This window comes from Chaetodon trifascialis, chromosome 9 (assembly GCF_039877785.1).
Source record: "Chaetodon trifascialis isolate fChaTrf1 chromosome 9, fChaTrf1.hap1, whole genome shotgun sequence".
Taxonomy (NCBI): domain Eukaryota; kingdom Metazoa; phylum Chordata; class Actinopteri; order Chaetodontiformes; family Chaetodontidae; genus Chaetodon; species Chaetodon trifascialis.
Genome location: NC_092064.1, coordinates 5,211,571 through 5,272,518, shown reverse-complemented (window position 1 = coordinate 5,272,518; position 60,948 = coordinate 5,211,571). Strand labels below are relative to the sequence as shown.

Genomic DNA, 60,948 nt, shown 5'->3' with positions numbered 1-60,948 from the left:
GGAGCTCATTAAATCTGCCTCCCCATCTCTGGCTGATGAATTCTTTATTAAAACAATATGTTCACCCTGAGCTCCTACAAAGATATGTAAAAGTTCAATTAACTGGGGCTTGATGATCTCAATGAGATGATCTTTTACAGCTAAAAGCTCCCTGAACACGGTCCACTGGAGCCTTTCCAGAGCCATAGTACACACAGAAAACAGTGAGGGAACATCCACCAGCGAATAACAAAGGGAAGTCAGACACTGCATGGGGATTTAGATGTTCAAAGGAGCAGCTTACGCCTCTGGGCCATGCAGGGCCCTCTTGAGTCGGAGAATGAAATCTGTTGTTTAACAAGCCTTTATTGGAATCCACACTTCTACCAAAATGTTGAAGATCAGGGACAAACAGAAAGCCGCAGCGGCGGTACATGAGCCAGCGATGAGCGCAATCCTACAGAAGTTTTTTAAGGAAGGCCATATCAGACTGTATGATGCCCGTATTGGTATAACAAAATCCACGGGTTGTGTGTTTGTCTGTGTGTGCGTGTGTGTGTGTGTGTGTGTGTGTGTGTGTGTGTAGGTGTGTGTGTGTGTGTGTGTGTGTGTGTGTAGGTGTGTGTGTGTGTGTGTGTGTGTGTGTGTGTGTGTGTGTGTGTGTGTGTGTGTGTGTGTGTACAGAGCCTGAGCAGGGATATGTTGAGCTTCAGGTGGTGGATATAGTAGAGAGCTGCCTTTGATTTCCTCACTTCTTGTAGCTGCGTAGTTTCTAGAGATTAATGAAACGCCGCCTTGGTGAGTTTCAAGTGTCCCATGGGTACTTCAGAGACCCGGACACTGCCTTTTCGCTTGAACATGCTTTGTGTGAGTTAAGATTTAAAGGAAAACTCCCCCTCAGATACTCTTACGCTGTTATCTCCATTTTGTCACATTCAAAACACTTGGTTGGTTTTTTGATGACTTCTTTGTTTTAATTTTAAATTGTGCCTTCTTTTCTGAAACCTGACCACTATGACCACTCATCACTTTCATCTTACTGCATCATGGAAGATTTTTTTTCTCATCATCTTTTCTCTAGGGATGACACTGTCTATCTGCTGGTGGGTCCATCACTCCAGACTGAAATGTCTTCACAGCGACTGGAGGGATCACCATGAAATTTACACCGGACGGTCATGATGCTCAGAGGATGAATCCTCTGACTGAGGCTGACATTTGTGAAACATCTTTACGACCACTGGATGGATCTCCATAGCATTTGGTTCAGACATTCATGTCCCCAGCAGGATGAATGTCTTTGGAGATCCCTTAACTTTTCATAGCGTCATCATCAGTGTGTGTTTGTGCAGCTGTGAGAGTGTGAACCAGCCACTCTGCAGTATGAACGCTGTCATTACGACTGGTTTGGACGTTCCCTCGGTGCTCGGCTCCCTGTCGCAGAGATGAGGAGAAAATGACTCTCCTTCACATGTTCTCCTCAGGGAACATTTATCAAACACTTATCCAAAACTGTTGTTTATGACCAAATACCTGAAGAACAAAAATGTCATTCCCATGAGCCTCAGCTGGACGTTGCATTAAGGCTAATTATCAAATGCTGGCATGTTAACAAGCTAAACTAAATATCATTTGCGCTTAGCATCAGTATGTTGGCATGCTTGTGTTTGCATTGAGCTCAAAGCAGCACTGTACAGCCTCACAGAGCTGCGAGCAAATCTGCAACCTCTTTCAAATCATCTTCCTACAAATGCGTGTCTGTGGGTTGAAATAAGGAAGAATAAGACAGGTCAGTGCACTAAAGTTCATTCCCATGAAAAACCAGTTGAATATTCTTACAGAAAAGGCTGATTTTGTCATGTGCTTTAAGAAAATAATGCTTATACATTACATTTCCCAGAAGGCCTTTTGACAGCGCCAAAGAAAAGTGTGTAAAGTCAGAGGTGGATGTACTGTATGTATTACTACACCAAATGTCACAATATTGTCGTTCAGCACAGAAATATAACAATGTCTCTCAGAAAAACAGTGTAACAATTCATGTTGCAATTCTTGTTTATTGTTGCAGCTGCTTGTTCCTGATTGGTTGGTTTCTCTGGGATGATGACAGAAGGATCTGTGGTGAAAGCCCAGTGGAGCAATGACGTATAGAAACGCACAGCGCTGTCAGTGCACCGTGGATCCGATTTTCAACCAATTCATGTAATGAAGTTATTTAAACTAAGGATCAGGAATAGAGAGCAGGCCTCGCTTTAATCCATTCCCAGTGGATCGCATGACTGCGTCTCTGTGAAGGTATAGCTTGTAGAGACGAATACACTGCAGTTCTCTTCAGAGCATTTTAGCATCTTTCAGGTCATTGTTTTCATTTTCCAGCTTGCATCTTTCCTGTTTTGGTTCAGTGTCACCTGCTCGTTTGTGGCTGTGACAGGCAGCTCTTTTAACACAGCTCTCATGGTCAAGATATAGAAAAAAATCTGAAATGACTCCTAAAACCACAACTTGTTGCTGCTATGTGGATTTTTCTTTTTTTCTGTCTTTTAACTCTACATTTTTCTGAGAACACAAAATGATGCAAAACAATGTTCAATCTTCTCCTGGTTAACCTCAGGTTGACTTAAACACCATCAGGGAACCCTCATCTGTGCTGCTGTCTCACCTGCATCCAGCTGAAAAGCAAACCAACCCCCAGCCTCTGTTCCCCTCTCTCATGTTGTCAGGCTGTGGCTCCTCAGCTACCACGGGGCTCCTGGTGGAGGTGCTGAGGGAGCAGGGAGAACATTGTTTGAACTACGGTAAAACACAGCTCCCTTCAGCTCCCAGATCAAAGGCAGAGGATTACCAACAGCCTGCTGTAATGAGACCACAATGACTTGAAATCGCTGGGACGGCTTGGTACACTCTCCCCCAACCACAACATCGTTACGAGAGGCTGTGGTGGAACACCCTGAGAAAGACAACAGTAATCTAGTAATGTGGGTTTCTCTGGATGTAAACTCATGTGCTCTGCTCGATTCTCTGTGTGTGATCAGCAGTTAAAAAGCTTAATAAATACTCGATTTGATAGAGTCAGTATTCTGCAATGAAAGAAGAATAGAAAAAATGTTTTTTAACCATCACACCTTTTTTCCCTCAGTCCACTGACACTGATGGCCCGTCTCAGTCAATAAACCTCCTCACCTGTCCACATACATTTGCCTCATTTAATATACAGTATAAGACACTGTGTGTGTGTTAATGCTCATATCATCATTATAAGTGTTAGTAGTTTTGAAGGTCAGTGCTGATTTTATTGAAGTGTTTTTGCTTTTTAAGGTAAGGCTGTTGACACTCTGCCTTTATTGTGGTAGTGACAGCATAGACACACACAGGAAACACAGGGAGAGAGGGGGAAGGATGCTATGCCAGCACACACCCCACAGCTCTGAAAATGAGATTTTTTAAAAACAAGTCCCCAATTCAGCTTCCCCTTCACTCCCAGTGAAGTGCTCATTTTTGTTGAATTTAATTCAAATGTTGCATTAAAATGTGTTTGGGGTTATAGTCGTCTCACCATCGTCTCTAAAATAAATATGTGATGAAACAAAGCCGATGTGAAAACACTGCATTGCATCTGATTTTAGTAAAGAGCCACAATCTATCAGTGGACCAACATTTTTTTAGCTGCTCTGTTGTTCTGGAAGAAAGACCCCTCTCCTTTTGTCTTCCTTTTCTCCCCCAGTCAGGGCTCTGTTTTCCTTGTCTGAATCAAGGGCCGTATGCTGTACGCATTACAAAATCTTTTGAGGAAAAATTGTGATTTTGGGCTATCCTATATGAATAAAACAGGTTTGACTTGACTTGCTTGTGACCCCCAAATACGAAGCAGCATCTCCTTGCAACCTCTCGTCACAGATTGCATGTCTTCAAGTTCCAAGGAGCTGAATGAAAAAGTGATTTTTTCTTCCCTTATTAGACTGTTTCATTTGACTGCTTTTTTGAAGCCCGGACAGATAAAAGATCATGAGAAAGAAGTCTGAAAAATAAACACAATCTTATGTAGCAGCATTTATTTTTCTTGTTTCCTCTCCCAGCATTCATCTAATGAACCTTTGTGGGGGTCCGGACCCTTAGGTTGGGGGACCACTGCAACAGACTAACAATGAATTAACAGTACAATAGTCAAACCTGTAAGCTCAGTAATATTGTTACTGTGGTCAGGGCCCATTTTTTCCACTCATTTTGTGTGAGTGTTATTTTTATTATATACTTTTCAGGGGTCAATCAAAATGATGTTTTTTCCCTGCAGTTAGAAAAAATGGAGAAGATGTGTAAGATGATTGTGCTTTTTGGAGAAATGTCACATTTTGAGCAAATATTTAAATAAGCAGAAAATGACCTTTGTTACGGTGTGTGGCTGTTTCCTGTGGTTTCTCTACTCTCATGCACATGCATGTTTTTTGTTTTGTTCAATTTGTTTGCAATCTTTAAATCGACAAATCTGTGAAATAAGCCGAGCTGTCATAATGAAACAGATTTCATAATGAAACCCGCAGCGATCATCGTTTCATCATCTAAAGGATGTTCATGGCCAAAGCAATGGGTTAATTCATTCATGTTTATTCATGTTGCTGTTGTAATTTGCATTTGTAAGCAGAAACAATGTAACAGCAATTAAATTTTCAGACTCACTGTAAACAAATATAGATATTTTCAGTGTATTTGACATTGTGCTTTGTCTCCTAACGAGCGCTTAGAGTAACTGATACAATCTCATTGAGCAGTGATGAAAGCAGCCGTGTGTATCATGGGGATTGGATCAAATTGTCTACATTTGATATTCTTCCTTGCTCCCTGTGCACCGCTATTATCATCACTATCTCAGGGTCTAACATGTTCATTTAGGTTCATGTTTGAAGCAAATTAATTCATTTGCATTTGTGCAGTGTGAGTATGTGTGTGTTTGTGCCGCTGTGTGAGTGTGAACCGGCGGCTCTGCAGCACTGTTGTATGAACGCTGTAATTACGGCTGGTTTTGACGTTCCCTTGGTGCCCAGCTCCCTATCGCAGAGATGAGAGGAGAAAGTGACACCCTCCCTCACATGTTCTCCTCAGGGAACACTTATCAAAACAATACGCCAGCCGTCATTCAAACACAGCCCTGCATACTTTACCACTTTGAAGTCTCCCCATCCTGTTGTTTTTTTAATCCCCCTCGCCTTTTCTCTCAATGTAATCCCACTGTAACTGCAGGGATTCTTCTCAATTCAGACCATTTGTTCAGACAAATACAACACTTCATCAACAAATAACAATATGTTGAGACTAACTACTGAATAGGAGGCTAAATCTAAATGGGTTCAAGTGCTGGCACTGCCATGCATCTCTGCCTCTGTGTTGCCAATCCCTGTAAAAAGTTAATGTAAGCAGGATTCACAGGGAGCTGCTGGTGATGAAATTATGGTGTAACTGATACCAATGTGCCATAGTAAAGGAGTGCATGGCCGTCTGTGTCTTTGAAGGAGGCTCTTCCCATCCCACGATGCACTGCTGGAGAGGGCTCCTGTATGGTTGTACAGTATAAACGGACAGATGGAGGGCAATACTGCACAAAAAGCAGGCAATCGTTTCGCCGCAATACAGAAAAAGCCTGCAAGTTAAGGAATTCATTGTGGATCCACTATTGCACACAACACTGAAATCGGTGGACTCTACTGTAAATGTATGTATACAGTATGCAGTATGGGAGGTTATGTTTGTGGCAAGGTCACTGAGATTTTTAATTTTTTCATATACACATATTTATATTTTAGTTCTTTAAATCAGAGGCTCATAATTTTATTTTGAGCAAGTCAAAAAATAAAATAGTGAAATTTATACTTTGCTTTATAATTCCAAATATAATTGAGTTAATAATTCTAAATGAGTGTTTTCTTTTCCCCTGTGGATGGTTACTCTTAAACTTAGGAAAACACTCAAATGCTGTTGATACATTCATAACTGATCTTAATAAGGGATTGGTTCGAGGTTATAAAACAGGTTTCATATAAAATTCTTGCAGGGGCATTGCACATATCACCACTAGTTCTCCTGATCTCTGCGACCTACGATGATTACAAATTCATGCGCGACTAAAGAGGTGCATCATGCATAATAAAAAACTGCACTGTCTGCAAAAATAGCAAGACGAACACCGTAAACAATGGGGGTGGAAGAACTCTGAGGGGGAGGCCATAAAACCCACGGCTACAGGGATGCCAAAAACATGTTTTTGAGAGGGGTGAGCCAGTGTTGCCTATTACTATAGCAACAGGAAGACCTGGCTGCTTCAATCAGCTTTTGGTTTGTCGGGGAGGCAGAGGATAGGCAGAGGAGCTCCAGCCAGGGAGCCGCACAGAGCCGTCCTGGTTTTACTAATGAGGGCAGCGGGACAAGCGGGGTGTCAACCAGCCTGTCCGACCTCCACACATCCTACCTGTCACACCGCCTGCCAAGCCACACAAGCAGTCTGGAGGTCAGGTGCAGGAAACACACAGAGAGTGACAGCCCGGGGGCCGACACATCAAATACACTTGATAAGAGAAAAGCTGTGATGATTGGCTGGTGTGGTAAAACACTTGTTATCACTTTACAGATTTGAAACCTGAGGCAGAAGTTACAGACGGATTATCAGACACAATTCAGCAGAAAAAAAGTGGTTAACACACACATTTCATTTTCTTTAAATTGCTGTCACCTGAGAGCAGCAGTTTTATTGCCACTGTGCGTCAGCTTCACTCCATCATGTGTCTGTTTTACTCTATGTCAGCTGGAATTGACTGTTGTTAAGATTATTAAAAACATCCACATCTGTTCTGTGGTTAACTTTCATGTCTTTAATGTTTTACTCCTGCAGTGATTGCTGTTGTACTAGATTTCTTGTTTTTCTACGGTTCATTAAAGCTCATCATTAAATGACGCTTCTGTTAAATAGAAATGGCGTTGCTGGAACAGAGATGATGATTTGTAACGGCGTCAGAGTGGAGAGTGGCTGGTGAAACTGTACGGAGAAGCACATTTTGTGTGTGTGTGAATTGGTCTGGATAGAATTATGTGTAGCTATAACACACACACACACACACACACACACACACACACACACACACACACACACACACACACACACACACACACAAAGATTGGTTTTGACACTTTGATTTAGACATTTTAATTCTATTATAGGCAACATTTTAACCCAATTTAACTCAATATATGATATTGATTTTTTTAAAAACTTTTTTGTTGTTGTTTTTTGGTTTTTGTTCTTTACAATATTTGTTCCATAATATCAGTCATTATTCAGTTAAACACCAGCCTCCACTTCCGGCTGCCCGCAGGTGGAGTTTCAGTTGTTGACGTGCGCACAATGTAACTATGACTACAATACAATGTGTTATAAACCATTTATTAAACATTTATAAACTGCTTATTAATGCTAAATGGTTATGTTGGTAAAGTGTATTATTAAGATGATTATTATTATTATTATTATTGTTCTCTTATTTACTGACTTTATAGATCATTTTACAAAACTGTGCTAAAATAGATGATGGTGAGGTGGATATATTACAATATCTCTCCAGAAAATCACATCTATTTAGTTCAATTCATCGTGCATCACGACATGACATTTGATTTAAAAAAATAGACTGCCACAGCTTCAAGAAATGACGGTACTGATATATTGATACAAAGTCAATTTTAAATAGCTGTGTGTGTGTGTGTGTGTGTGTGTGTGTGTGTGTGTGTGTAAACTCCTCACTCTGCTGGCCACTCAGTGACCCTGATCAACGCGTAGAATCAGCTGCATGTATCATGACTGTGAGTGTCTGTGAGCTGAGATTGGCTTTTATGCTGCTCATGTCCGTGTTGATTTAATTGCCACTGCTGTCAGAGACATGATACAAGAGATGTAACCATGTCCAAACACTCCAGTACAATGTAAGGAAGGTTTAATGTCCCTCATGAGCTGTTGTATAACAGCTTTTGTAATTAAAAGTTTGAATCCTGGACATACTTTGTGTTTTTGACCTTTACATGAATGAAAGCTTTTTCTGATAATCCCATCAAGAACCAGTCCCTGAATGCAAATATCAGAAAACTAGAATACAATAACCGGTCATTCTGATATTATATCACACTGATATTTTGCAGTAGTTGGTTATGATGAGCAGGCTTCCCAAAGAGCTACAAATATTTGGTTTGCTGTAACAGGTGGCACACTTGTTTTCTCTTTAACCTTTGATTAAATCTTTTACCTTGAGCATCAGAGAACCTCTCTAAACGTTTGATTCCTGCCTACGTGTCATGTCATTTGCAGATTTAAATAAAGCATTTAAAATGTGAATCTGTGGACAGGCCTGTACGTCCGACTGCTTCCTGTCTGTGTTTGCCTGAGCTTCATATCAATGTTACAGATGGAAAAATGAATGTTAGGTAAAAATATGCTCCTAAATAGTTCTAATGAGTCAGTGCAGAGGGGAGATGTACCCATGGCGACTAATTAAGTATGTCTTAAATCTAAATCTATATCTTTACGCACTCTGTATTATATTGTAGGACTAAACTCACTGTGTTACACCTAAAAAAGTCCATGAACCAAGCAGCCACTAGCTCCACTTTTCTCCTCACCTCAACTGTCCGTGCAGGCAGATCAGAACATCACTCGTAATTTCACAAAAATGTTTTCAAAAACAAAAACTTAAAAGAATCACTTCCACGATGCGCCATGCTGTCACTTACAGTAACTGTGTGTGAAAACCTCACACGGTGGTAAAGGGCACACACGGTGAACTTCATCATCTGCATCACAAGTTTGATGACGGGACTTCAGATTGGTGTAGCTTCCAAAGAATGTATGTCAGTAAATCAGAGAATATTTCACAAATATTTCACAGAGGACACACTGAGTGAGGTGAAACTAGGGGAGCAGACAGGACACAAACGACCTGTGGCTGGTTTTAACAGGCGGTTTGTGTTCTCATCTCAGCTGGAGGTCATGCTCTCTCTTCCCCACACACCGCTGGCTGTGCTGTACAGTAAACCAGCCTCAGCCTGGTGCTAATGTGTAATGATTAGCAATCAGTGGAAGAGTGATGGCAGGCCAATAGAAATGAAAAAGTTCCCCCAGATAAACCAATGGTGTGGCCACATTGTTACAGCGCTCAGCGAATCCCCTGCGGATCTGATGCAACAGGGCTGCAACTAAAGTTACACCTTCGAACTGCAACAGCATGTCCTTCCGCTACGGCACTACAGAAACTAGTCCCGGCTACGCCGTCTGGTGAATTACACCTCAATCCTATCCTCTGTCTCTGTTTAGAATTAGCTTTAGGGTTTTAATAATGTTTTTAATGTGATGTTTTATTATGTCGATCATTACAACAGTTAGAAAAGACGTATGTTTTCCTGACTGACTTTTCCCACCAAGCTCCGACGGATGGATATTTTAGTTATAATAATTAATCTTAATTCTTTCTGCAGCATCCAAAGAAAGCACACTTGCTATACAAACGACAAAAGTAACTATGAGTAATTTGTATAGATATATATAATTTATTATTTGTTCTATTATTGCCATAAATGATTGAAATGAATTAAAAGTAACCATGTCAGTAAAAATCGGAATATTGTAAGGCAGTGAAAAGAGGAGCGCTCAGATGTGTGTGTGTGTGTGTGTGTGTGTGTGTGTGTGGTCTCTGGGTAATGGGAAAGTCCCCAGCCTCATGACGTAACGGCCGGGTGAACTCTGTAAACTGCGGAGTGATCTCGTCTGCTGTGATCAGGTCCGGGCATTAGGAGTTGGAGAAGTAGCGGATTTAAAAACTTTCTGTCCGCAAGTCTGTTCACCGAAATAGCACTTGATGAAGAGTCCCTGACCTCTAAAAGGGAAAATATGGCTTTTTAAATTGTGACTGTCGTCCTCCTCACCGTTAAGCTTCGCGTGCTTTGCTTCTGCAACGCACTTTTCAAGACTATTCAGAAACTATGGGGTAAGTACAAGCGCTTTGTAGCTTTGAGGAAGCAGCAAAGTTCGGAGAGTGATGTCTGCTCTCAGCTAACAAATGACTTTATACACTGTTTACAGTAACAGTGCAGTCAATTCAGCTCCTTTAAGACGATTTTAGCCATTATTACTGTTTTAAAGTAACAAAGGTACTTTTTAATATTGAAAAAAAAAGTGAATTTATTTGCTTTCTGTTTCTAGATACAGTGTTTTTAAGTGCGTAATAAATATTTCTGCTACTAGATTCTGTGAATAACTTTCAATATGGCGTCAACTGAAGTCTGTCATTTTGTCATTAGTGTTGTAAAAGTCTCTGTTTTATGTCTGCCCCCCCCCCCCCCTTTTTTTTATTTTTCCATGGTTTATTGTTCCTTAAAGTATGTCAGGTTCCTGTTCTGCTGGTTGTGGCTTGTTAATTATATTGTGGTGACATAAATTAATTATTGTGTCACAGCATGAGGTGACAGGTGGTAGAACAATGAAGAGTTGAGTTAATGAGTCAATTGGAACTCAATAAACCTTTAAAGTGAATTTATTTTTCCTGTTTTATGTTTAGATATTAATTATATATATATATTAACATTTAGGGGGATTTTTAAGTGCTTTAGATGATGAAATGGGGTATTTAAAGGTCAAAGTGAAAATTGTCACTTTTTAAATTTTCTTAATTTTCCCGCAGGTCTTCAGGTGTTTCCACATCTCTTTCATCCACCCAGTGTACGCTTTGTGCTTTTGAACAATTTAATCGAAGCAGACGACACAATGGCGGCATCGATCCTTCGCAGGAAAATTCCTCCCATTTCCACAGGCGAGCTCTGCGCTCCCCCTCTCCGACAGGCTAGCCACAGCCAATCACGGCCCAGGACGGGGGCGGAGCCAGCAGAGAGGCAGCACTTAATTGGTGAGTTTTGCCAAGACGCTTTTTTATTTTTCCACATCCTGAGGTCGGAGCCGCAGTGCAGCACGGGGCTAATGTCGTACAGTGAGTACAGCTAAGTGGATATTTATCGAATGCAGACGATGCTGTTCAATCATTTTCAGATGATCGGTTAGTTGTTCACTTGGATTTGTCGGATGCATTGCTTGATTTTGAACTTAATTTTTTTTTTTACATTTATCCTTTCTACCTTGCGTGATTTAAGATTTTTCCTGAATTTATCGTTTTTTAATTTCAACTATTCTGCACAAACAGCTGAATGAAAAAAATGGATTGCTTTACTGATTATATGATTATTATTTTTTATTTTTATAGGTGATGGTCACTCAGATTGGATGACGGAAAAAGTTGATTTGTCTTCATTTGTATCGACGACCGAGTCTTCTCCAAGCTCATCCCTTCCACCCTCGCCGTTAGAACAAGATGTCAAGGTGCCCTCGGATCTGGAGGTCATGACCTCTCTACTGCAGGAGGAGCTGGCTCAGCTGGAGGACTACTTCCGCTCCGAGTCCACATCCACAACAAACAAGTTGGAGAAATCCTCAAAATGTGACAAGGGTGCTCAAGCCATGGGTTCCCAGTCTTATTATCAGTTACCCTATGGCTCATATGGGACCAGCCAATCAGAAACCAGCCCTGTGGTTGTTACCTTGGCAACAGGGGAACTGGACTTGGCCAGCTTCTGTGGCGGTCCCATCGGCAGAACCAAAATTGCGCGACCCGCTCCGTACAACTACCATCACCGCTACCACCACAATAATGGGCGAAGAATCATCAGCGAGGCTGTGAAAGTCGGGGAGGAAGTTGGACTTGATACGTGGGGCTCCAGGGGAAGTTACTCAGGAAGCACAGAGTTGTCTGTGAACCACTACTCCACACTGAAGACAGTGAGCAAGAACAGTCTCGGTAGCGTGAAGAAGGTGAGAGAATGTGCTTTATCATTGAAGGAAGAGGAGAGTTATTGTTTTTCTGAAGGAATGTTTTGCAGCGAAGAGATTGCGCGAGGTTTTTGTCTGGGTGGCTCATACGACAGCCACCACAAGCGAGAGGGACAGTTGATGCACAATGTGAAGGTCAATGTAAGTTATGACAGCACGGGGCTCGAGGTCTTGCACTGCAGCAAAGATGGAGGACTTTCTGGAAGTATTCCCCAAGAGACAATGGTGGCCGGTGACGGCTACTTCCACCAGTCCATGGCCAGCACAGAGTCTTATCATAGCTTTATAGGTGACCTAGACCAGCCGTCACAAGCACAGGCTGTAGAGCCCCAACATGGCCACTACCTCTATCCAGAATGCCTTGCAGACCAAAGCTATGAATGTCTGTCGAGAGGGGATGGCGAGGGGACGCTGCTGGGCGCCCCCATCCACCGTCCCACCCAGAGGCTAAAGGATGAGCCCTGCTCCGTCAAACCAGCGCTGGTGATGGGTGCCGCCACTCTGGAAACCGGCAGTGGAGAGAGGAAGCAGAAGAAGAGAGACCAGAACAAAACTGCTGCTCACAGGTAGCTCATTACATTTTGGTTTCTAGCTCCGTCCTCTCTCTGTGTTTTCAAAACCATGCATGAAACTTAAGAAACATGTAAAAATCATTGCTGTCGTCAGAAAGCAGAGAATATTCACAGCTAAGTCAGTTGATTTCTGAGTTCATCCAATGTTGCAGTGAATCATTACCGATCATATACTTCTTTTATCTTATCAGTCAAGTGATGATCTCTGAATACTTAATGTTTTACAGCTCTAACATGGCAGGAGAGTTGTATAAACCAACCACTCCAGTGCTTTAAATGTCCTGTAGAGTGGAGGAGGAATATGGAAAGTCCCTCACTGCCTGCCAAATTCAGCCCCACCTATCCATTTCTATAAGTCTGGTTTGTCTGTGTGGGAGACTCATTTCTTCACATCTGTGTAAAGCATGATAGAAGTGAATTTATAATATAAGTAAGGGAAAAGTTGGAAAAAGGAGGAATTTCTAAGAGGTGAGCTGTGCAGGAGGTGGAATAAACAGCTCATCATGTTGTCTCAGGGGAGCGATGTCTGATCCACCCAACGTAGCTCAGAGGTCACGCTCACTTGACTCATTAATAAATATGCAAGGCAGCAGAAACCTGTCAGACCAACCGAAGGCATTCTCTGCTCTGCAGGTACAGGCTGCGTAAGAGGGCGGAGCTGGACTCTCTGGAGGAGGAGCTGCATGGCCTCGAGGGGCAGAATCGGGAGCTCCGTGACAAGGCGGAGTCGGTGGAGCGAGAAATCCAGTACGTCAAAGATTTACTGATCGAGGTCTACAAGGCTCGCAGTCAGCGGCTCAAACAAGATGGCAGTGCCTAAAACGCCCATGCTGACCTCACCTCCAAACCTCCCAACCAGCACCAAGAGAAAAATCAAGCAAAGAGCACCGACTGGTTTTTGTCTCACAAAATTGAAATGGTAGTTGCATGATTTTGGTAGTTCTTTTCTAAAAAAAAATATAATTGTTCCAAGAGGATGGCTGAACAAAAACACACCTTTCCTAAAAAAAAGAAAGAAAGAAAAGAAGACGTTTCCAAATGTGTGACTAAACTATAACAAGCCTTAGCGAGGCGGCTTCTAGAGGAGATGCTGAACTTGTCCGTGACCACTGTGATCCGAACTGCACTCACAGCCTTGTGATGACTGAGTTTGTGCTTGCAATGATTGATCGTTTACAAAATGCTCTTTGAATTAGTAGTAGTGATTGAATTTGCTTGTGGTTTTTGTGACACACATCGGCAGCATCGAGGCAGATCCATATTAAATATATATTTTATTTTATATTTTATTTTTACTTAATAATGTTCATTTATCATTTGCTTAAAACAATCAACTGAATAAAGGGATTGCTGGAAAAAGTGTGTAACATGCTCTACAAATATTCATTATCAGACACATTTAGAAAATTTGTATTGCTAAAATGTTGAGTATTTACACTTCTTTACCCCACTGAAATACCCAATGCATGTTTGATTTTGGAAAAGCATGTGCGAGTGTTATTTGAAGGCAATATTCTGTTAACTGCATGGCTTCAAGATCTCCACAGTTTCACTGAGTTGACTTTATTCTCATCAGCTGAGTTTTTCCCCCGCCAGTGTGATTCATGCTCAGGTTTTGGTTTTCTGCTCTGAGGAACACAGAAACTTTCACTGGCTTCTTTCCTTTCTCTTCTCTCTCTCTCGGCTGTATTTTGCGAACAAACAATCACCTGTTGACGCAACAATAAATCGTTGTTGGGTAACGGTACGACTTCATGGGAATTTTGTTTTCAATTGATCAATTTGATGTATTTGAAATTCAGGTCCTTTTAATAATCGATGTCAATGTCAGGAAATTATACATCAGGTAAATTACAGCCAAATAAACCAGTTATGTAGTATCACTGATCTCTGCCTTTGGACTGTTTTTCACTGCATGCTGTTCATTCATTCTGCAGCCATTTAAACGCCTTGCAACAACTATCCAAATTTCATGAACTGCACCCAGAACAGTACAGGAAGAGGGTGGGATTAAGAGATAGAGGGGGATGCTAAATAAACCCTCTCTGCCCCTCCCATCTGTTCGGTGCCCTGCCCATTAACTGCTGGTTCCAGCCCTGTTTTTTGGCTGCAATGCAGTCAGAGTCCGAGCTATTTCCCAGGATTCACCACTGGACGGCAGCACATCAAGGCAGGCTTTGATTGACACCTGGCCGGTCTGCAACAAAACAACCCTTTCCCCTTCAGATTTTAGGAGCTAGGAGTGAGTCGACTTTTCCAAACATGCAATAAGGAAATGTGTTTAGAGAAATACTAATGGGCACTTCTCATGTTATTTTTTTCCAATATTTCACTGCTTTGTTCCTGCACTATGGTCGAGCCTCAGGGCTGACTGGAGCGATATCAAGCTCCGGCAGTCAACAGACAACATAAGTTGCCTATCTCATCTCCCAGCTCGTGGAGGGTGCGTGTGTCTGTGTTTTAAGTGTGTATATGTGTGTGTGTGCGCGCGTGTGAAATCTCTTGATATCTCTCCTAGCAGTCGTAGGCCTTTCAAGTGCATGAGGCAATATCACACAATACTTGCAGGAGGAGGAGAGAGATGCAAGTGAACTATCAGAATAAGAAAGTACTGGGTTGACAGAGAATGCTGTTAGCTGTATTGATTCGGTTTTCTCTCTGTTTGTTGTTTGTTTGATTCGAATGCAGTGTAAAAATAGATTGTGATGCTGATATAAAATTTGTGATCTGATTTTGCAGTGTGTTCAATAAAGGTCTTTCGCTATAACATGTTATTAAACATTCCAGATTAGGGTTATATTATATATATATATATATATATATATATATATATATATATATATATATATATATATATATATATATATATATATATATATATATAATGCTGCTCCATCTTTTGTTGCAAATCTGGGTCTGTAAACAATATAATAATATGAATATGGAATAGGAAAACTTTTGGCCAAAAAAAAAAAATGGCACAAAAAAATCCAAGTCCAGGCACTCAAGTGGGTTTGAAAAATGTAAAAGGCCTTTAATTTAATGGGCTACGTTCATTAAAATTACACCAACGTGTATCGGCTTGCGCCTTCTTCAGGGTGCAGTGACACAAAGATGTCTTTGTGTCACTGCACCTTGGATTTTTTTGTGCCATTTTTTTTTTTTTGGCCAAAAGTTTTCCTCTTATTTTGATAATATGAAATATGTTCTCGAATGGGACAAATCGTGACTCAAAAACTACGAATAACCTCTAAGCAAATTTGAGGTATTTCACTAACTATACTCACTAACTTTAGTGCTGAGCCAACTAGTTGAAAAAATGGGAAATATATATAATGTGTTGATATAAACACATGAAGTAAGAAGTATTTAAAATTAATTACTATAGTATTTTAAATCATGGGTATTTATACATACACAATTAAAATCATCAGTATATACAATTAAAATAATGAGCTGCATGTGAAAATGTGAGCACATGGCACATGAATACAGGGAACCTTTAAACACAGCGACAGAGAAGTTATTCCACTTCTTGTGAGGGCATGTAGAACATTCCATTCAGACTGACTTTGTCGAGGTCCCTCTCACCACCAGGTGTCCCCGCAGGCTTAGAATAAAGGCTGCACTGGAGCCATGCGTGGTTGTTTTGAAAATTGTGATTTCTACAGTAAACCCTGCAACGTAACACAAACTGTGAACACACAATACTCCAATCCACATGTTTTGCACACAGTTTGGTTTCTAATGGGAATCAAATGACCTTTAAGATGAATGTTATCAATGCAGGAACATAAAGAGGCACAGCAGCAAAAACAAATACAAGAACAGATGCTGATTTGATGGAGTTCCAGATTTTTAGGAGTGAATAGATACATCTTCCTATGCTCATTTCTCAACTCTCACTTTTCAAAGCGGACATGGTTCTTTGTCAACATTTCATCAGTTCATCTGTGCATTAAAAATTGCTGAACATTTCACATATTTCTCACAATCTCATACCATACCATACATCTCTCACTCTTCATACCATTCCACTTTGACAGTTATTATGAAACTATTTCCTCCCTCGTTGCACCAACTGGAAAAACACTGACAACACACTCTGCATTACAAGATGTTAATTATGAAAGCAATTTCTTAGGAAAACAACAATAAAACCTTTTTATTTTATATGGTGTATTACACTCCCAAATGCATACACTGCATACAGTATATATAAAGTTTTAGAAAATAAAAGATTACCCACAATTTAGCCCACATTGATTACTGCTGTGGAAGATGAAGTTTCATTTGAAATGTACTTTTTTAACAGTCAGACTGTCTGTCGATTGCTCACCTAGCAAACATTCCTCTGTGTCAGTTTAGCTTTGAACTGTACCTCCGTCGTGTTGTTATAGTGCAGATGTGAACACAGTACAAATATGTGTGTGTTTTGTGTGTGTGTGTGTGTGTGTGTGTGTGTCATCAAAAGAACGTAACCCAACACCATGCTTGTGTGTGTTTGTCTGCACGCCTTAAAGACTTCCAAGGAACTGTTTAGAAGTTGTGGGCGTTGGGAAACCTTCCAGGCATGAAATGATTCAGCCTGGTAAGGTGTGTTGTGCCAACCTGTTCTCACGCTCAACTCATCACATACAGACACTTCATCAGGACCCCTTGGCGCCACTTTCTAAGGCATGGGGTACCACTTTAGGGTCATGTTTCAACGTGCAGCGTCGCCTGATAGTTCTGTAGTTCCACAGCCATCCCATAATCACTCTAAAAGGGTCAAATGAGGTTGTATAAAGAGTGAGAAAAGTCCATATTCAAGCATATGTGATGAGTTGGGAGGGAGAATGTGCACATGGCCATACCCACCACTGAGGTTTCTGAGGTCTGAACCTCAGAGGGTTTTCTAAGGTGGTCTTATTAAAACTAGTTTAATGATTGCCTGAAAAAAACTTTGTTTTGTGTGGCAAAGATATTGTACAACGCTCTTCTGATCGCTGTCATCGCTTGTGTGTGTTTGGGTGGTGAAGTGGGTGATCTTCTCCACTCAACATGGCAGTTCTTTGTCAACAACATGAGGAAACTGGATAGACAGCTGAATGCATGTGAAGTAAGCGTGACACCACTAGAGAGTTTACAGAAGGACTGCTTGTGGTTCAGTGCCATTCATCCCCAGACTTGCATGTATTAGCTTGCTAACATTAATTTAATCCATCCAATGGTACATTGATAAATAAAAAAACAAAAATAATGAAATACTTTTTTGTTTCCTTTTGTGTAAAGGATTGGAATTTATGCTAAAGTGAGGTATGGCTGTTTATTCCATCACACCCTCACACCTAAATGACGGAATAGGTTAATCTTCAGTGACACCCAGCAACAGGCATTGCAGAGCTCCGTCACATCGGACCTTCGTCCTCACATGGTTAATGTTGTGAAATGTTTACATGCTGCCTAGGTTTAGGCACCAAAGCTACTTGCTTAGGTTTAGGAAAAGATTAGGGGGTAATGTAAGTATGTTACTGTTATGTATGTGGTGTAACATAAGCTCTTGAAATAAGTCAGTGTTGAGCAGCGGTTTCATGCTGGACATGGGTGAAGAGTCCCTTGTTTGTTTGAAAGTGTTGTTTTTGTTTGACCCATCCATCCACCCTACCTTCCTCCATATGTGGACTTTCTTGCTCTTTATCCTATATCACCTGACTTCCTCTGTTACTTCTGTCATAATTAATACAGCCAGTAAAGGCCGTGCCTAACAATAAATGTAAATAACCTGATCTCGCAGACAACCTATGCAGCCTTTTTTCTGTTGAGGATGGGCTGCATATTCTTATTGTCATTGCAAGATTATCTTAGTGGAAGTCAATAACATTTGCATGTTCATATAAACTGACCCTGTGTTTGCTTTCTCCAATGAGATAGATGAAAAAAATAAATAAATAAAAAAAATAAAAAAATCAAAGCTCAGCTTTGCGAAAGGGAAGAGACACAGGACAAGATGAGGGCATGAGAGAAAAAGAAAGAGAGAAGCTGATGGAGATGAGGGAGGAAGAGCAGGTACTGCCAACTGACCCAATCCAATTCAAACTGTGTATTTACCAAGAGACGTATGTGTGCCTTGATAATTACAGTGGAAGCTGTAGGCTCAGTCTAACAACACAACACCCAACATGATGAGAGTGTAATAATAGAATATTATTGCATAAATGCAATGTTGTATAACACATTTTGCTTATGTTTATGTACTATTTGACACACATTTCTATAATTCACATGCCAAATTATGCAAAGTTAGCACAAAGATGAAATAAAGAAGGTTTACTAAAGAAACAAAGGTTTTGGCAGGGAAGACAAGCGTCACAGAGGAAGGGACAGGCAGTGAATGCAGAGGGCGAGAGAGAACGAGGAGCAGAGGACGGAGAGAGAAACGAACAGAGGGAATGTAATGTTGAAGGCAGAGAAGCTAGAGGATGTGAGGGAGAGGGAGCAGGTTATGGCAGGCAGAGAGGCACCGAGGAGGAGGCTGAGAGAGAGCACAGGACACACAGAGAGAAAAGACAGAGGGAATGAGACCGAGAAAACACACACATTTAGATCAGGGAACTCATTTTGGTCAGGGGGCATGCGCCTGAACTCTCCTAAAAAGCTCAATTTTTGGATCTCAGTATTTCTAAATCCCTGTGCCCCAGTTGTGCATCATGAAAGAGCACAGCAGTGAACAGAGAGGTTCTCAGGTATTGTGCTGAGGTCTGACAGTCAGTATGAGAGGGATTGTCATTGTTCTGTCAGATTGTGCTTGGCCATACTGGCTAATTCTCCCCAATGCATCACACATTGAATTTATGAGCTGCAAACCAAATTGATTCCATGGATGTTACCTTGGACACAAGAAGCTGCTCTGCTCGTTCTTTTTTATCCACAGACCAAAGTGCTGCAAACAGCATAAAGATGATGTAGCTATTCTCAGATCCTTGCTGCTAGAAATAAAAACGGAGTGGAGTATACGTGTGCTCATCTCACCATTACATAATAAGATATTTTGTGTGTAACGCCAGAAATAATCAGTTGGTTCTGCTTTTCATGACTTTGGTCTCGTTCTCAGGAATAAGCTGCCCAACGATCTGAAATCTCTTAGTGGCTAGCTTTTGCCGTAGAGTCGATAACCATGGTGCTTTGAATGAATATCAGCATGCTGTCATGCTAACAATGACAAAGCCAACACGTCGATGCATCACTAACGTGACCAGCACCATGAAGAAAAGACTGACCTTCAACACATTTCCCAATTTCATAGCGCATGCAAACAACATGAGCCGTGTCATAGTATACTGCAGTTAGCATATCAAAAAAAGTTTACTGTTGTGGACTGATAGAAAATGATGCAATACATGCACAAATGCATGCAAATCTAACAGTAACCTTGGAAGACTACTCCCAGTTAAAGAAGAAAAGGTAAATAAAGCCTGACACTTCATTCCTGACCTTGGAAACAGCAGGTGACAAAAAAATCTCCCCACAAGGTCCACTTTTTGTCCACAGTTTGTTTTCATATTTCCAAGCTCCTCAATTTCCAATTCAATTCAATTCAATTCAATTCAATTCAATTCAATTCAATTCAATTCAATTCAATTCAATTCAATTCAATTCAATTCAATATACCTTTATTTGTTATTTGTAAATTCCAATTTACAGCAGCATCAGTAAAAGATAGAATTAGGTAAAAAAAAAACAGCAAATAGATGCAAAAGAGTGTAATAAAAATAAACATGATCTTAAATTATAAATTGTATTTGCAGACTGTTATGTACAGGATGAATTGCACAGATTATTGCACCAGTTATTGCCCAGATTATTGCACAGGTAATTTACAGATGATTTACAGATAAATTATCAACAAATTACTTTCAGCAGTTCTTGTTGTGTAGTCTGGTGTATGTGCATTGCATTGTAGTCAGTGGTGTCCGTCAAAAGTCCACACAGAAAACAAGATTTATGTAGTATGCATGTGGAAATCTTTGACTTGATGGATTTTTCCACCGTGAATGCGGACAGAAATTCTATGTACAACACAGACTGCGTAAAAGAGGCATAGAATTAGTATTTTGCACAGAACTGGGTCACAGCACCAGTTAATGACCAACAACATGAGGCGTTCCAGTCAATCACGATGAAATGACATCATAAACTCTGAATTTCCATACTCCATACATAAGCATTCCTGTAGGTGGTCATATAGAGAGGCGCTGGCTAAAGAAATAAGAAGTACCAACACTGGATGATATTAGAACCAGTAAGGGAGGACGATGTGGGTGAGGGGATGTGATGCAAGAAGGGGAGAAAGGGGGGAAGAGGTGGAGGGACCACATTCAGACTCCAGTAATGTGGAGAGCAGAGGCTGAGCTGGAGCTCAGTGTTGCAGAATGGCCTGCAGCTCTGTTTGAGGCTGTGTGTATACCAGTAAGAAGGTTTTAAATTCATTATGAGCAGCTGTATCCAACCAGTGGAGGAGGTGCAGAATGAGGGTGGGGGCTGAGGTTTAAGAGGCTGGGTGAGTTTGGGGGGGGGGGGGGGGGGGGGGGGGGGCTCAGGACGCCAGTCTGGATGAAGACCAGATGAGTGGTGCACCTCTGATTTCGAGCAGTAACCTGTCACTGTACACTATAATAATAATAATAATAATAATATATAATAATTAGAGCTGAAAACACTGGGTGGGAAATCAGCCCCCTTGATTTGGATATTTCCTCCTCTGTTGAAGTGCTATAGGAGACATCAGGGGGTCGAGGTATTTCCAATGAAAAACGCTGATATTTCAGAAGATAACCCATGGACTCTGGTCATTAGTGCAACCTTCTCATAGGCTAAGGTTTGTTTTTTTTTTACTTGATTTGAGTTCAGAGGCACAAACGTCGTTCCAGTTTATTCTCAGCACACAGACCACACCAAAAGGCAATGTCAGAACTTCCCACCAAAAGAATCACATGATCGCACCTCCAGTGGAGAAAAAACAAGCACCCAGCTGAGGTGCAGTTTGGTCAGCCTCAGCAAGAAGTCATATACCGTATGTTGCCTCCATCCTTTTCTTATTTCTATGGACTCCAGGCCATGTGTTATGTGTTATGTGAAGGTATTCATGTCAGATTTGATTCAAGTCACTTATTTCATATCATTCTGTTTGTATTTGGATTGGGTGTTAATCATTTTGTTCTCTTTCACGTAGCTTAAACACACAAAGTTGGAGTGCAGCCTCATCTTTTTTATGGAATTTTAACACATACTTCACCGCAGCCACTTCTCCTTTTGAGTCTGAGCAGTGACCCTCGTTGCATGTCAATCCCCTCTCTCTCTCCATTTCTGTAAGGTCCGTCCTGTTGGCACCACTTAAAATGCAGCGCAAAAATAATACTAAAATCTAAAAAACTAAATCAATGATTAAGTTTACTCAGTGAATGCACAACTTTATACTCACATAAACACTGAGCCAGATTCTGGATCACTCACTGTCATTTCTCCAACAGGCATATGAGAGCTTAACCAGGGTTAGCCGAAGCGTTGAAGTATTGAACAGTCGCTGTTCATCTTGAATATGGTGACACACCATCAATCAATCAACAGCTTCAAATGTGGCAGCCAAACTCTCATCATATTTATACAATTCTGTTTCACGTTCAGCACCATGGCATGTCTGTCACATGTCTCAAGAAAAGAAAAGAAGAGTGCCGTGGATTGACACCCTCGAACATGTGGCACCTCTGGCCACACACACATCACAGCAGGTTAACGTTAACGTTATATTAAACATAATGTGAGTTCTCCTTCCACAACAGCAGCTCCAGCAGATGCATTTTTCATCAAACTGAAATATGGAACTGGTACGATGAGTCAAGAAATATTTTTCCCCTCAGGTGAACCATACATACATTCTTTCTGCCCCGCCTGTTGTTTTTCTCTGGCTTTCAATATTCAGGCACACAATGCAAGAACACATGCAAGCTCCTTTCACTTGATTTAAGTGTGTGACTTTGGTCTGTCTCATGCAATGTTTTGTTCAATTGTTGGTTTCTGTTGTGCAATCCAGCTCCTGGCCTCCACCACAGCTTGTTGCCTTTGTGCTTGTTTTGTCCACCCCCCCCCCCCCCCCCCAGTCTCTTATGTTGTTTGCTGTTCTTACTATCATAAGGTTATCGGACACCTGAAGAAGACTGGGTACCTGTAGAGTGTTCCTTATTTCTGTGTAAAGTGGTGAGTAAGCCTAATCTCAGATGAGTCAGCCACTCAACATTAGCTAAATGATCTTCTTTTGCAATATGATGTCAAATATTCAAGAATGTGGGTTTCGGTGCACTCTCTCCCAGGTAAATGCTGTTTCCCATCAAACATTGGCAGGACACAAACTGTTCACAGCTGCTGCCACTACTCATCCACCCACCCTGGCCCAGCAAGCCCCGACACATCGAGGTGATACTCCTGAGACACATGAGAGAGCCCGACAGCTTGAGAAGCGTGCTGTTTTCTGCTTCAAGCTCTGTCATTGAGGCGGAAGAGCTTGACATTTCAAGTTATTAATAATGTTCACTGAGACTTGGAAATGCATCAGTATCAACCAGAGTCACCTTTCATCTTAATTACAGTTCATCTTTATTGCACAGTTTTTATTATTATTGACTTGATTCATTTGTACTTTTATAATGTTTTTATAGAATTTTTGACAAGATTATTGATTAGTGTAAATGATGTGGTTTGGAAGCTTGAATTGTTTTGTGCTTTTAGTCGACATCGACTATAGATCCTGCCAGGTCACAATGGAAAAACAAGTTACTGCAGCACGCATGAATTATTAGGATGGATGGCGTGGATTCACAGCTGAGCTGTCACTGCAGGGAATCTGAAGTTACACTTCCACAGAACCTTCTCAAACCACTTCTGCATAATTGTTAACTGTCTCCCCGTGTCTCCCCCTCTTTAAAGAACTGATGTATACATTAGCGTAATAAATTAAGCAACATCTGCTGTGGTGGAGAAAGATTTCCCAGTCACAACAGGGCCATGATCAAGACGTCATTGTGGTCTCCATCACACCTTATTGGTAGGAAGCTAAGTTGTAGCACAAAATTACATGTTTTGTTCAGGAGAAAGTTTAGTCAACAGTAGGTTCAACGTAATATGGCAGTTTGTTTGTTTTGTTTTTTTTTGCATTCTAAAGACAACCATATTATTACTAAGCAATACCTTTAATGAGTAATTTCTCCAGAAAACATAAACTGAAGGAAACTTGAAATTAGCTTGATCTCTTTCAGCAGACAGTGTTTTGTATTATATAGGTTACAGTTGTGTTGTCCATGTGCTTGTGAAACAGTAGGAGAATGTTTACTCATGTAAAATCTTATGTCGCTTTGGAAAACCAGTTTCTGTGTGGAGTCTTCCACGAGTTTGGCATCTTCAGGTCCACCGATGAATAAGTTGTAAAACAATGTTTACCAAACTCAGACGTTTATTGATCTCTTTAGGATGTAATGCATATACTGTTACAGAAGCACTGATTATGATACTGGCAACCAATACCCACCACCAATGTGAATCATTATTCAATTAACAAAAAAAAGAAAGAAAAAACAAAACAAAACAGTTTTCTTGTTATTTTTGATCAAAATGTAATAGCCTGCAGGACAACTATTCTCTTATCACACTGCAAAGAGCTGATGAGCAGTTTTGTACATGTATGCTTGTGATAATGAATTTCTGTGTGAAATGCTATTTCTTAAAAGCAGATTTTTTTTTTAAATAAAATTATTTGGATTAGTGTGAAACAGTTATAAAATATTAGTCTACAGCTAGGACAGCCATTAATTTTGGAAGATCAGGACTACCATGATGAAGAATGTAAGAACGTGTTAAGTAAGTGGCACTTATTATTTGATTTACGTAATCAAACGTCTTGATTTGCCACACATTAGTTATCTGTATTTCAAGCCTCGGTTGAAACTATGACATCATTCATGTCTGGTGGCCAGCTCTGCCTGAACCATAGAGATCTGCATGGTTCATCACACATCACACGATTTAGAATGCAATACAAACACAACCTGAAGGCATCGTTGGTGACATCTTTGCAGTTGACTCTGCAGTTCTCTACAGTGCATCCACACTTTTCCCACATTTACAGTTCCCAAATTAGGAAATACTCTAATGCAAACAGACCAGAACCCCCTACCTGTCAGTATAAACTATGACATCTCTACAAAGTAAAACAAGCACCCAGGTGATCCATTGTACTTTCAGAAGAGTATTGATTTGACTTAATCATTCCCCTATTATTAATCATCTTGACTAATAATTCCCCGTATTATGAGTGGCAAGATACCATAAATGTGTTCGTAAGATCCTGTAAATGAACACAATTATGTCACTCATTCCAGAGTAAATAAGATGATTAATTCCCAGTAGGCTGCTATCACTATTGAATGACTCTCTAATCAGTAAATAAATCTGTCCTATTGATTATCATTATACATACAGTATAAACCAGTCTTTGCTATACATGATTATGGTTTGTTCAAGTCAACCAGTTTCATACTAGCTGTGGTTTACCACTTAGTGACCATGCATCACTTCAAAACTCTTCAACAGTAAACAATGCTCCTGTTGTCTGTGTATAAATGTTGTTTTATGTGGAATGTGATGTTACCCTTTTCACTGTTGCCCACCACCACACTATACATCCATAAAGAGGCCTTAAGATCACTTCTTAATCCTTATACTAGCATCTTTGCTTGAGCAAAGTTTAACCCTAGAAAATAACATTCATGATACTCACTTTAAAATAACAAACGAACAAAAAAAACCTAAGGTAAACACGTAATAAATGGCAGAAAGTAATAACATACAATAAGTAATGTTTTAAAATGTTTACATGGACTGCAGCAGTGTCTCGACACTCTATAATAATCAGTAGAAAGATGGTCTATGGTGTGTTTAACTTGGCACAAAGACTAAATGCAGGGTAAAGACCTAGTCAAGAGGAAAAATACTCCTTCCAACAAATCCAAAGTGTTTATTTATATGTTGTATGTTGATAGCCACCTTGATACCCAGCAGTACACCAGAGAAGTACCTGGGTTTTGTTCAGAAGAGGGAAAGTGCCTAAAGCTGGCTAAGAGGACAAGACGTCCTAGTTGTCTGAACACAATGTTTTGTGTTCTATTTCTGCATGTATTAAACACATATGATACAACGTGCAACGTTCTGACTGCTTCTGCCATGCTCTGTCCCCAGCTCCCAGTCACTGAGCTAAGCTGGGTAGGCTAAACACATTTTGAATCCTTCTCTACAGAACAGAAACACTTTAAACTGATATTCTTCTCTGGCTCCCAGTAAGAATTTACTAAAATGTAAATATTCCCAAGTATTTCTTTAAGCAGACAAATTCAGGTCAAAGACAGACATTACATGACGTTGGATAACAGTTTACATGTGTAGACAAGAGTATGCTAAGACGCAATGCATAAAGAGAACCAAAACTCCCGGACATGACAGTGTTTTTACATGTGAGGGCAGTCAAATGAAACTGTCTTCACTCCCCATCACCATACAACAGTTACTAAAGCTTGTCCTCAACTCCTTAAAAGATCTGACATGTAATGGCTTGAACTTCCCAGTGGGGAGGGAAAATATCCCATTCGTTTGAGAGATTAATCCTTATCGATTGACCAGTTCTTGAAAAGCAAAAAGTCAGAATCACAGATGTTTTGGAATGTATATACAGCAATGAACTACAAACTGTGGCATCGCCGTCTTAATGTTACAACATACTGTATTTGAGTTGTAAAAGCTTATGCTTTAGGTGACTTTTAGGTGACTTTCTCTTCCCGCTGAAAAGTTCTGCTATGGGACCAGGCTTTTAAACCACTACTGGACCCTGAACACTGGCATGAAAAAGCCAACACTTTCCATTTACATGAGGGTCTCCACAGACACAGTAACTGAGGACAACTTGTTACTCCAATGTAACAAACAATGGAAGTTTCACAGAAACCAACTAATGGGCACCTGATGTTTCTGTGCAGGTTACAATAAATACCTGATTGCAAGTCAGGCATTTTTACCACACACAAAACCTCAGATGCTTTACATAACAGGTCTGAACTCATACTTGGAGAAAAACCACAATTAGTGTGATTCCTTTCTCTGTGTGACAAATTCAAGCCTGAACCAACTCAGAACATTACTGTCGGGTCTCCAAAAAGGCTTGCCGGGCAGATGCGCTGGGTGATCAGCCCATTGTAGGCTGCATACAGCGACTCCCCTGAGAAAGATAGGGAAAAAATCTATTAGTCTGTAAAGAACACTGAGTGTTTCTGCAAGTGTCTCTAAATGCCGAAACATATGCAATACATATTACTCTAGAAAAAAAGCTAATATTGGAGTAAACATTACTGGAACAGCAAGCCCAAGATTCTTTTTAAGCAAGTGCAATAGAAGCTTGTTAATACCAATCTTAAATAAGGGATTGTAAGGGATAAATAGAACTTCTCAGACATCCTTACTACTAGTGGTGCAGAAATGAATTTAGGCCTGGTGGAGGTGCCAGAGGAAAGACCATGCTGTTACTAAAATTGAAGGGGTTTATCTTCTGTACAGAGGCCTTTTAGAATATCAGACTGCTTGTCAGTATGTGCTCCATGTTGTCAAACCTGGCTTGACAGCTGATGCTGTCCTTTGTCAGACTCACACTTCAGCTCACTTTTCTATTAGCATGCTAACACTACCACTAACTATTATCATCAAGTATAGTTGAGACTGACATGAATTCAGTCATTTCAGAAGTATTTAGTCATGAGATGTTGTAGTGGACAGACTGTTGACCTGCAGTCACTAGTTGTCATCCTCTCAGCGTATCCTACTGCTGTCAAATATTGACACTACAGTGTGATAATTTATGATCTGACATTTCTGATTTGTCTTTCATGCTTGAACCAAGTGTTTCACTGTAAGACAACACTCCCTAAAAGCCTGCTGCTAGCTTAGTGTTGACAGCAAGTACATCTAAAAATAGACAAGCTGAGGGAAATGGTTCTGCTCTTCAACCAGCCTTTAGGTCTACTCATTCTCGTTATGCAGAACTTGACGACCACTGCTGGCCCTAACTGCTCTGTGTGACACTTCAAAAGCATACCAGCATACTTTACAGTTTCCTACAACAGCATTCTCAATACAACACACCAACCACAAGGGAACAGGAAGGAGTTACACCTATAGGTTTGCAAATATTTGTTCATGCCCTTCATGATGTGGTGGCCCGCCACAAAGCTGAACTACAAACACGGGACAACTGTGCTTAATGTCTTCAGCACACTTTGAATGTGTCCTGGCTACGCCTGTTCGCTGGGTGTGACTCGGCTGCCGCTGAGGAGTCTGCTCGTCTGAGTCACAGGAAGTTTTATTATAGTGGCTGGTTAGTGGTTACTGTTTCTGTAAAAAGTGAGCGGCTTTCCCAAAGCATGCTCACATCTTATTCAACATCGTTTCCTCCAAATGGCACTTCAAATAGAGCTCTAATGCTGTAACATGACCTAATGCTCTTGGATAGTATTTGCTTTCCAGTCATTAGAGTCAGATAATGATCTGACATTTGTGATTTGATGCTTTTTTGCATGTGAAATTGAAAAACTGTTATTATTATTATACTATGTCCTACCATAGCGTGAAGGTAGCTGCCCATCTGCAGCAGGCACTCCAGGGTCTCCATCATCTGCTCTTGGCGGAGCGTGTGGAGTCTGGTGTGATCGAGGGACTTGCTGCTTTCCAGCTCACGTACTGTGGCTTTCAGAGCCACCGAAGCACACTGCAGGACACTCATTCCTGACAGCACACACAAACATACAAACATTTAGAATATGGGACTTCTGGGGAGACATCATTCACTGCAGCCTCTTGCTAACTCTTAAACATTTAACTATAACTACACCGAACTGTCAAATGGTGACTGACAAAGATGAAACCTTTCTGGTGAACAACCAAACTTACTACACAGGTAGTAAGTTACACAGAGGGTAGACTGTTGGTGCAGCTCTTTAATCTGTAGCAGAGGATTCTTATTAATCTTATAGATTCTGGACATCACTGTTCTGATGCTCCTGCTTTCATTCCCACTATTACTAATTATGTGATGCTATTGTTTAGAATATTCTAATCATTTTGTTGTTAATACCATTTTTTGCAAACATGAATAATTGTCAATAGATGTGACAATAGAATAGTCGTAATGCTTTTCTTAAATATTTATTTGGTAATTTTTTATTCTGAGGAAAGCCTCCTTTCTGTAACTCAAATTGAGTTTTTGGTAGCATGGACTTTAAAGTTTGGAGCAATTTACTATATTTTGTTAGAACAGCTGACTCAGTTAATATTTTTAATTTCAACGAGGCCTCCTCTTTGTAGCTTGCCCTTTTTTTCTGCAATTTATTCTATTGGAATTACTGCACCTATTTTTTTTTTACCCAGCTTACATCATTGCCTTTTAGCCTGATTTTTTAAATGTGTTTCTATTTTTAGTGCTTTGCCATTACACTGTATATAACATAATATGTGAGCACTCAACAGCATCCCTTCTACTCTAAACGTGATGCACTTTATAAAGCTCCATTTTGGAAAAGAGTTTATTATCATTGTCATTTCGGAGCCTCAAGAATTTGAAAGGTTGCAGTTCTTACCAGAGTTATCAGTGGCTTCAACATCAACATACACACCATCCATCATTGTGTGTTTTAGAACCTAAAAGAAAACATGCATACAGTTTAAACATATAAGTTCATAACATCCAAAAGAGCACCATAGAGCAACATCAGTTCCTCTCATCTGCTTTAAAAACATTGTACTCATTGTACTTGTTGGAGTAAAGACCAGCCCCAGCAGAGAAAAAAATCTGTTCTTGTCAGAGATGTGCAGAATGGCAATAAAGCAGTTCAAATGTGAGCACAGTACAAGGCAGCACAGATATATTCCATGTTTCTGGACATACTCAGGATACAGGGTACCACAGCTGCTGTGGTCCTGGGCCTCTTGTAAGCTAGAGGGAACAGACTGGAGGACAATGGCAGTCTTGAGAGATATCAGTCATGTAGATTACTGAGACTTTTCATTGGGAACTGTACTAACTGTGCCCAATGTGTCTCTACAACATCACCATCTCCTACACTGCTGATGATCTGAATATCAACAAAGTTGCATGCAGTTTGATGTAAACTAGTGCAGTCAAAAATATCGCATTATTAAGGTGTTAACGCAAATCAATTTTAACGACGTCATTTTTTTTATCGCACGATTAACGTTCTTTGTGACCTAGTGAACTTGTAGTTTTTTATAAGTTGTGGCCACTGCTAGTAATGTTACAAAAACTACAGGATCCGATTGTAAACCGGAAACAAAACAAAAGGCACGCCCCACGCATGTTTTGGTCTCGCCTGCTCACTAGCTGTGAAGTGTAGGAGGATGTCAAGCGCGAAACGCTGAAATGGATGCGAACAAGATTCTGAATAGAAAGTTTAGTTTCAGAAAGTTGCCAGATGGGTCGACTGACAAGACCAAAGCTTGGACAGAGGCATATGGATACCGCAACTAAAAACAAACTTACTGCAGCCATAGCCAAGTAATGTTCATTCTTTCTGGGAAGAAATAAGAGGCTGGGTTGATCAGCCTCTGGTGAATAAACAGAAGAGCATCACAGTCTGACTGCTTGTATGTTCAGAGGAAACTTAAGAAAGGAAAGTTTAAGCCATGGTTTAACTGCACTATAGGCTGAGTCCTAGTTTACAATGATGTGCACTGAACTTTATCTTGTATCACCCTGTTTTGATCCCTTAGAAAGGGTTGTTGAAGGGGCTTTTTTGTAACTAAGCATTTATTTTTTTGTCATCTGTTTATTGACAGTGTTAAAATGTGTGAGATTTGATTCATTCAAATGTGAATGACTGCTCAAAGTGAGAATGTTAGTGTGAAATATAACACTACACATTGTTTTCTATAAAAAATTTTGCACAAAGCAAGCCTATCCACTTTTCCATGTTGATAACAGTATTAAAATGATAATTAATGGGACATTTAGAATAAATAAAAATGTGCGATTAATTTGCGATTAATCGCGAGTTAACTATGACATTTATGCGATTAATAGCGATTAAATATTTTAATTGATTGACAGCACTAATGTAAACACATGTTCGTGTGTTTGGTGGAGGTTGCACAAGATTTAAATAAGTTACACTTGATCTGGCATGTAGAAAAATGCTTTGGTAATGTGTGGAATTCCAGGAACACACACCTGCGGCATACACTTAAAGTGCACTTTTCTTGAGTTAGAGGTATCTAGTGGTTCAGCAATGCATGATCAATTCATGCTCTACAATAGTGCTGGAACTATTTGGTTATCCAATAAAAATCAACAAATTAATTCACTGACTAATCGTTGCAGCTCTAGTATAAACGCTGCAGGTTCCTACATAATTGGAGAACGAGGTGAGAGGCAAATGTGTGAAAAATGTTGACACTGTAATTTAAGTGCATGCGTTGTTTGCCCTTGACAATGACAGAAAGAAGAAAAACATTTCAGTCTTGTCAAAAAACATCTGCAGCATGCATTTAAGCTGTGCTATTAAAGTAAGCAGTTGGAAGAAAATATTTACTCTGAAGCATAATGATGGGTTACCCAAGTTGCAACCTGAAATAACTGATCTGTTTCTGCACACAACTACAGTATGACATCCACACACATACCCTTTAACATCTAATGGTGTGCTATAAGATAAACTGCACCCCGTGTTCTCTGCAGCACACAGGGCATGACTCATCCATCATACAGACCAAATCAAGAAAAAAGTTCACTCAACCCATCACGCTGGTTAAATGTAACATGAACACACTGAGATTAGAGTACGATGAATAACCAAAGGATGACTCTAAATGTACCTTAAAAAACCGGCTGTGTTGGTCTTTGTCATAGCTTTTCATCTAAGCTATCTAAAGACCTTATTAACTCAAACACAGAGGAACTTTCCTGAATAACCTGTTAGATTAGATCAGAGGAAACCATATTTGAAGCAACCAAGAACTTGCGACAAATGGGGTCATGCTACTTGTTATGTGATATGGGAGTAGCAGAAAGACATTTCTGCAATGAGGATAAAAGTGAACAGAAACACACACTCATTCTCTTGATCAATTAACATGTCATCTCTTCAAATATGTCATCTGATTGTAAAAACATCCTCTAAAGTTTGAAGTGTCAAATGTATTGACAAACAACAGAGACCTAACCCAAACACATTTAGAGAAGAGTGAAAAACAAGGCTCTAACCTCCAGGACTCTGATGTAGCCTTTCTCAGCACTGAGGTGGAGGCAGGACTTTGCTGAGTTGTTTGTCTCATTAATGTTAGCCCCCAGATGGATCAGATCAGCTACCATCAGGTGGTGGTTGTGCTGTGCTGCATAGAGGAGGGCAGTCTGTGAACAGAGGGACATTAACATAAACTATGGATGCTCCAATGGCGACACAACATGCAGACTTACATGTGTTAAAGACATCATTCTGTTACAGATGAAGTTGGCTTCTTACATCTTGAAATTGAGTGTGCAATATGACCAAACAATCACTCCTCAACCGATTCTATGAATTAAGAGTTTACTTCAACCAAACCAGAGGTTGTGATTGTTGGAACAAAGGAAAGATAAAACAAGAGGGTTTTGGTGAGTTTCATTTTGCAATGATCAAGTCTGGTGGGTTTGGCTACAGCGATATAACAGCTGTTTCTGATCTTAGTCTTTAACAAAAAGGTTTATCTCTGTAGGGATCATTTCCATAATGTTGCCAGACATTTAGAATAACAATCTGAGCCTGTCAGTGGCAAAAACAAACACTTTTAGTGGACGTGCATTGATGGTGCACAAATGCCCAGAGGGACTAGATTGCAGCCTGTTTCACAGCTGCCAGCTGCAGCGCTCTCACTCAATACTGAAAAACTTGAAAAATGGTTCTCTCTATCAATCACTTGGACACAAAAACACAGGAAAATAGGGTCCATAGTCAATAATTGACCAGAATTCCTGATGTTTGTCCAGGTCTTATGGGCATAATGCACAAAAATAAACACTGGAGTGGTTTGGGACCAATGTGTTTTCTTTAAAAGGTCCATTATCAGGAATTAATGGACGCTGTTGAGGCCAGTTGCCACAATTGCTTCCACGTCATAATCTCCAAATAGGTTAAAACAAATGCTGAAGTCACTTATTGTTGTAATTAGATGTGTATATATATACAAACTAGAAATGTAAATTTCAAATGTCTTTGTACTGTACCATTCCATCAGAGTCTTTGAGGTCCAGGCTGTTGAGTGCAGCCATCCTTTTGGCGATGGCGTAGCCCAGTGCCCTCTTCCCAACACAGGCCACCTTATGGAGAGCCCTGCAAGGACAAGCACAATTCCACAATGTTAAGACAAAAAATTACCTCACATTAAAGGAACTTAGTGACACAAAGAGGCCGCCTACAATCTTGTAAGAGGAGAACAGGTCTGAGTCTGTGTTATACACCGTGTAGTTAGTTGAGGGTTACATAAAGCAAGCGGAGAAACTAAGACTTCATTGCAGAATGCCTGCGGGCCTGAGTGACCTCAACCAGCTGAACCACAACAGGCCTTTGTTTCACAGACATTCTGACTTGTCATTGGAGGAAAAGCACAGGTGCTCCCAACAACATTAACAGTGTGTCCCAGTAAGCCAGGACAGTGACAGTGCATCAGTTCACAATAAAAGGAACCTGAACCCGACGCAGCTCAACGGAATTCAGCCATCATTTATGTCCATCATTAATCAGTATCATTAAAGAGACAACATGATCAGACTAGTTGAGACCTTCTTTTGAAACCGTTCATGTCTTTAAACCACAGACCAGAGACATCAAAAACAGATCATCTATTCATTATAAGGAAGGCAGAGATGTAAAGAGAAAGTAGAGGAACACAAATCTAACTTATTATGTAAAGAACTAGATGCTGTTGCAAAACCAGACAAAACCACGAAGCAAAGCCAAAGAGAAGCATGTTGACTCTACATTGCTGATCTCGCCTGTTAGCACAGTTTGTTTAAGTGCTCTGGGTTTTGGGGATGTCTTCATTTTTTTCTTCTTTCTCTATTCATTTTCAACATCACACTTTTTACTATACTTTTGAGGTACTGGAGTCATAATATGATTAAGAATAAACTGTTAAATACTGTTAAAAATAAAAAAAGAGCCATTTATTGATGCAGCAGAATCAGAGATGTGGCCTTTTGTTATTCCACACATTCTTATTCCTTGACAAAACCTGGTGCCTACATTACCCACAATGCAACTGAACTGCTGACAGACTGCTGTCAGTCTACAGAGCTCTTTTAAGCCAGGCATGTCCAAACTATTTCACAAAGGGCCGAGTGGCTGAAGGTTTTCTTTCCAACCAAGCAGCAGCACACCAGACTTGACTCATTTCATCAGCTGATCTCAGTCTTCAGACAGCTGATTGGTCAGACTGCATGCTCTTGATTGGTCGGAGGAAAAGCCTGCAACCACACGGCCCATTGTGGAATAGTTTGGACATGCCTGTTTTAAGATCACTCATTTGAACTCCATGCACCCAGATATTTATAATTTTCAAACTTGGACTATTAAGTCCCAACTGACAGTGACTCATGTGACATCACTTGAGGCAGTCTGTCAGATTTCATGCAGCTCCCTCTGGGCCCCCAAAAGCCTTTGTACAACTTTTTTCACCTATGCTATAGATCTCCCCAAGACCTGTAAACAGACTTTGATGTATATATTCGATGGAGTTCTCCTTCAATAGGTGGATGCAATGCAACATTTCCACACACAGCCAGACATTCTTGCACCAAACTCACGTCCTGCCGTATCCATCGCTGGCCAGCAGTACAGCGTCAGAGATGTCCCTCAGCTGGCTCTCCTCTTTCTGCAGCTGTGTCCAGAAGTAAGCAGATCTGTTCAGGTCCCAGTCATAGTTCTGAGGAGACTCCTCCCCTCCTCCACCATCTCCTCCGACGTTGGAGGGCTGGATGCTGTTGTGCATGAAGCCAGGAGGGGACAGGGCCTGGTGGTACTCTGGGATGCCTGGTGAATAGGTCATGTAGGACTGGGGGCTAGGGATCATTTCATCAGACTCGTCACTGTTGTACCCTGCACCTTAGTGAGAAGATATGGCATGTGAGGGATGGTCGCAGCATGTATCAAGGTTATATTTTAAGGAGTAACTTATAAAGTGGATGTGGTCCCCATGAATTACCAGTTGGAGACTGCTCAGGAGACACTGGAAGATCAGGGGAGGACAAAGACTGGGGAGGGGAGTGGTAGTTGTTTCCAGTCCTGAGATCCTCCTCCAGCACCTCAATGATGATTGCCAGCTCCTCGAGGCTTTTGGTTGGGCGTTTTCTCTGGAAGCCAAAGACAGGTATGTGGAATTACTAGAAGAGCTCCTCAAAACTGACATGTGATTTACAACGTTCCACATACATAGAGCTTGAGGAACCTTCTGGGGTCTGTGTTTTTCAACACGCACCTTGGCAGTTTGGCGTCCTGTGCGAGTTTTGACTCGTTTCTTGTCTCCTGTGGAAGCAAATGTTTAGTTTAAATCTGTGAGTACTATACTGCATGTTTGCTAGAGCCAGAGATCAGTTGACGTACTGCAGGCTGGTGTCCTGTAGGCTTTTGTTCTTTCCTAGTAGTTCATGAGTCCCAAAACCTTTGCATCTATCTAGAATATAGCTCATTAACTTTTAAAAGAGGAACAAAAATCTGCATGACACCACACGGAAATTACTAAATTTTATGCATCTGGGTTTTACTAACCTGTGACAGTTTCGCCGTAGACCTCCTGCGTTTACACGTGTGTTGAAATGTGAAAAGAAAAAAACAACAAGAGCCGCATCAGTGTGCTGTCTATGTGTCTATGTGTCAGATTTTTCTGACATGAACAAAAAAAGTATACATTTGATGTCAACGAAAGACAAAAGGAAACTGCTTGAGGTCTGGAGTCAGTGATGTGATTAACCTCTGGAGTTTTTACACCTACAGCTCGGCCTATTTAGACAGGTAAAAACAATGTATTTCAGACTCTGCTTACACCAAATAAATGCACTGAAAAGCCACGTCTTAATTCTCTTTCATGCGAATCTGCAATCAAATATGACAAAAAAAGGCAAAACTCTAAAGTTTTGTTGGAATAAGGATAAAGAGGTTGACATTTGATATCCAGTCATACTTGGAAAGCCAAAAAAAGTAAAGCGTAAATGTGATGAACAATTTTGAATATTTCTTCAGAATTCATTGTTGGACATTTAAATCTGGCTGTCTATGCTCCTATGAAGACTTTATTTTTTTTTTTTTTAAATCACATGGTTGCTGTGCCACCAAAATCAGAAAAATTATTCTCACAATTTAGTGGAATATTCTGCCCAGTTTGTTGGATTTTCATTCATGGACATGCACATTTTTGACAAAAGAAAAAAACAGAATTTATCCATCCATCCATTATCTATACCGCCTATCCCTTTCGGGGTTGCGGGGGGCTGGAGCCTATCCCAGCTACAATGGGCGAGAGGCGGTCGCCAGCCGACTGAGGGGCCACATGTAAGGACAAACAAACATTCACACTCACACCTACGGACAATTTAGAGTCATCAATCAACCTAATGAGTATGTTTTTGGTCTGTGGGAGGAAGCCGGAGTACCCGGAGAGAACCCACGCATGCACGGGAAGAACATGCAAACTTCACACAGAAAGGCCCCGCCTGACCCGGGGATCAAACCGGCAACCTTCTTGCTGTGAGGCACGCGCACTACCTGCTGCGCCACCATGCAGCCACAGAATTTACTGAAATAAAAATATATGATGAATAAAAAAACCACACTCATCTCCTCAGTCATGTTGAAATGATCTACTCAGTCCAAGACTGTACGAAAGATCGCTCAGGGAGACATTTTAGCTCAAAACTCAAAACATTTTTTTTTAAATTTTCGAAGTGGTAGACTTTAGATTGTGGCCATGGGGACAGGCGTCCTCATATCTGACTACATGTTGTTTGGGATTAAAAAAAGACAGATGAGGTGGAGGAAGACTGATTGCCTCCACTGAGCTCTGCTAACATTAAATGGAATTATATCTTATTCGTACAATCTTTAACAAAACCAAATAGTTAAACATTACTGAGGTCACTGATCCAAGTCCACTTGGACAAAATAACACAAACCAAAAAAGCTACCTGAAAATCTTGAGGGTCCCAGCCCTGGGCTAGGCGGATGTTTCTCAGAAGATCCCTGACTGGCATTTTGACGCGGACTCCGAGGTAGACCTTCTCACCATCATACATGGAACATCTTGCACCTGGTGGAGAAACAATGGAGGACGAGCCTTTATGGCAGGACCTGACTATACAACACTTAGCACAGAATCTTTAGGGTCTGTCACCAAAAAGGAGACCTGAACATATTTCCATCCTGACAACTCAATTCTATATATGTTGTGTAGCCAAGAGTTTTTCACCTGTGTAATAAAGTAACTTTGTATATCTACAAGTACTTAAGCAGAATTTTGAGGTGCCAACTTGTACTAACAATTATTTCAGAGGACAATAACATTTACTTTCCAATTAATGATTTCACATACAAAACATGTACTCAGTTGGTTGTTTATAAGGTAATATACAGCTAAATAATACATGAGCCTTGACAGATACTCTGATGTTCAGTGTTTGTTTTCAGCTGGTTTAAACAGGAGCTGATGCTCTAGTTTGTGCTGCTGTTCAAAACTGCGTCACACTGACAGACGAGTCCACACGCATTCACTTGGACAATTGTATTGTGTATTTGTACAATATGTTGAATTTGAACTTGGAGACTTTGTGTTAAAACACCTGTCTATTACAAAGAGTTGAGCATAGTTTTTTCTCAAAGACATATTCTTGTGTTTTTTTCTCCAACAAACGTCACTTTAAGACACTAGCTGTTAAAGTGTTTGCAGGCGTCAACTAAAATCGGAATTCATCCTCTCCGAGGCTCGTTCATGTTACCCGAACGAAAACTCGCAAACCATGGACTAACAATAAAGTTGTGGACAAATCAAGTCGTCTTACTTTTTCTACCAGCGTCCACGTCCTGGTCAGCTTCACCGGGAACAGGTGTGTGTGGCTCCGTGTCGCCCGCCGCGGGTTCCTCAGGCGGAGGGGAGAGCGCAGCCCCGAGGTCGGCTGTCCCATCATTTCTTTCTCCCGGGACCTTTCGTTTGTACCGTCCTCTCATCTTGTGCATCTACTGAAAAAGAAGACGGGGAATGAAACTATGGCCCAGCGCGTGTTCAGTCTTCCGATGTTAGGAGATGAAAGTTAAATACTGACCCAGCTCCTGTGGCTGGGCTGCTCAGCGGGTCACAGCACCTGTTGGCTCGCCGGGCTCCTGTAGCTTTGTGGCGACGTGACGCGGCCGCTCAGGACCACGCCTGCCGATGACTTCCACGCTCGACGCCCACGCTGAAGCATGTGACAGAGAAGAGGACTAATGCATGACGCTCTGAGCAATATTACACTTATCACTCCACACTTATTTGACAGCGATAACTAGATCTGATTTTAGATCTGATTTTACAGACAAAACAGATTTCAGTGTTATAGACGGCGACAGGATATCATGGTTCAAATGAAATCTATAGCTGCAGCATTAAAATGCTGTTTATATGTTAATGAATAAGTAATAAACAAATAATATAATATGCCTGTGCTATATGCCACTGATCCCACTCTGCTGCATTATGAGAACTTTGACTTTTGATATTACTTATATAAAGGATAGAATGAAATATACATTTTTTACCTGTAATCAAGTGTTTTACGTTCTGATATTGCTACTTTTACTTAAGTAAATCATCTGAATACTTCTCCCATCACTGTTAGGAGAAACAGGTGGGCAGCTAGAATGACAGCATTTGGGATTTGATTGAACATGGGGGTGGGTGGGTGGGGGTCCCATCCCACAGTTCCCTGGTATTTGGTATGGTGAAAAAAACCAAAATAAATATAAAGATTTTTTTTTTCTTTTGTTGCAGATAAATCTCAGCCATAACAACTTTTGGGCACTGTTGACCTTGTAAACAATTACTTAAGTCAGTGAAAGAGGCACATTTTGACTGGCAGTGTACATGCCGCTGCTCTTCAAAGTGCCTTTCCCTTAAATGGCATGCCTTTGTTACCCATCTGAAGTAATTACGCTTGATTTCTGTCAGATAGGTGCGGTCAGAAGGGCAACAATGTTTCAACTCCCATGCACAGAACGCCCTTTTGTTGACTCATTTATAACACATAAATTAAAATTGTTTTTTGAGTTTTGCTGGAGATCAAGCTGTCTAGTCTAGCCAAACTACCTTTAGGCCATACACATTTTTGGCTCTTAATAGCTTCAAATTACAAGAAGTTGCTGCTGACAATTTTCCAAAGCACTCTGAACTTCTGTTGATATTTTTTCATGTTTGCCCAACTTGCTCATTCGTTTCAGTTGAAAGTGAAAATCAACATGCACCTCAGACTAACTAAATGTATCACTTTGTCAAAAGAGCAGATTTGAAAGTTGTGCGCCATTTCACACAGCAATGAATAGAGAATGTTGCTCCTGACACAAAATGACGCAGACATTGATGTGACCACTTGAATAAGAGTTGCGACACACTCTGATCTGGATCAACAACTCTGAGCTGTCAACCTATTTGAATAGTTTCCCACAGTACAGACAGCAGTTAATCTTAATGCATACTGTACAGATATACAGCATATGATAGCATTTTTTCAGGGGACTGACAGAAACTACTTTAATGAAGTTTTTCTGCATTTCTGTAATGTAGAATATGTGTTTACACCTCATCAACCCGGCCAACAGCAGTCTGTTTGTCTTTTCATTAGATTCGAGAAAGGTCAGCTAATGCGTTAAAATGTCAAAAGATGCAGTTTTTTTTTTCTTTTTTAATCAACTTATCAGTGAATGTATATATTAAATGCCAATCTATCCAATTGTTGTCAGGGTTTTTCCCTCAGTACCACAAATGACATGGTGGTGATAGAGGAAAAATCAGTGGATCCCCAAAGTCATTACGAATCCTCCCCTGAGGACCGTGAATAATTTCATGGGAATTTATCCAATAGTTACTGAGCTATTTCTGTCAAGACCAAAGTGTTGGACCAACTCAGTGAACAGACTGAATGAATGATAGACTTTTCCACCCATAGTGCTGGCATAGAAACATATTTGTGTTTATGGGAGAGGGTTGACGTAACAATATATTTGTATGTGATTTATAGTAAATGGGCCAGAACATGCAAAATCGCTTGTGGGTAAGCAAGTTATTCTGAAACTTTTGCAGTCTTGTTCCTGTTTGTAGTGATGCATTAATTCCACAGAGTATCTATAGTGTGAGATAGCAATGAGTAAAAATGATCCAGAGACTGATTTGCACCAGTATGCTAAACAAGTGGCCATTATCAGCAGCTAAGCTTTAATCTCCAACAATACATCTTGCAAAACTCCCAGAGGCACAGTTTGCAGGCTGCCTTGAGTAGTGCACTGAGTATCCTAGATTCACCCATATGAGTTAATACTTAATCAGAGCTCTAAGTATAACAAGCCTGAAATTAGCAGTATCTTTGTCTGCCACCACCACTGTGCTGTGTCAAGTTCACTTTAAGTGTATGCGTCACATCATATCGTGTTACTGAACAACTTGGACAGCGTGCCACAATACGTAACACTAGCGACTGAAGAAACCTTCAGGTGGAGTGATAATGCATTTGACCCTGATCAGAAGTCTTGAGCAACTCATTGGAGTGGAACTCAATCTGAATCACACTCTGGCAAGCTGCAGGCAGTTCCTCAAAACTTTTACATGTTTTACAACACTTGGGTGCATCCCAAAAGCTTTTGTTTTCCTCCCCAACCTCACCACCACTGCTCTCTACAAAGAGGCTTAAAGGAGATGAAAGCAGGCCTGTTAAAAAGAGAAAAGGTAGAGGCCATCTGAGACAGTTTCTTTGTCTACCACAGTATTGACTAAGCGGCCCTGTTGTGTAATAAGATGGAAAAAATGAGGAAAATAGCTCTGATTGTCAACTCTTACTTACACTCATGTCAACTGTTACGTCAACTGCACCCCTCAAGAGCCAGCTCCCCGCTGAATATTTTTCAAGGTGAGCTGTCTCAGACTTTGATGCTTTGTTGGAATTTTGAAAGTGTGATTTTGTTCCATTGACAGAGCCTTTGTGCATGGAAAACAGGGGAGAAATCCAAGCTGCTTACTGGGACCTCTTAAATGGGGTGACGTCTGACATTTGGCTTAGAGGCACTGAGACATATGCTACAACTACAGCATAACGCCAACCTTCCTGAAACCATGTGGTGGAATATTGTGGATGCCACAATTCGCTGTCCTGTTTGGTGTCGTCTTGCTGCGGTGGGGAGGGGCAAGGCTGTCTAATGTGTATGCACAATTTTATATTTTTTGTCACTTGAGCACAATGAAGCTGAGATGAGACATTGTGTATTATTATAATAATAATAGCATTACTGTAGTCACGGCATTAACCTATGAGGTTTATATAATGATTTTGTTTAATAACCAGTTGCCTGACTACCTACAGCAGTTGACATTGCACTCATGCTTTTCATTTTATCAGTGTTTTGGTCTCCGCCAACTCTTTGAGAAAACATGTGGCTTTTTAGCTGTTTAAGAATTCCTTTATTCGTCACATTACACACAACATGCATAGTTGAGGAGGGAAACTGTACACGCCATGCAATTGTGAAATTCTTTCCCACTTTTTAACCCATCCATGGGGAGTCCTTCCTCCACGGCAGACCAGTCGACCAGTGCCCGGGGACCCATCTCTCATTTGTCACCATTGGTCAGGTGGTGATCTTCTTGCATGTTTTTAGAGGGGGTATTTTTATGTAGGATACCTGGGGAGAACTCCACACAGAAAGGCCTCAAGCAGCAGGCACCAAGGCATGGTGGAGGACATGCCCCCTGCGCCCACAGCGGGATTGGAAAACAGGAAACCCGGGGACCTTCTAGCTGTGAGGCGACAGTGTTACCACCGAGCCACCGTGCCACCTGTTACATGCTCCACTATGTTCACCGGCTAGCCACTAACGTTGTCTGTCTGCTGTCTGGTGCTGGGCAGATTGCATAGTATGAAGACAAAATAAGATAATCCACACTTTATTGATCACCACACATGCCATGCATCGGTGAACACAGCAACACACACAACACGCACATGTCATGCTTAAGGTGAAATTATTATTTCATTTGCCCATCCTTCGTCCGCCCTTCCTCCGCGACAGACCAGGAGCGGTGGGCTGCCAGCCGACAGCGGCGCCCGGGGACTCAACTCTGTTTGCCACAATTGGTCAGGTGGTGATCTTCTTGCATGTTTTTAGTGTTTTTTTTTAAGGAGGAAACCCCAGGTGAAGACGGGGAGAACATGCAAACTCCACACAGAAAGGCCCCTTTTACCACTTGTTCCACTGTGCCACCGTTAAGCTTTGTTTATGCTGTCGTGTTGAGCCTGCAGGCCCTGCAAGTCGTTGCAGTGCGTGGTCATGCACTTAGCACAACTGCCACAAAGGCTGATAAAAGCAAATATGTTCATTTAAGAAATAAACGAATGACTGACTTTTTACTATTAACATGTCTCAAGGATTTTAAAAAGCTGGCCACGTTCTTTTCAAATGCTTCAAAAACAGGATATTCTAGGGTAATCTACATGAGAGTAAATGATATTTTGTAAATGATATCGGAATACATTTGTTGTTCCAAATACTTGACTTCTGTCTTTACAGGGATTGTATGATGGTGATAAAGTGTGCATAATTAAAGTTGAGTTGTTAATTAATAACAAATCTTCCTCAGCACTGAGGAGCTGTTAACAGAGTGTGCAGCCATGTTTTGTCTATGGCGTTCATCGGGTGACACTTGTTGACGTCTTTGTTCTTCGCAGAATGTTTTGTTTGGAGTTTGGAAGTTTGGAGAATACTGAGGAGGAAAGCACGTGGAGCATAAATACCACATCATGGTCTCTGGCGTAAACATATACTGTGCAACACTTTAGAGCTTCTTTGCTGAAAACAGCTGCCTGCTGCATCTGAAAACAATGCTCATGAGAGCAGAGAGGGTATCAAAACAATAAAGCTGCAGTCCATAAAACCAGAACAATGTGTCAAAAGATGCTGGAAAGCTCAGCGTAGCAGAGAGGTAGTGTAGTGTTTGTTAATAACTATTTGGGGGTTTAGTCTTCATGTGTGACAAATCCAAATTTCCTCCAAGTCTGCTTTTGACATGTTGAAATGTATCTGTGGACTGGCACTCACAGAGCTGAGTTACATATAGGTTATCACTCTCTACTGGACGAAAACAGGAGACACAGGTGAGTATTGATGGGATGTTGACCAGGAAGATGCCAAGCCTTCATAGGACAAAGGTAATGGTTTGCCCATGTGAGGATAGCAGCCAACTTCCAGTGAACCCTGTCGACTAGCTCTCCTCATGGGGTCTCCAAACACATGTGGATCTACGGAAGTAAATCCTCTGCTGTGCACACTCCACAAAATGACAGTTTAAAATGCAGAATGTACATACATCCTGATTTTATGGGGACCTGGCAAATTCCTCCTGTGTACCTCCTGGAGAGTGTTCTCAGTGGAGGCAGAGGGTAGAAGATTAACATCTGAGTTCATATCATTTCCTCAGCAACCTGTCCAGCCAGAGGAAGAGATAACCTCAGATTCAAGCCAGACACAGTCAGGATTTTAAGACACTGCTTGCCCACCTGTCAGTCACAGAGATGGGAAATCAACGTTGGCAGGTCATTGTAGAAAAAAACAACACTGATCTTTGTTTGCTTTGCAAAAATGACCCAGACAATCTTCTGGTGAAGATTGTGCTTTCTCCCACTGCCCAAATCTCCACTTTTGCCAGCTGCAGAATGTGTGACTAATAGATGGGTGAGTCCCAGGAGCTGAGTGAATTGGGCTCTGTAGTCAGCAGTGGCATAGAGAAATTCACCTCTATGCAAGATGAGGAGAAGAGTCATTGCCACTCTTTGTTGAAATGAGTGCTTGATTGCAGCAGACTGTGACTTACCCTGTCGTATGCCTGACGCTGTGCATGTGCAGGGAGCGGAGAGTGCACTGTTTCCTCCAGAGTAACGTAAGCCAAGTTTCCATTGAACTTTCTTGTATTTAATTCTTATCGATGCAGAAACTTTTCCACCTCAGCCAAATGTGTTCTAAATTTTGTTGGAAATTGAAAATAAAATGACTCTTTTTGTCAGAAAGATTGTCTTTGGTTATTGATTGACACCACTCAACCACTCTGTCCCCTGTGTAGCCTACTTAAGTCCCAGAAAACAGGCTCAGTGAGTGTATTCAAAGCAAAACTCCAAATATGTTGAATAATTGCTTACAGAGAGATCATTTGTTTGCTGGATGAGTCCTGTTGTGGAGAGCAGAATACTTATCATGATGAACATACTCGGCATTCAGCCTGCACTACCTGACAGAACGACAAAGAAAATGACATCCATTATGTATGACTTCTTCTGGAGAAATAAAGGCATAATCAGCGTGGCGGTGAAGTCCTTCACAGAGGGAGACATGAATGGAGTCAGTGTACCAACAATGACTGGTGAAGTCTAATTAAGTTGAAACGGTTACAGACTAATAATAATAGATGCATCGTGGTTTAGAGGCATTCTTTTTTCTTTGTCTTTGTCTTGCCTTTATTTCATAGTGCAGCTGGAGAGAGACAGGAGGCGCTATTTAGTTATGGACTCTTCTTATGGTTTTTCTTTTATTCTGCATGTTTTCAGAGACATTGTTCAGTCATATTTCACGTGGCTGTCAGGGCTGATATGGAGAAAATGATCGTGAGAGGAAGAAATATTGTTGTATTTTATGAGTGTATCATACATGAATTTTTTTTATGTAAGATCTTAACAAGCACAGTAAACGATGACAACAGCAGTCAGTGGCATTTGTGTCAGACCAGAAAGCTTATTGCTGATACTTTTTATTTCACAGACTTAAAATGTCCCTTTGTATTATTAGTAATGACATACCTCTCAGGCTGTCAAAGGAAACAGTTTAGAAGAGAAGATGGTCCAGCTCTGTATAGTTAAAACAAATGACTTTGATGCAATGTAAGGAGCTGTTAAGATCCACATACGGCATTTTGACCTGTGGCAGTAAGAAAAGCACAGGTGTGAATAATAAAACACATGACGTCTGAATTCCATCTAGCTGCTTTATTTTCTGGCTCCTGCCAACATGCTGCCATGGCTTACTGGAACACCTGAATAGAACAAGCCACTTAATGTCATTCGTAATACTGGTGCTTTTTCTACTATAACAAGTCAAATACTCTGCTGTCAAAGAGGTCTTGTTCATATAGGATTATCATAGGATTTTAGAACAGAAAATTTCATCAAACAAATGATCAAATGTAGTTGTACTATGATGCATAAGACTTATACTTAACCATAAGAGAAGCTAAAACTGGATGATGTTAACTTTGTGCTTTGCAGAAGTTGATCCTCTATAAATTAAGACTGTAGGCTGACTGAAAAAGGAGCACACAAACAATAACCAGGAGGAGAGAAGAGATGTTTTGGTGTCAAAATCAGCTTCTGAGTATTCAAAAGCGGTGCAAAAACAACAGGCTACTAAGCAAAACCAGGCCTGCAAAGGCTTGCTTTAACAGCATATGACACTGACTGCTGTAATGGAATAAAACCCTCATATCAATCCTCAGATCACATGATTAGTCCAAGTGGAAGTCTAAATCACAGCAAAGTAACATTATTGTTTATTTATTTATCATATTATTTTTCCTTTTAATCTTTATGGAAACTGAGATTTTCTCTGGCTAAGAAATGTACCTATAAATAAAGCTCTGCCAGAGGTAATTTGCACTTTCTCAAAAAGAGCACTGCCCATAATATAAAGCCTGTGGAGAGGCAGCACAAAACAGAGCGGAGGATGCAAGTCTGAGCACCTGATGATGAAAAGTGGAAATGAAAACAGAGGATCCCCACTCTAAAAATTCTGTTTGAAAGTCTTTATTTTATTGGGGGATAAACTCTGGCTTTTAATTCAGCTCCAAACTGCTTTTTGCTGCACTGATCACGTGAGACCTATCACCCACCATAACATGATGTCTCCACTGGCTGCTACAACCAGACTTTTAGCCTCTCTTGCATCACTTTCTTGTCAAACTTCATTTTAAGTGATGCATTGTGTTTTGGAGAGGGTGCAAACAGGCTGTGTCAAGCTCTCTGGCGCCATCTAGTGTTGTAGAAGCTCTTACAAGGTTTATGTTTGCATGACATGTAACTATGAAATCTCACCACAAGGTGGCAGTAGTGTATAAGAATGGGTACACCCCTTCACAGCTGCGACTACCTCGTGAAGGTATGTTTTTATATTTTTGGGTACATTGTTGAGGCTCCGGTAAGTTATGCTGATATTCTTTTATTTATAATTTTCACAGTTTTACTTTGGCATTCCAGCAAAGAGCTGCTGCTTTCTTTCTTTCTTTCTTTCTTTCTTTCTTTCTTTCTTTCTTTCTTTCTTTCTTTCTTTCTTTCTTTCTTTCTTTCTTTCTTTCTTTCTGTGTGTGTAGATAGAAACATTTAAATAGACTTACTATTAAATAGAGGGTTTGCCTCTGAGGACATCCCCACCTCGCAACTCAACACAAGTTATGACTGATAATAGTCAAACAAATGTGTAACATGCCTCAATGGTAAAAGGGAACAGTGCGTGCAACTTTGCAGTCTCAAATATTATGAACTGCATGATATGGTGTGTGTCTTTCTGTCTGTCTCTCTCTCTGTTCATTGTGTATTAAGCCATCATGGTGACTGCTATCACAAAACGTTAAGGAAAAAGGGGTTTGTCATTCTTTAGTTCTGAGATGTAGCCAAAGCGGTTACACAATGTCTAATCTCTAAATATTTAACCCGGAAACATATTTAGAAAAATAACAGCACACAAGCAGACATTCAAAGTTCAAATATCTGCGGATGGAACTTTCAGTGGAAAACAGGGCCACCGTGATGTATGTAAGTTTCTGGTCTTATACCAGTAATTCTATGAAGAATATCTGACAATAACCACAGGTTGGGAGATATGAATCAGTCAGTGTGAGTGTAAGCCCAAACTTCTTACTCCCTCTACACTAATGATAAGACACCCACCACTGAGCTGTGAGTCACTCTAACAGGACTCATTATTTTGTACGTAATTAGTCACAACCAGATACATTTTTGATCCATTACTCAGCCATATTAAGGTCAAAGCTGTGCTGCCAGCCTGCGCTCACGTGACCTGATACAATCTGCAAATCATTGACTTTTATATGATAGTGATGAATGGTGTGGTAAAAGTTTTCCCCAAGTTCAATTTTCCTCTTTAATAATAAGATAGTGGGACAAGTCGATGCAGTATGAGGGCAACCTGTCTGTCTGCTCCATGGATGTGAGTGATTACCTGGCCAGGGCAGTTCTGAGGGAAGCTGATGTTTAGCTAAGATAAGGTGTAAAAGCACCTGGCACAGTCACAAATGCCCCTACTTAGAAACCAAAAAGGGAAGTTCCATAACTTCCTGGATATGGCTGCCATACTGAGGGATGTCTCAGTGGCTTCAAGAGATTATGGTGTTTTTCCTTTTTTAAGATCATTTTTGTATTAGATGTTCTGGTTTATGTATGAATCTTGTTACTTTAGATTTTTCAATGAACAGTATTTTATATATATATAGTTGAACAGAGCTTGGTGATCCTCCTGCTGCACCTCCACACTGACAGCAGCCTGTTGAGCTGGTTTGGACACCTGGTCGCAGAGTCAGGACCAGGACCAGTGCTGGATGATGTATTCTGATACTTGACTGTTGCAAAAGTGGCAAAACCAGAGAGTAAACACCTGAAATTAAAATGTTACTTCAGTAACTGTAGCTAAGTAGTAATGAAATGTACCAAGCTACTAAAATGGGTTTGTAATTATCACAAATGAATGTGCAAGTAGCATTTAAGTGTCGTGTCTGGTCAAGTTGGAGCTACTTTCGACAATGTTCCATACATTTTTATATATAATTTATATTTAATATAATGTCATTATAATTATACATTATTGGGGAGTTCAATCTTCAACCACATGCATTATTTTATGAGATCACTATAAGATAACCTCCCTGTATTTGATTTGATCTGTGTGTGTGTGTGTGTGTGTGTGTGTGTGTGTGTGTGTGTGTGTGTGTGTACATACGGAGGGTGTGAGGGATGGGTTTTCTCTGTTTTTTGTTTTCCTTTATAATGTTTTTAACTGTTGTAAAGCACTTTGTGTTATATAAATAAAGTTTGATTTGATTTAAAACTCACCTGCTCCTAGCAGAATCCACATTTTCTGTAATACTTTTTTTTTTCTACATTGATGCATTATTATATGCTGCTTTTTGTCCCGCTATGCATCAACTTAAAACAGAAAGAGAACAGTTCATGAATGATTGAAGGACCTTCCATCAAAAATTAGCAATCAGATTTGAATATCTCACTATATACAAGTAGTTTCACTGCATGGGAGGTAATTATTAACCTAAACAATATTCTGAAGGGACTTTCCGGATTTGTTTCATATTGTTCTTTGAGCTGATATAGTTTTTACACTGCACTGAGCGCTGGCTTACATCTCAACTTGTTATGTTAAGATGAACATACAATAAGACCAAGGCTGTGATGACAGAACACTAAGACTGGCTGCTGGGGAGTCTTTCTTCCCCTCTTATTCCATTTGCCACTTATTCAACAATAGCAGCTGTGCAAGCACTTTGCAGCTTTTTCCTCTCTGTTTGTTTCGGGCCCTCTCAGCTCAACTCTGGATCCTCTGCATGGGATCGGCACAGCCAGCGCTGTCCTCCCAGAGAGAGAGAGTGAGGGAGAGAGAGAGAGACAGAGGGACAGAGAGAGACAGAGAGAGAGTCATTTAGTGAAAGGTGAAAGTGAAGCCACAGCCTCGAGAGCTGATTTATGTTCTCTGCAGGTCCAGGCGTGTTTCAGGCCTTTAAGGCTTGGCATGTATACACAGGTCAAGACCAAACAGCACTGGAGCCTGGCACGCATGCATCCAAACACACACACACACACACACACACACACACACACACACACACACACACACACACACACACACACACACACACACACACACACACACAAATCACTCCTTCCCCCCAATCACTTCACTTTCAGCTACTTTCACCCCCTCTAGCCAACTACCTGCTATAACGACTGCTACCTACAATCACATTCCTTCGTTTGACTCTCGCCTTCTTTAATGCCGGCACAGTGTTTTGAATACGAGTTTATTCAGAAATGCCATCACACACAAACACACACACCCACATACCATATGACACCCAACATGGCCCATGAGAGGCAACACAGAAAGGACTTTGAAGTTGCGGAGTTCTTCCCACCTCACCACTTCTCATAGAAAACACAGAGGACATGGTCATGTTTAGTGCCCTGAGCAGCACAGCTCTGCAGATCAAGTCATCAAAATATGCTGAATGTACACCAGCTGCCACACTATGACATAAAGAGTGTTGCAGCGCAAAGGACGCTGCATCAAATGATTAATGATTAAAGTGACAGAAAGCAACCTTTCTGCTGAGCAGCTCACAGTTCATGTCATTGGTTCCCACAGATCTTGAAACTAGGGCACTCCTTGAAGAGACTGAAGTTTTTATGGCAACCCCCATTCTTTATATCAGTTTCAGTATTTTTCTTCTCTCGTCCTTTAACTTTTGCATTAAAGTTTGTGCCTGAGGTTGCCACTGTGTAACATGTTATAATGTAGGTACACTGTAAGGTCACACCAGGGATGTTTAGGACACTTACGTTCTTGAAGTGTTGATTTATTGTCTGTATCTGTGATGCACTTCCTCTTTGTGTTGGATCAGAAAACAGATTTTGAGTGCACCTTTTTGAATATAGTTATTTTAATGTTTTCTTGCCTATTTCTTCCATTTAATTGAACAAGTGACTTTACTAATAGAGTTTATGTGATTGCTGCCTCGGTTTTATGTGGTCAATCCAAAAATGTCAATAAAAAATGGAGTAGTTTCTCTGTGTCTCTGTCTCCCTGTTTAAATCCCTTCAGTTTAATGAATTGTTGTTTGCATGACGTTTTGAGTTTAAAAACATGATGCCAAAGTATAGTTATCATTTTTAACTTCTGGGGAAGCTGCAGACAGAAAGATGAGTGTCTGATGAGAATATTTAGGGTCAATAGCTGCAAAAAATGCCCACAACTATTTAAATAAGGCCAAAAAACAGGGCATATTCAGCATATGGAAAATAAATAATATCTAAACCGAGAGGTAATATTTGCTCGTCTGAAAAAGAGATGGATGAAATATTTGAACAAAATAAATGTGTAATGGCATTTTCCCTCTCCTTAGACAAGCACATTGCTGCTTGTGGCTATATTATCATGAGTGCAATCATCATAATGCCAGATTTGCGTGTTGGGGCCTTGCCAAACGTGAACTTCTTGGGAAGCCATGAACGGTGAGACACAATGCTTAAAGGGAAATTTAATACCTACCAACTGAGTCTGCCCCATCTCCTCCTGCCTCATTTAACAAGTACAACCCACCCTCTTCATTGATATGTAACTGTAGTCTATGAGGAAAATCTAGCTGAACAAACATAGTTACTGTTTCTGTTCTCTAAGACTTTTCCTGAACCTGGCGACATGCCAGCAGGTTAAGCCCTGGGGACCTCTAGAGGAAAGCGTGTGTACCATAGTGGCCTCTGTGAAAGGCCTCAGGCACCTTCTCCTGTTATGCGCACAGCGAGATGCAATCTGACTTGACATGTTTAGAGTTAGAGGACTTTAGCCTTTTCCAATGTGGCCCTTAAAAGCAATAATAGCATAATTAGAAATGGAATGTCACTTGTTCAAATGCAGATGTGAACATGAATTCACACATCTCAGGGGATCCACTAACGAGTCACCCACACCCCAAGTGGAGTGGAGTGAAGCTACTCAGGGCAATAGCAGCCAAAGCCCTTGAAGTGTAGTGAAAGCAGTGGAGATAGGATCAGCTCTGAAACCCAGCCCACAGGCTAAACTGACGAATGAGCCTCACAGTGAGAAATAACTGTTGCCCTCATAGACAGATGGCTCCATCTTTCTGTTTCACTCACTTTTTTTCTCTTCCTCACCCCCCATCCCTATTTCACACAGACTTTGAGGCCACTTATCTGACTCCACACTACAGTTACTTCAGCACCAATGTGCCCGAGTGCCTCATTATGAACAATCTTGAGCCTGAGCTCTCCCCTCTTTTGAAAACCTCTTTGCATCAGCTATCTACATTAAGCCACACTTTGCATCACTCACAACACACATTCAAAGGTCAGCAGCACACAAAAGTCTAGTCTCATAGTGGAGTGAAGGACATGTTGGAGCTGCCATGAAGTCTGGTGTGATGATGTGAGTGTGGGCTTTTTCTCTGCTCTGTGTCTCCCACTGCTTAGCAGCTTAGCATGATGCTCAGGGCAGCGTTAGGGTTGCAGTGAAACAGGGTTAACCCACATTTCATTTGCAGTAAAAAGCTTCTAAATGTATTTTGTACTCATACAAACCTTTGTGCTTTCAACTTGTGAAAAATAACATGAAAATTTGGAATTTTTTTCTCTGTATTGGCAGTTGACCATCATTGACTGTGGATGGAAATGTATAGATGGAAAAATGGGCTTAATTCCACCAACAGGCAACTAGTTTAAATTGTTTGTCACTGACAAAGAATGTGCCATTTCCTATCATTGTAATCCATAGAAAATAAAAGATATGCATATCTGTAAGTACATGATATGAAAAAAAAATATATAAGGGAAAAATTCATTTTGGCACTGAAACATGCAGACGTGTCTGAGTTTCTGCTTGTGGTTTCTGTGCGTTGCTGGTCACTGAACCCTGAAGAACATGCAGGTGTTTCCCTCCTGCACTACCAGATAGACCAACCAGGCCATCCAGTTTCAGACTCAACATTAGACCACGACTGACTTTAGTCTGCAGATTTTTGCAGCTGTTCACTGTGTGAATATGATGCTGGTGGCAACAATTCGTTTGTCTTAAGTCAAATATACAGAGGGCAAATTCACTCTCACTATATTTATAATCAACTTATTTGATTTGACTTTCTTAAATTAGGGGTAAACATCCTGCAGAGTGCTTGTATGTCCTCAGAAAGAGAGATAACTCAGCTGAGCTGCATGCTGTAGCTGCAACCTGTCTTACAAGTTGAACTGCATGGCAGACTTTAGACCTAAGGCTGAGGTTACATGTCACTGTTTGAACTGTGAAAAAGTAAACTGTCTACAGCATCATAATAAGTTATGTTTGCAGGCTACAAGAATATAATATGATGATGATGGTCTAAAAGGATTTTAGTGATTTTCTCTGCACCCTGATAAGAAGCTTGTGTTTCTGACACCGTTAGTCAAATTGAGAGATTCCTGGCATGAGCCAAGCAATGTCAGCTGTGTCACATTCTGGTGAACCCTAATATCTTTTTTTGTACAGAGTAATAAACATGTAAATTATGTCTTCAATTAGCTTGTTTCAAATTCAGTTTATTTATTTATGTTTGTTGTAGTAAAACATTCATCTGTAGTCAGTGGTGGAAACCAGCTCAGTACTTTTACCAAAGTTCTGTACTTAAATACAATGTTGAAGTACTTTAAATGATTTACATTTCAGATTTATTTTAACAATACAATATATAATCAATCAATAAATAATGGAATAATATTTTAGAGATAAAACTTTATCAACTTTATTCCTATGGACACATTCACAAATCACCCAACAGAATATAAGATAATTAAAATTGAAACCTTTACCAGCAGCAACATTTAAGTAATGAAGTAGGAATAACTGCAACGTGATACTTTAATATAGATTATTCTGAATGGGGCTACTCTGCATAATCTGCATAATAAGTACTTTTGCTGTATAAGCACATTTTGATGCTACTACTTTTGTACTTCTACTGAAGCAAACCTTTTGAACGTAGGCTTTAACTTGTAATAGTATAGTTCTAAACTGTGATACTGCTACTTTTACAAGATGTGAATACTTCTCCCAGCAGCGTCTGTAGCTAACTTTCCAAAGAGCCTCTTTCCAGTCTCAGGAAGAACACTTTAACTACAGTGACTGGAAACACAACTGCGTGCTGCAGCGGATCCACACTGGATTTGAACATTGTGATTTTTTTGTTTTTTACTTTTAATTTGCAGCTGCCTGGAACACATTTCAGTACAGTGTATGGAAATTAGGTAAAACGATTCATTTAGAATGTTCGGCTCCAGCACCTCACAGGACAGAATACTCTGGAATAACAGTGTGCTCAAACAAAGAATGAAAGTGCTCTGTGTACCTTTGCTCTGTGTATAGATGTGTGCAACCACAGTCATTTTGAGACATTAACACAATTACTGCAAACAAATGAAACTGCTGGCAAGAAGCCGGGCAGCTTATACCGGTCTATGCTCTGCATTCAACAGGACGGTGCCACCCGGTCACATCTGGGGGGACACGTGTCTGATGTTTTCCAAGGAAAGGAATTATTCATCTGCTGCATGGGGGAGGGGAGGGGGAGGATCGGCTGAGCTGATGCTTTAGAGTCACACATTAACTCAGCAATCACGATTCATAACAAAAAGGTGTTTTAGCTGCTCAAACAAAGCTAAAGCTTTCATTGTTGAACAGCAGATAGGGACAGGAGTAAAAGCAGGGCTGGATTGAGCCAGTTTGGCCTGGGGCTGAGGGGCATGTTGTTACAGTAAAAATGCACTTTTCTCTTTAGCCTTTTATAGATGTTCATATTTGTTTTTTCCAACCCTCCCCCTCCAAACGTCTTACCAGCTTTAATATACTGTGATCATTTTCTCTCTCATTTCATGGTTGCTGTTGCTGCCTTTGTCATCCTGTCACCTTTTTTCTTTTCATTCATTTTGGGGGAACTTTTGCCTGAATGAGTAAGTGGCTGGATTCAAACCAGCAACCACTGCAATCATACAGCCCTGTGTAGCTGCTAATGCCATTTGGCTACCAAGGGGCTCCATCCTGATGCCTTTTTCATTGAGATGGTTAAGACATCAGAGCAACAGTCAATTTTATGCACAAGGACAGTGGATAAATATCTTTACTGGTTACATTATCAACATCAACACAGTGGGGTCTCCCTGCGCTGGCAGCAGAGCTTTGCAGTTGTTGGGAGGATCTTACCATGATCATCTCATGCTACCCACATGCCCTAACAGGTCAGTGCTGGTAAAACCCTCTTTTAAAATGCCACAGCTGGATACGGCAGGCAGACAGATCCAGCTAAAAGCAATAGGTTTTATTTGAAATCTTACTTAAGAGAAACAGTAATGACACATCTGTAGAATGAGAATGAATGAATTTGGTGATAATATTTAATAGTGATTTTCAGAAAGCTATCCTGGGCACCAATTTTGATACGAGAAGAAGAGGATTGATACCAACAAAGTTAGCCTAAGTTAGCATATAGAGTGGAAGCCTCTAAAGCTGACTAATTAACACATTGTTACCAGTTAAGCTAACCTATGCACAGAGAAATAAAAAAACAATAATAATAAAAAAATAAAATAACTCTGTGTTTTTAGGGACAGCTGTTTCATGATAAACAACAGTTTAGTCCTACACTCATCACCGCTGTGCAGCATGTCTGACAATAGTGCTGCCAGATTGGTGTGAGCGCAGCTTGAGTGGGAGGGCTGTTGAGGAAGTCTGTCATACACACACAAAAACATGATTTGCATCAATGGTTTTTAATTGATTTTCTTTCTATTTGTCTGTGATGTACTGGAATGTATACATACCATTCTCCTTAATGTTCTCTCACCTTTACTTTGCCTTCATTTTGGCATTATGCAGCCTTTGGGTTTCTCTTTTTTAAATGTTTTACGTCTCATACTTATGATTCAACATTATATCAACACTGAAACTAGATGCATGAGGGAGATTTGTGGTTAGAGAAGCTGACATCCCAGGGGGATTGTTAGCCATCTTCAGGCTGTTATAAAGCACGTCCATCAACCCGCCACTTTGATTTTCTTCAGTTTAACTTTATGAGATAATCCAGTTAAGCAGTATGCACTGGGAGAAATGTAAGTACGATCCATCATTGCTCTTTTGTTACAATTCTACAAAGTAACTGTAAATTCTCATTTCATGATTGTCAGATATCATCTTATATATAATCTATTGATTAATAATAAATAATAATTGATTAATAAAGGTACAAGAGCAGCAGGCATTCTTTGAAATTTAAAACAAATACTGAATTGTTCAAATATGGGTTTCACCTTTGTGTACATTGCATTTATTGTCATTTAGAGAAGGTAAACACAATAATATGAACGTAAAATCATGTTCAGTGTCCAGTAATGCAGTCCAGTACACTAGCCTTGCAATAAATACAGCCTTCGTGAAGTCTAATTGTTCTTTTAAATAATAGTCTGGCTGAATGCTGCAGATCAGGGTTTGTTGGGAGACAGAATGTGATTGAGCCTAACCTGTTTGAATTTCCGCTGTCACTTTTTCGTCCAATTGTAGTAAATTTTCATAAAGAATTTGACTGTTTGCTAATCAGAAATGTAAAACCCAAACTAATGGATGGCTGTGCCCTGCGCTCAGCCGGTTCTCCGCTGATAATGTGCAGCATATTAAAGAAAGTTTAAAGTGACTGAATTTTAAGTTTTGGGAATGTTTGGAGAACAGAGGGAAAGAACGACAACCATTCCTCTTGTGATCTGTACCAGGATCATTGTTGAAACTGTTACATCGGGCTCCTTTGGAAAGAGGAAGGTGGTCATTTGGAAGTTGGCTGCATGTTGCTAGTGGGCTGTAATCTTGATATGCAAAATGGTAGCAGGCCTCCATCATAGTAAAATACTGCACAGCTGTGGGGCTTCCTCTTTTTTTGTTGGTTGAGTGCCTGTGCATGTGCCACGGTGATTGTTTGTCTGTCTGTGTGTGTTCATGTGTGATTGTTTCAAACAGAAAGAGATGAAAAACATCTCCTGTTCATTTGAGTTTCACTTCAAAGATCCGCACTGTAGCATTTCATTTCAAACTTGCATTTCTGCTATTTATTGCATTGGAGCATATCAGGCACACTTTTCACATAGATACAGACAGATGGAATGTGTAAGATTCTGATACTTTTATACCCAAAAGAAGTCTTATCAAACAGCTGTCATAGAAATGATCTTTGGTCTTGATATATTTTCTGAGAACCAGAAGGAACGAAGCATAGAGTTGCTTATTTGCATCTCCACAGAATGCTTTAGTTTAAATGATGACTCATAAAGTGCGTAACTGATTTCATTTAAAGGCACCATGAATGCTCTGTACATCTGCTGTTGTAAATCGCTTGCCATGATAAGCACCACACCCCTGTTTGCAGCACACTCCTCACACTCCTTACTCCTTTGCCAGGAAACCGTGCTACTGTTGGCTGTGTTACAACTGTACTTCCCAACCTCTCGCAGCATTAGAGTTGCTCCCCTATTTCCACAACAGGCATGTTTAAGATGGCACACCGGCGCTTCTGTACAGCAACTCGACAGTTAGTACTTGATCACATGAAACTGTGATGTGCAAACCTTGCTATCCAGAAGGGTCATCTTGCAGACTTTCAGATAGTTTATTTACCAGACAGAGTTTCTAGTGGATTTCTGGGAGTGGATGGGGTGAAAACTATTAACATTCACTAAACCCCTTCCCCAAATGCCGATCGCACTAAAGTGTGTTTATCTGTTATAACTTACCATGTATAACTAGCATTCCTAGCTCACCACCTTCAGTAGTAAGAGCATTTCATTAGTTCTGAACATTTGTTAAATGAGAGAGCCCCCACTGTGTAAGCTGGTCCTGGGTGGTGCTATATGTTGGAAATAATTCCAATAAAGCACAAAACAGAACCTCTGTGTTGCTATTTAAAGCATATAAGTAAATAAGTATATGCACATTCTTATTTTTTTAAAGGAAGGATATTTTTCCCTTTTATACTTGTAATACCAGGACTTACTTTACACTGCACTAGAAGAACAACCTTTCACCTGCTAACTATTGCTTTAGCACAATGTAAAGCCACAATATAGAAACCTTTTACTTTCTATACTGAAAGCAAGAAAAAGCCCGCTGGTGACAGTGTTTCCAGCCAAGTCATGGAGCTGAACTTAATTAGCTAGACAGCTGAATTTGATAAAATCTGCAAGCTGCATTTATTATTGCAGCTGTCAAAGTTGATGGGTGCTGACTAATGAGAAGCCCGCTTTAGTCTACATCTGTCTTACATAAGGACCCATTGTTTTTTGAGCTGCTATGAGTTTTGAGTAATAAATCTCCGACCATCATTGTAAAATGCATGTATAGAAAGAGAGCAGAAAGCTTGACAGGTGCAGCATCAGTAACTAAGGGGTTGGAGCTTTGTCTTACCAGTTCCTGCTTCTGTTAAGCAACATGGACTTGTCTGTACATGGCACATTGTTACACTTCAGTCAACTGCAGATAGGAATCTGGACTAGATGCTGTCAGGACACCCACAGACTAACAGAGGTTGTTGCTCTGAGAGACAAGGTGTTCCTCCTGCTGTCAGCAAGATGTGGATGTCCCGGTAATTTGGACAATATTGTTTTAATATTTTAACCCAAAAACTAGCACAGCCGGCTGCATGAGTGTTTAATTTGGGCTTTCTCAAGTGAGTAATGACACACCAAGTTTAACTGCACACCACCACAGGCTCACACTGGCTTAACTACATGCAGCCACCACTGCCCCCGCAATCCCTCCCTAACTTATGTCAGTTTCTGTTGGCAGAGATTTCCCATCCATGATTCCACCAAATGCCATGGCACATTTAAATTAGGCAGTAGGGGACACTCCTCTCCGTGTCACTCTGGCTTTGGGATTTGGACAAGAAATTTATTCAACGAGACAAGAATTCTGTCTTCAGAAAAACCTCCTGCAGCTTTGCAGCTTGGCCTCAGAGAAACTAAAATGCCGAAGGGGTTCGTAGTTACAGATGGCTTGTTTACAAAGCACTGCTAAAGTACTGAACTTTTCACCCATTATTATAATCCATCACTTTAAGACTGATATGTGTGTGTGTGGCACCAGGACAAAAGCGTAATTTTCATTTCAACTTTGGTGGAGACGTCTATCAGGAATGACTGACGTCTCTGCATTTATAGTCAGAAACCACAACATCAGACAACATGCTCATGTTGAAATCAAGTTACTTTGAATAAGACTAAATGCTAATTGTTTATGTCAAACTGTGAACTAGTATTACTCAAAGCAAATAATCTACAATGAAGTCATTTTACAATTTGTGCTAATCTGTGTCAATGACATGATTGTCATGTATATGCAAATAATTTCTTTATTCCAGTGCCACATGCACGGCTGTTGATCATGTGTTGTATCACTCACTTTCCTAGTTACAAACTAAACTATTGTACAAATTCAGTAACTATTGTACATTGTACTATTGAGGGGGTCAAGTCCTCTTCAACTTGAAGTATAAGTATTCCTGCCGACCATCACTGATGCACATCTTAAATTGAAACTGTGTGAGTTACTTGGTCACTTCCAACTGGTCACTTCCAGATGGTGTCTTCTGAGAAAGTCATCACAAAAAATGGAAATTTGAACATCTTCCATATGAAAACTGGGCAAACTCCATCTGCTGAGGAAAATTGTGTGATCCAATCAAAGGCCCAAGAACTGCTACTAACGGACTTTATCACCAGCTGCTTCCAAGATCAAAACTGCACGACATGACAGTGTTGGGAAAGGTGTTTCCCAACCTTTTTTTGGCTCGTGTCTCCTTGGAAGCTTAAGCAATGTCTCCAACCTCATCATAGGTTTAGGATCTCAATAAGTCATGAGCAATTATGTGTCATGCCTGAAATATTTTATTGTGAATAGTCTGAAAAGGTTTAACTTTTTATTTTAAAAGAAAAAGGAATTATTATAGGAAACTCAGAAAAACATATGACAGCTCATCATTTTGTCAAGAAGAAATAACGACATTACAATCCTCTCTGGAACTGTTAACAATCTTGTGAGGTGTCACATTTATTCTGTGATGCATTTGGGGTTAGAAATGCATACAATAATAACAATACACAAAGCAGTCTTTGTATTGTACCAGCAGGTTTGTGGCACAGTGAAGGTATAAAAGCATCCACAGAACATCATTTCTCACAGTCTGTTCATAAAAAGATACAGATTAGAGGGTGTCTGCGTTGTATTTTTTCATATCATAATGAAGATGATTGAAAGGTTACAGTAAAAGCTCATGTAGTAATTCTGACAATGAGATGAGTACATCCTCAAATCTTATAATACTAATACAGAAATTAAATGAGTTTATTTTACTGTCACTGTATTTCAAAACTCTTTTTGGTGTCAGAGTACATGAACGTTAGTGAGCCTGCTGAGCCATCACTGATCATGTCCACCACAGAGACTGCATCCAGACAGCTGAAGGAGAATTGAAGTCATATGCTTCCATCTCTCTCTCTCTCTCTCTCTCTCTCTCTCTCTCTCTCTCTGTTTCTGGCCTCTCTAGCGCCACCATCAGCACTGGCCAGGCCCAAACCATACCAAGGTGTTCGAGTCAGAGACCCGGTCAAAGAGCTGCTGAGGAGGAAGCGAAGTCTGGAGCCACACAACACCAAGACAGTGCCCCCTACTGTGGTGAGGACACCATGACATGCAGCATTAGCATGCACTTTGTTATGCACTTTCAATCATTACTGCAATTTGTTTATTGATTTTGTGAAATCTGAAATAAGAAATGACATTTGATCCTCATTCTGAACTCTTTAGCGCACGTTTACACACTGTTTAACTTAGTTTCATACAGGTTTGGAGAATTTACTTTGGCTCTCCACCCTTTCCAAAGAAAATCATGCTCCAAAGTGCAAACACTGAAATCGCATTCCTTCCTGTGCCTTTATCACAGTGTCATTAGTCATAAGAAACACAGGATTTGCTGTAGCAGCAGGTACAGTATGGAGCAATGATTGCTCAGGATTATGTGCTGCAGGGCTAATCAAATATTTCAAATATCTCAGCTTTGTGAAATTTTCAGACACTGAAAAAGTACTAAAAATGTAGAATTTGTGAAAATGATAAAGAACAAAGCAGCTTCTATATGTATTTCTCTACAAAACAAAACCACAAACATTTGTTTTCAGTAACAGCTAGCTTTTTATGTTGTCCTACAATGACTTCCATGACAAACACATGAACATTTTTGTTCACCTGTTTTCTCTTTGCTACACAGTCAAATAATGTCTAAATAACATGGTGCATCCATGATAATGCTTCCTTTACTGCCCTCTGATTGATTTATCGCCGTTAGTCTCCAGGCTGACATTCTCCACTCAACAGAATTGTCTTGTAGATGAACAGAGTCAACGATATCGATACTTTCTGCAGCAGGGAGAGACAAGTGGAGATCAAAAGGAAATGCACATGGCTGAACGTCCAGATTCATACTGTGCTTGTAAAAGTGAACTCTGTAGCTCTGAAGCAGCAACTCGACAATGACATGACAAACTCAAGGTTTTTCTGTGGGGAGTAATTTTTTCAAACTGAAGAGCTAACAGATAGGGCCCCTGTGGAGCCATCAGGACCCAGGGCCTATCCCAGAGCGAATGGGGGAATTTTGCTCTTATATAATCCAGGTGTTTTTCCATGACAGTTACAGCCATTCCCTGCATGGCTCCAGGGCTGGGCACACAGCCCTATGCAAAATAACTCGCAGCCTTGCCAAAGATCCCTCCCACTTGCTATTTGTTAGACCCACCAGAGCAGGAGGGGACAGACAGACAGACACACACACACACACACACACACACACACACACACACACACACACACACACACACACACACACACACACACACACACACACACACACACACCCCTTCACATTCTTTGATAAGACAGAAAAAAATGAAGGATCAAGAAGGGGAAGTTGCATGTCTCAAAATGTACTCAAAAATACCCATCTTTCACTGTGAGACCATTTCTCTGGAAAGTCTTATTGGTTATCGTTCAAGGGTTCATGAACTCTAGTTTACACCAATTCTTCTGAGCAGCTTTCATTCCTTTTGTGTACTTTTGACCTTAGGGTTGTGTTAAAGGGTTTCTTTGACATCATGACAATTGTGTCTTTTCACTTCTATGTCAGGAGTTACATGAGTCATCATGTGCACTGTAAAACAGTGGTGTTACAGGGAGTTATATGCTGGAGTTATTT

At 40.5% G+C, this 60,948-nt stretch overlaps 3 protein-coding genes across 4 annotated transcripts in view; 2 read left to right on the top strand and 1 right to left on the bottom strand.

Moving 5' to 3' along the window:
• The first annotated feature begins 9,767 nt into the window (after positions 1–9,767).
• atf5b (activating transcription factor 5b) lies at positions 9,768–13,473 on the top strand. 2 transcript variants are annotated; one of them, XM_070971195.1, is made up of 4 exons: positions 9,768–9,989; positions 10,683–10,904; positions 11,256–12,444; positions 13,084–13,473. In XM_070971195.1, exons 2-4 carry the CDS (start codon positions 10,766–10,768, stop codon positions 13,268–13,270), a joined length of 1,515 nt encoding a protein of 504 aa, XP_070827296.1. In that variant the 5' UTR covers positions 9,768–9,989; positions 10,683–10,765; the 3' UTR covers positions 13,271–13,473. The 2 variants fall into 2 exon arrangements, with proteins under 2 accessions (XP_070827296.1, XP_070827297.1); XM_070971196.1 differs by lacking the exons at positions 9,768–9,989; positions 10,683–10,904 and adding an exon at positions 10,954–11,051.
• Positions 13,474–23,917: 10,444 nt separating this feature from the next.
• LOC139336675 (histone-lysine N-methyltransferase EHMT1) lies at positions 23,918–37,938 on the bottom strand. Its single transcript, XM_070970846.1, has 12 exons — positions 37,871–37,938; positions 37,610–37,787; positions 36,740–36,861; positions 35,328–35,352; positions 35,038–35,084; positions 34,765–34,912; positions 34,367–34,664; positions 32,789–32,894; positions 31,790–31,936; positions 29,151–29,211; positions 28,136–28,299; positions 23,918–26,743 (listed from the first exon to the last, which is right to left on the bottom strand). Exons 2-12 carry the CDS (start codon positions 37,782–37,784, stop codon positions 26,711–26,713), a joined length of 1,326 nt encoding a protein of 441 aa, XP_070826947.1. The 5' UTR covers positions 37,785–37,787; positions 37,871–37,938; the 3' UTR covers positions 23,918–26,710.
• Positions 37,939–54,742: 16,804 nt separating this feature from the next.
• Positions 54,743–60,948, top strand: part of LOC139336774 (POU domain class 2-associating factor 1) — an 11,555-nt gene continuing 5,349 nt past the window's right edge. The window contains exons 1-2 of the mRNA XM_070971002.1: positions 54,743–54,772; positions 59,248–59,375. Of these exons, the coding sequence (XP_070827103.1) occupies positions 54,757–54,772; positions 59,248–59,375 (144 nt within the window). The 5' untranslated portion in view covers positions 54,743–54,756. The remainder of the gene's footprint in view (positions 54,773–59,247; positions 59,376–60,948) is intronic.

Bases quoted from the DNA above. Each gene is read 5' to 3' on its own strand.
- atf5b (XM_070971195.1), top strand. From the start codon at position 10,766: ATGGCGGCATCGATCCTTCGCAGGAAAATTCCTCCCATTTCCACAGGC. The intron at 10,905-11,255 runs GTGAGTTTTGCC...TTATTTTTATAG, and splicing joins AGAGAGGCAGCACTTAATTG to GTGATGGTCACTCAGATTGG. The intron at 12,445-13,083 runs GTAGCTCATTAC...TCTGCTCTGCAG, and splicing joins AACAAAACTGCTGCTCACAG to GTACAGGCTGCGTAAGAGGG.
- LOC139336675 (XM_070970846.1), bottom strand. From the start codon at position 37,784: ATGCACAAGATGAGAGGACGGTACAAACGAAAGGTCCCGGGAGAAAGA. The intron at 32,895-34,366 runs GTGAGTTTGGTG...TTGTCCTTGCAG, and splicing joins AGCGATGGATACGGCAGGAC to GGCTCTCCATAAGGTGGCCT. The intron at 26,744-28,135 runs GTAGGACATAGT...TATCTTTCTCAG, and splicing joins GCAGCTACCTTCACGCTATG to GGGAGTCGCTGTATGCAGCC.